The sequence below is a fragment of the Saimiri boliviensis genome, chromosome 1 (genome assembly GCF_048565385.1).
Source record: "Saimiri boliviensis isolate mSaiBol1 chromosome 1, mSaiBol1.pri, whole genome shotgun sequence".
NCBI lineage: Eukaryota > Metazoa > Chordata > Mammalia > Primates > Cebidae > Saimiri > Saimiri boliviensis.
The window spans coordinates 284,019,027-284,091,115 of record NC_133449.1 but is presented as its reverse complement, the minus strand read 5'-3'; the positions used below and the strand labels follow the sequence as shown (position 1 = coordinate 284,091,115).

Sequence of the window (72,089 nt, the reverse complement as noted above, 5' to 3'; positions counted from 1 at the left end):
GTCTCACGTTTTCTGCTTTTAATCCCTCTGTCAACCATCAGCAGATAGTGGAAAAACAAAACGGAATCACTTAGGTTGGGCCTTCCTATTATCCTCTCCCCAGTTGCACTGAGAGGGGACAGATGGGTGACCAGCTGTCGTGACACAGGACCAGGGTCACGGTGCCCCCGCACACAAAGCAGCGAGCACCGCTGCGCCCTCCTCTCAACACCCCAGCGAGGCTCTCAGGCCTGCGTCACTCAGGCTCTGCAGCGCGGCTCTCACTGCTTTGTCTGAAACCAGGAATGTGAAAGGCTCTGCGTCTCTGCAGCCGGTTAGGAAGCATTTCACCGTTGTCTGCTTCCATGCATGCCCGGTTCGGCAGCCACTCTGTGAAGAGGAAACCTCAGTACCAGGAGGGGGAAGGACACTGCCACGGATGCCGTTCTCCCCTGCAGGGAGGTGATGTTAAGAAAAAGGACTTGGCCGGGCGCGGTGGCTCAAGCCTGTAATCCCAGCACTTTGGGAGGCCGAGGCGGGTGGATCACGAGGTCAAGAGATCGAGACCATCCTGGTCAACATGGTGAAACCCCGTCTCTACTAAAAATACAAAAAATTAGCTGGGCATGGTGGCACGTGCCTGTAATCCCAGCTACTCAGGAGGCTGAGGCAGGAGAATTGCCTGAACCCAGGAGGCGGAGGTTGCGGTGAGCCGAGATCGCGCCATTGCACTCCAGCCTGTGTAACAAGAGCGAAACTCCGTCTCAAAAAAAAAAAAAAAGAAAGAAAGAAAAAGGACTTGATAAATCGCCATCTCTCTCCAGAGGAGCACCCCATCAAGAGAATGGAGAGGACTGCCTTCAGGAATGAAACCGCCTTGCAAAAATTTTAAGTGAGAACATTATGAAAGTGGCAAGAGACCTGACCTGATGGACGTGACGCCGTCTCGCTTCTAACCTCGAAGCTGCCCTAGTTCATTCCTGGGCGCCGGAGGAGCTAACTTTGTGGGGAACTCAGTTCGTAGTTTAACTCTGAAACAAAGATGATAACAGCCCTTTCCCCAAACAAACCTTCTTCTTGCCTGGGGACCAGACTCCCTTTGTAGGACTAACACATTCGCCACAAGGTTAGAATTGATGGTTTAGGAGTCATGCAGCTAAACATTGCAGCCAGACACGTTCAGAGTGATTCGAGTAATCATAAAACTCTGGTCTCCTGCACAGCCAGCTTTGCAGCTCTGCATGAATTATTTATTTATTTATTATTTATTTATTTATTTTTGAGATAGAGTCTCAAAAATAAGCTGGAGTGCAGTGGCACAATCTCTGCTCACTGCAACCTCTGCCTTCTGGATTCAAGCAATTCTCCTGCCTCAACCTCCTGAGTAGCTGGAATTACAGGTGTGTGCCACCACACCTGGTTAATTTTGATATTTTTAGTAGAGACGGGGTTTCACCATGTTGGCCAGGCTGTTCTCGAACTCCTGACCTCAAGTGACCCTTTCTCTATGGCAGTTCCTGTCTAGATAAATAGACTCTGTCTGGGCAGCCGGCAAGAAGAACATGTTGGGTGGTTACAGGAATAGGTAGGAACAATGTGTACCCTTTTCTTCACAACTCAAGATGATTTATCAATCCCATTTTACAAATTAGTTGAATGTGGGACTATCTCAACTGCTTATTCCAGTGCTTATTCCAAAGTGGAGTCTCTGCACATTTATACCTTGTTGATCAGAATGCAAATGAGTTCAGCCTCCATGGAAAGCAGTTTGAAGATTTCTCAGAGAACTAAAAATAGAACACCATTTGACCCAGCAATTCCATTGACGGGCATACACCAAAATGAAAATAAATTGTTCTACCAAAAGACACCTTGACTCATGTTTATCACAGCACTATTCACCATAGCAAAGACATGGAATCAACCCAGGTGCCCATCAGTGGTCAAATGGATAAAGAAAATATGGTACATATACACCATGGAATACTATGCAGCCACAAACAATGAGACTATGTCCTTTGCACCAATATGGATGCAGTTGGAGGCCATTATCCAAAGTGAATTAACTCAGAAACAGAAAACCAAATACCAAATGTTCTCACTAATCAGTGGGAGCTAAACATTGGGTACACATGGACACAAACACGGGAACAATCAACCCTGGGGGGCTGGGTGCAGTGGCTCACGTCTGTAATCCCAGCCCTTTGGGAGGCTGAGGCAGGCAGATCACTTGAGGTCAGGAGTTTGAGACCAGCCTGGCCAACATGGTGAAACCCCATCTCTACTAAAAATTAACCAGGTGTGGTGGCACACACCTGTAATTCCAGCCACTCAGGAGGCTGAGGCAGGAGAATTGCTTGAACCCCGAAGGCGGAGGTTGCGGTGAGCCAAGATTGTGCCACTGCACTCTGGCCTATTTTTGAGACTCTATCTCAAAAATAAATAAATCAACACTGGGGAGTCCAAAGGTGGGGAGGGTGCCATAGGGGCAACAGTTGGAAAACAACCTATTGGGTATTCTGTTCACTACTTGGGTGACAGAATCAGTGGAAAAGCAAACCTCAGCATCATGCAATACACACGTGTAACAAACCTGCACGTAAACTCCCTGACTCAGGTGTGTTGTCTCATGTGTAGGCGGAAACATTTTATACATATGAATGCGAAAATATGAGTTTTGATGATATGAATTTGAAAGTATCAATGTTGTAAAAACGTCAGCAAGAATCTTAAAATAGTAGAAGCTTCAGCACGCACGGGGTCACCTGGAGGACTAGCTAAGTTACAGATGCCTGGGCGCCACCCCAAAGTCTGCCGTTCGGTAGGTCTTTGGTGCAGCTGCGCGTTTTCATTTCTAGCAAGCTCTCAGATAATGCTGATGTAACGGTCCAGGACCACACTTGGATTTGGTTTTTCGTTTTATTCTATTCTACTTAGCAGATTTTCACAATACTTTCTAAAGGGCCTTGGAATAATGTTAGTTCAATTTACAGACCTATACACCCCATTCCATCCTGGTATAATTAGTAAGTAGGCAGTTATACATTTTATATTTTTTACTTTAATTTTGTTATCTGCCTTAACAAATAAAACTTTCCTTCATCCTAAATAACTATTATAAATATAAAAAATACACTTTATAAAGAGGGCCTTAATTATCTTTGATATTCTAATATAATACACAGGCGTAGCATCTTAAGACTTAGATCTTAAGACCTGAAGTTTAAGACAATGACTTAAGCATATGTTTTAAATGAACATAAAAAGATTGCCACTTCAACAGGCCAAATCATTCCAAGTATTTTGAAATGTTTGGTTTGAGAAGTTTGTCATGAGAAGCATATTAAATACATATAGATTCCATTTTAATATAATAATGGCTAGCTTATTGAATACCTTTTTTTGTGCCAGGTGTTCTTCCACGTTGTTATTATTATTATTTGAGGCAAGGTCTCACTCTGTTGCTCAGGCTGGAGTGCAGTGGTGTGATCTCGGCTCACTGCAACCTCCACCTCCTGGACTCCAGCAATCCTCCTGCCTCAGCCTCCTCAGTAGCTGGCACTACAGGCACATGCCTGTGGGGAACACTCCCGTGTGAGACCCCCAAAAGGCATGAGTCTCACTATACGGTGAGTTTGATCCCAAACACAGTTTCCTACTGGAGGCAGTCGAGCTAGCCAGAAATGCTGGAGTGCAATGGCGCGATCTCGGCTCACCCGCAACCTCCGCCTCCTGAGTTCAGGCAATTCTCCTGCCGCAACCTCCTGAGTAGCTGGGATTACAGGCACACGCCACCATGCCCAGCTAATTTTTTGTATTTTTAGTAGAGACGGGGTTTCACCATGTCGACCAGGATGGTCTGGAACTCTCGACGTCGTGATCCACCCGCCTCGGCCTCCAAGTGCTGGGATTACAGGCTTGAGCCACCGCGCCTGGCGAATGATCAGTTTCTAATATCAACCACAATATCGTTTGGGCCTAAAACTATGCATTGCTGCTAGACCAAGTGACCCCCTACCAGCAACCAGTTCCTGCTTTTAACCTTTTTATGACTCTTTAAGAATAAGCCTTAAACCTTACTTACCCAACTGCCTTGTACCCTAGATAATGGTTTAACTGTCGATATTTGCAAAGCAAATGCCACCATAAGGGATGGCTTTGATTTCTGACTCAGAGACTCCTGAATGGGGAAGTTGAGTTAAGTCGAGTCAGGAGTAGACAAAGGAGAATCCGATTAAAAGATATTCTGATGAGCAAAATCAGAAAATCTTTTCACATCTCAGTTCTAAAACAAGGTCAAACCAGAGATACCTGCAGCCAGGAGGAATAATGTCTGGATGTAAACAAGCTTTGTGAATAATGTTTGGATGTAAACAAGCTTTGTGAATAATGTTTGGATGTAAACAAGCTTTGTGAATAATGTTTGGATGCAAACAAGCTTTGTGATTACAGGAAATTCTGTTACTTTTTACAACCACTGATTGCATATCTGACTTCTCTATTGTATAGGCCATGTGAGGCATACATTTGCATTTCCTCTTGCTATGATGTAAACCAGAGCCAAGAAAGTGTATTTATTCCTGGCCTTTGAAAAATAAAATTTGCTGTTTAGGCACAGCCTATCAGCCCTCCAGATGCCTCACTTTCTCTCTCTCCGTCTTTATTACTTTTCCAGGCGCACTCCCTCTTCCAGGTATTGGGACACTCTTGCAGGTCGAGAGACCCCTGGCAGACGTGCCTACCCATCCCGGATGGTCCACGACACATACCACCACACCCAGTGAATTTTGTTTGTGTTTTTTGTAGAGATGGGGTTTCACTATGCTACCCAGTTTGGTCTCAAACTTTTGGACTCAAGCAATTTGCCTGTCTCAGCCTCCCAAAATCCTGGATTACAAGCATGCATACATTAGTATGATTATTTTTAATAAAACATTTTAAAAGAGAATTTTAATGGTGGGATCTTGCTATGTTGCTCAGGCTGAACTCAAAATCCTGGGCTCAAGTGACACTCTGCTTCAGCCCTGTGAAGCTGAGACTACAGGTTCACACCACCACACCTGGTCTCTAGATTCTATTGAAACACAGGTAATATACCAAGATTTTCAGGCTCTTATCATTTTCTCTGGTAAATCTATATTTTCCCAAGGTTAAAAAGATGCTTCCCAATTTATAGAAGATAGTAGGCTCTCTCCCTGTTAATTCAGGTTACCTAAGACTGGGAGTCTTTGCACGATCACAGTGGGATGGATACACGGAGCCCTGTGTTACAGTTGTCATTTCATGGACTTTGAAATGTAATAAGGTTGGGCCTCTTTGGTTCTGTAGCCCATTCCTCTGGCTTGAAGTTTCATACACGTAGCTCCTTGATTTTTCTCTTTATTCACAGAAATCTACAGATTTTATCCAGGTGGATGACCTGATAGAACTTAACATTTTTTTTGTTTTGTAGGATTTGTAAATATATTTTTCCTTGACTTCTTAAGACCATCATACCATCTAAAGACAATTGATGGGATCTCAAGATATTTAAAAGTATAGTTTGTTTTAAGTGGTAAAGACGCTTTTCGTGATGTGATTCCGCATTCTTTAATGGACTTAAGAGCTTACAATTTTGATGAATGTTTAAGATGATATTCAGCTGAATTTTGGATAGCTCACTTGGCTTTCTCTGACTTGACGTTACAATTTATGAGGCCATTCTAACAACGGATACACATATGCAAACATTTATGCACAATGGAGAAAATTTGAGCTCACAGGCCCACTTTCCATTTTCTCTCCTCAAAAAGTGTAAATTGGTTGGAATAGAAAGAGGGGAATTGAACTTTCTTTTATTTCCTTGTGGGTTATGTTGGAGAGGTAAGTCAATACTAAGAACTGCATGTAGGAAAAAGAAAATTCCAAAATTTGCAATGGATTATATTGGTATATTGGTATATTGGTAAGGGACAGCATACTTCTAGCCATTTTCAACTCATCTTTCTTTCAATATTTATTGAGCCCCTACTATGGGTCAAGTATGGTTCCGGGTGATTTGAGATATACACACGTGAACCAAATGAACAAAGATAGATGATAAACCATCAGCATAATACAACAGTAATTTATATAATATCCCAGAAGAGACTAAATGCTGGGGCAACAGGCAACAGTAGCGTAGGGTAATGGGGAAAGAAGAAAGGGCAGTAGTTCCCACTTAAATAGGGTAGTCTGGGAAAGCCTCACTGAAATGGGATAATTTGAGCAAAGATTTGAAGGAAGTAAAGGGAATTAGCTATGCAGATATCTAGAGAAGAGGTTTCTAGGCAGAGAGGAGCTACAGCCGAGACATAAGTGAGGACAGCAGGAAGCCATTACGCTGGGTCAGGGATGACAAGGCAAACTCTAATGGGAGCAATTTTAGGAGGGCCTGGTGGCCCTTATGGGTGTTGGCTCTTCCTCAGAGGAAACTGGGGAGCCTTTGCAGGGTATTGGGCAGAGCAGTGACATGATCATTACGTTTTCAGAGGGTCGTGTATTTGGAATGGACATTTGAGGGGCTGCATGGAATCATGACGAGTCTGTGATCTAGGCAAGGGATAATGGCTTGAGCCAGTATGAAAGCAGAAGTAGTGAGCAGTGGTTAGGTACGACGAAGCCTTTGAAGGTGGAGCCAAGAGCGTTTTTGGCATTGGATGTGTGATACGGTGTGTTTTATTTCTAAAATAAACACATAGTTTGGTGGACATTTTCCAACTCAGTCTATTGAAGGAGTTTCCAGAACGAAGCCAGGTTGTTCAGCTTTCTAATGAAAGGATCAAATTGTAGTGCATGCAATTTCACATTTTACTCATTTACAAATTGTCATTTTTCCTGGTCGTGAATGGCACAAACTTGATGATATGAGACATAGAAATGGGTCTGAAGACCCCAACAAAACCTACTCATATTCCACATTGAGATGATCATTTAAATTGAACAGGGGTACATTCTTCATGGTCTTTGGAAGCATCTCAGCCCTTAATGATTATTACTCAAACGGAGGCAATGCAGTTTTCATTTGAACATTTATTCAGACACAGCAATGATAAAAAAGAATAGTGAGCTGGAGGCAATTTTAAAGCATTACTTATTTTGCTGATAAGAAGGATATCTGCTTATCATTTAAAGAGACTCAACTTCTTACAGAAACATATAATAGGGAGAGGGAGAACCTCCTGTAATCTTGTCCAACAGTTTTTTGAAGATATTGAAGGGAGAGATGATGGCTGGGCTGGAATGTTTCTACCCGCCGACGTTTTCAAACCCCTCTGAGGTTTAATCATGGGGATTGTTGGGATTGCTCTGGCCACACACACACACTATAATTAGTTTGAGCTTCGGCCTTGATTTGTTGGCCCAGGCTGATGCATTTCTGAGCACCCAGGAGAAGCACAGCAGCTCAGTCCCTGCCAGGTGAGGGATGCCCTGGCAAGCCCCAGAAAAGTTCTGTTCCGTTTGTCACAGGGAGCTCGGTGAGGTTTGATCTGACTGCTGCTGGTTCTCCTGAGGCCCACCGCCTCTCTGCCCCTGACCTGGAGGATTTGATGCCCTTCAAAATAGAGAGACTATTGATCTGTTTTCTAGGCAATGAATGCTGAAGCCCCATCCGCTAATGTGACGGCAGAAGGTTAAATATGGATTTGGCAAGAATTACAAGTTGCCCACAAATGTTTTAGATGTGGTCTGAAATGCAGACATAGAGAAAGGGCAGCTCAGGGGTGGGGTTTGTGGGCATGTGTCCATCTCCCAGGTGAAAGTTATGTCTTTCCTGTTTCATCTGGCTTTGCAGTGTCCCGGAACTTCATTACACAATGCCCATACCTGAAAATTTAGTAAAAATGGGAAGAACACAGACAACGTCAAAGCCCCCCCCAAAAATTCACTTTACACATGCCTTCCACATTTTTGGTATTATGCATGTATTAATCAGTCAGCCTGTCATTCTCACACTGCACCCAGGAAGGTGGGGTATTGAGAGAGAGAGAGAGAGAAAGAATATAAAATCTTCTGCAGAAGGCAGACTTGTAATATACTGAGACAAAGAAAAGAAGAATTTAGCAGTATGTTACTAAGTGACAGATTTAGAAAGTTCTTTGTCATTTGATCTTCAGGCTTTTTTTTTTTTTCTCCTCTTGCTTTTTATACAAAGCATGGGCAATAAAAATAGTTCTGTTGGTTTTCATTTTGAGTCTGGTTTCACGTCTGTCTTTTATGTGGTGGTAGCTGTAGGATGCTTGAATTCATAGAAAATACCTCAGGGAATGCTTACAGTCTATGCTTGGGATATTTTCTAGAATTTTGTTTAATAAAATGTGTGTGCATATGGATTGATTCATATTAAAGTGGATTTTTGCTGGACATTTCGGCCTCGGAAAACTTAGGTATGAAACTTGACTGTAGTATCTCCCAGCCATGTAACAAGTAATAATATTAAGTCACCTCTCTCCGCTCACATTTTTTATGTGTAAAATGCTGATAATCACACGTCATTCACATGAGATTTCACAGGGTTGCCTGGTGTGTTACAAGAATGAGGTAGTAAATTGCAAATGATAAAGCCCACTAAAGACTAGTTGTTAATATTGAAATATTTCTGCCTTTATTTGAATATTACCATTAAAAGAACCTGTTTGAGAAAAAGTCCGAAAATAGAGTTTAGAGCTTTCCTTGAATAAAAGAGATGTGGAAATGATGGGATGGCTGAGTCTTCTGGATTTAGGTATCAGCCCTGGAGACACACTAAAAAGGGAGGGGAAATTTTTCTAAACAGGCTTATGGATAAGTAGATACCTCAGAGATAGGATATGTCTTTGATTTTTCAGATGCTGTAATTGATTTATTGTGCCTGTGTGAAGTTTGTGTGCAAATGTGATATTAACCCATAATTATATTCTGAAAGTGGGAATTAAATATGCAATTAAATGTTATGAGACTGAAAGGTGATGCTGTCCCAGAGGTACGGTTTGGTAGGATCAGATTTCCATTGCGTGTGTTGGTTTCCAGAATTAAAAACAGCACCCTACTCCCTCACCAGCTCCACTGTAGAAGTAATATGGGTCTGCATGATTTAGAAAATTTCTCTTCTGCTGGTTGTAGGGTGGGGCTTAAAATGAAAAATGAAACACTGCTCATCTCAATGATCAGATCTAAAAGTATATGTTGTGACAGCAGATACAGGAACAAAAAGTTCTACTGGTTTCTCTTTGGCTTTTTAAAGAGGGTGAGGTAGAGATAATATTCTTTCCTCTTCTGTGCAGCTCTAAGGACCTTGTAGATTCTCAAAAATTACTCAACTGTCCATGACAGTTTCATATCTATTGCATGGGAGAGTGTCTGAATGGTGTAATAGATTTCACCAGTTATTTTCTTCCTGAATGAATATTCAGCTTTTGCCAAGTCCAGGAGCACTTTAAAAATCAGGAGACTGTGAAAGCATATTTATTTTGTGGATGAATGACAATAACTGTAGCTGCAGCAAGTAGAATCAAATCAAAAAGTCATTAAGAAATGCTAGCTGATGCTAATTGACTTAATATGTTGGAATATCCAAGAGTTCAAAAGTAGCTTCAAATAAACTGCTCTGTGGTTGTAACCCAGCTTCATCACTTAGAGATGTGAAACTTTGGGAAAGTTGCTTAGTGCCTTTGAGCCTCAGTTTCCTCATCTGCAAAATGAGGGTAGGGCTATTGTGAGATTTCCATAAATTATTACATTAAGGTACCTGAAAGTGTACCTAGAACATCACACTCACTCACTAAGGCAGGCTATTATTTAAATATTTTAGCAAAATAATTTAAGCAAGGAAATCTCATATACTGAAATTCCTTATAAAGTCAGAAAAAAACCAATGTGTCCAAATTCTTTGGTTGGCTTTCTTTTTTTGCCTTGTTCTGTTACCCAAGCTGGAGGGCAGTCATGCGAGCTCACTGCAGCCTTGAACTCATGGGCTTAAGTGATCTTCCCACTTCAGTCTCTTGAGTAGCTGGAATTACAGGCACATACCACCATGTTTGGCTAATTATTTTTAAAAATTTTTTAGTAGACATGAGGTCTCACTATGTTGTCCATGCTGGTCTTGAACTTCTGAGCTCAAGGAATCCTCCCTTCTTGGCCTACCAAAGTGCTAGAATTACAGGAGTCCCTGTGTCCAGCTGTCTGTTGGCATTTGTATTATGACATGTGGCACAATTGTTATGTAATAGAATTGCTGAGAAAAAAGCGTATTGTTCTAGGTGAATCCAGGCTTCATTTTTCCTGCACCACAGTCCTTACTGTGATTTAAAGAGGGACATTCAAATGTAATAATAAAAGATAACACTGATGTGTAACGACTGGGCTTAAGTTGTTCCTTATATATAGGGTAAGATAGTCATGCAGCAAATTTCCATTAGCCAATTCAGTTTTCAAAACAACCTCTGCTATTGCTACCCCACTTTCATATGCAACATATATGACATCTGGCCGATGACCATATCCCCAGAGTCTCAATATCTAATACACGGAACTAATTCTGTCTCTGTCCTACCAGACATATCTCTTTCTTTCATTTGTTCTGTTACCCCCTTTCCCTCCCATAGTTTTACCATACTCTTTGTTTTCTTTAATTTTTTGTGCTTTTTCTTTGTCATGTCTGAAGTTTGAAAAAAATAAAAAGCTATAGGCATCCCCTACTACTGATTAAGTGACAGAAATACAGAAATTAGGCTCTCCTTAGTGGAGTATGCTTTACTCAGTAAAGGAAGGATAGCATAATTTGGCCTTTCTAAATGTTAAAGTCACTGCAAATTCCTTTTGTTTGAATGAATCATGGTTTCCAGTATTGTTGAAGTTAGAGTTAACTTATGTATTTCTGTAATTCTTCCTGCCAGCATATGAATACAGCAAATGGTAACTTGATCCAAGCCAAAGACTCCAAAAAAAGGAAGTAGTGGTGGGTTGTGCTTCTGTTGTTCTGGGGTTATACATTTCTTACTGCTCTTTGGAAAAATGAATGGAGATACCAATAGGCATAATTATCACAAAGCGAAGGAGGGAAAGAACAATGAAACTGACATGAGAAGAATTGTGCTATACAGGTTGGTACTTCCGAATGTGGAAGTGTTGCTGTTAGGGAGGAACAGCCCACACCGCTTTGGGCTGAGCTCTAATCCTGCAGAACGGGAGACTGAGGGGGAAGGGGAAGAAAACGTGGGTGTAGCACAAAAGAAGCAGAAAGAAAATGAAGTGGTTTCCAAGGAACAGGTGACTAGGACTCAACCAGTTGTGAAAACAGATCAGCTTCTCTTCCGAGTTTTGTTTTACTATTGAGTAAAGTCACAGTGACTCCCTAGACACTTCCACAGAACCTTCTTGCCTTGAATCATTGTCCCTCTCCTTAGCTTGCAGTAACGGGATTGTATACTTCCTTCCCTAGCTAGACAGGCAGCCTATCCCCATGTGCTAGTCTTCAAGTTGTACAATTGCACAGCCATATTTTCTTCTTTTTCAAAGGTTGTGCATGTGGCCTTGGAGACTTCACGGTTTTGGGTTGAAGTCAGTCTCTCTGACTCTGGTCTCAAGTGTCCGGTTGTAATTTTTCTACTTTCTACAGTGCTTAAAAGTCAATGGGAATTGATCAAGGTATAAGAAACACTCAGAGTTGTCTTAGGAATGCTTTCATGCTTTGTGATGCCCTTCTTAGAATAAGGACATGGGAAGCATGTCTACCCTACCTCTTGTCTTAGGGCCCTCACTTGGTTGTCTGGGACTCTGGATAAGTTTTTATTTTTTTGAGATGGAGTTTTGCTTTTATTGCCCAGGCTAGGGTACAATGGCACAACCTCGGCTCACCTCAATCTCCACCTCCCGGGTTTAAGCAATCCTCCTGCCTCAGCCTCTTGAGTAGCTGGGATTACAGGTGCCTGCCACCATGCCTGGCTAATTTTGTATTTTTAGTAGAGACTGGGTTGCACCGTATTGGCCAGGCTGGTCTTGAACTTCTGACCTTGTGCTCCACCCACCTCCCAAAGTGCTGGGATAACAGATGTGAGCCATTGCACCTGGCCAGTCAAGTATTTTTTTTTTTTTTTTTTTTTTTTTTTTTTTTTTTTTTTTTTGTGGGTTCCCCATTTATACAAGCAATTCCTTTGAAAAATGCTTTGCCAAATTTTAAATGTATATGAGGGTTAGTGATTGATCACTGAAGATTTAGAATGATGGGCAAAGAGGTACTGATATATTTGTTTATTGTCTAGACTACTTGATAATTCTTTGCAGTATCCTGACACCACCACTTTCCTTCCGGATCCAGGAATTATCTTTTCGTATTTGTTACTGTCAAATGTGCTGGTCCTGGGTAATTTCAAATCTCTCGCTGTGAGAGAAAAGTAGCGATCTTGTGATTATTCAAGTCCTATGGCTTGCCAGAACCTGTCTATGTTGGGACATTTTGACTCTTCCTTGCCTCTAAAGTCCTCAATGCTATTTGTTTCATGCTGGTTACATTATTAGTCACGATGCTGCACCGTCCTTCCTGCTGCCCATGAATACTGGCTTCCGATGGCTTTTCCAGATGTTGTGCCTGTGCTCCTTTGAAGACGATCACAAATGCACAAAGTATGCAGGAAAATGTGCACAGTCATTTATTTTATGGCCATGTTAAATTTATCCTTTGGAACTTTATGGTATAAATATAGAACAACACATTTTCCAGCCATGCCCTCTCTCAAACCTTTGAGGCTGTAATCACAGCGTTCCTAAAATGTGATTTCTTTCGATGTTGACTGCACCCTTGGTTTCCTCACAGTGTTTCCAGTGGTGGAGCAAGAAGAATGATCCCATTTATGCAAGGAATCCCCGGCCCTTATCAGGCTCAGCTTAATCTGGGAAGGCGCAGTCACCACATCAGCTAGAGGAAAGAATGAACATGGATGGGAGGAGCCTGCTGGTGTTGCAGAACAATCTGGAAAGGCCTTGGAGGCGATGGGTGAAGCCACGCTCAAGCACTGCGATGCAGCCTGCAGAGGGATGGGGGGATGGCCCTGGGTTTCAGCAGCAGGGGTGCACAGCATAAACATTGCCTGCCGCCGAGGAAGTAGCACCACAGTGGCCGCAGGGGGATAACTGAGGAGGCAGGGAACCTCACATGCAGCCCAAACTCAAGGGCTGGCTGACTCTGTTGGGTGCCCAGAGTCCTAAACTCATCCTGTGACCAAGTGAGTGAGAATCAGTCAAAATCAGGGTGTCAGCACCATTCTGGCAGCCCAATCACACACCGTCCCATGACAGCAATCCCGTGCCAGTCAGCAGAATCAATCCACTCACCAGGCCGCTTTTCTGGAACTGGAGGTCAGCCCCAGGGCCCCAGGATGACCTCGCAGGCACGAGTTCTGGAGCTCTTTGGAATGTCAAGTCCACCTCGTGCTTAAGAGAGTGTGTGGGAAAGAACTCTAAAGGGGAGAAAGGGGGACTGGGTACATGCAAATCCCCATTTGGGCTCAGGAAACCTGCCCAGACAACGCTACCAACTCCAGCCAGGCCCAGAAACCAGAGGGTTGGGGGTGGGAGGGCGTCTCATCATGAAAGACATTTTCATGGGCCCCTGAATCATGAGGACTGAGGGAGGGTCCCAGCTCACCTGAGTCTAACATGAGCCCTGCTGTTTGTTTCTGCAACAAAAAAAGAGTGGAAACGATAAAACAGAGGGTATGCATGGAAGAGATGAGGTCAAGTATGAACTACCCTTGGAAGCCTGAGTCCTGATAAGGGCTGTCCACGGGTTGACCCGTAAAAGTTTTCCATCAGATAATTGAATTAACACATAAACAGTCACAGCAGCAGCAACAGCAGTAACAAACAGCTTTTATAATACAGCTCTACCAATTCTTCACTGGAGGGAGAAAATGCAAGAAAGGACATTGTGAGGTCAATGGACAAAACTAGAATATGATTGTTACATTAGAAAAAAATTATTGTGTCAATAAAATCTATAAAGTTGATAACTCTGGTGGTTGTAGAAAAGAATATCCCTTAGGATACACTCTGAAGTATGTAGGGGTAAAGAACAATGTTCAGAAAAAAAATTATCTATTTATCTGTCAATCATCTGTCAGCCTATCAATCTGTTGATCTATTGATCATCTATCCGCTATCACAAATGACAAAGCAAATGGGAATAAACTGTTAACAGCAACAAAATCTAGGTAAAGGCGAAATGATTAGATGATCTTTATACTACTTTTATTTTTGCAACTTTCTGTAGCCTTAAACATTATTTCCAAATAGAGAGTTAAAATGGTTATCCCAACACAATGTATCAATTCTGGTAAAATTAGTTATAACAATGTTTCCTTCCCTTCCCTCTTCTTCGCTAATACCCCAACCCCTTTCCTTTCTTCTTTCTATTTTCTCTGGGACATCATATAAATGAATACAGTTAGAAAACGTTTGGCATACTGGCATGTTCCACAGATTAAAATAATTTAAAATTAAAGAATTAAAGTGTTGGCTAGATCCAGGGTAGGTGAGATGGCATCATAGTTGCAAGCAGAGGCAGGAAGATCCCCAGAACTTGACTTTGTGCTTCCATAGCTAACAGGAAAGTTGTATAGAAAACTTGAGTAAAACAATCACAATAATGCCTATATTTTTAAAATGTCAGAGAAAAGCTCTGCTTTATTTTCCTTCCCTCCCTCCTTCCCTCCCTCCATCCTTTCTCTTTCTTTATCTTTCTTTCTTTCTCTTTTTTCTATCTTTTCTTTTTCTTTTCCTTCCTTCCTTCCTTCCTTCCTTCCTTCCTTCCTTCCTTCCTTCCTTCCTTCCTTCCTTCCTCTCTCTCTCTCTCTCTCTCTCTCTTCCTATTTCTCAGGCAGGAGTATAGAGTATAGTGGTGCAGTCTTGGCTCTCTGCAACCTCTGCCTCCCGGGCTCAAGCAATTCTCCTGCCTCAGCCTCCTGAGTAGCTGGGACTTCAGGCATGCACCACCATGCCTGGCTACTTTTTGTGTGCATTTTTAGTAGAGATGGGGTTTCACCATGTTGTCCAGGCTGGCCTCAAACTCGTGAGCTCAAGTGATCTGCCCCTGTGGGCCTCCCAAAGTGCTGGGATTATAGGTGTGAGCCACCAGGCCAGCCTAGAATGTCCATATTTCTAATCTAATGGTTGCCAGGGGACATCGCAGCATACCATAGTGGTTAGTAAAGTGGGCTCTGGGAAAAAAGAGTTTGGGTTTAAACTAAGCTTTTGCACCTCCCACCTGGGTGATTGTGGACAGATGGCTTCATTTGATCATGTCTCAGCTTCCTCACCTGTAAATGGCACGTGAAAGGAATACCTTTGTCTGAAAGTACCAGAAACTCTACCTTACAGTAGCTTAAAGAGAAACCCAAAGAGCAGGTACTGCTGGTCAATAGCGTCAGAGAAATGAGGTTTTTTCTCTCTGCCATATTTTGTGTGCAGTTCTACTTTTCATACAGAAAAAAGAGAGACATGAGAGAATTTTAGCTGAGTTGGTCCTTTTATCAGAAAATCAAAACTTTTCCTAAAGTTCCAATAAGTAGAAACTCACATTATGGGCCTGATTTGTGTCTCCTGACCACCTTTGCTTGAATTTGGGAGAGAAAAGGGATTGTAGATGCGGCTTAAGTCAGACAATCGAGAGAATGGGTTATAGTGCATTACAGGATCCTGAATATTAAATGCGCTAACAGTTATCACGTTCTTAGAAAAATTCACAAGTGCTCAAATGTTAGCTTGTTATCATTATTGGTAATATTAATAGAAGTAGAATTTTTATGCACATATTGAAAACATCATCAGAAATCATTTTGAAAAAACCTGTGGAAACAGGAGAAAAAGGTTGAAGTCAACAGCTCCCTCCTTAGTTTCCCCCCTGGAGAAGGCTTAGAAGGAATGGAAACGTTGATGTGTAAACCACCTACATGCTTTCAAACACCTGTGATTGATTTCCTCTGCAGGCCAGGTAGGACTGTCGGACATGCTACTATAGAGAAGGGCTTGTAGATTTCAAAGAGGATGCTGGGATCCCAGAGTATCCCAAGTGGCTGCACTTATTTGCTTATGTTGATTATAATAATACATGCGGTCATCAGTTTCTCTCATTTTCCATGTGGATGGGCTGTATTTATTTTGTTGGAGTTGGCTCAGAGTAGACACAGCAATCTTTGCCTTGCACATTTGCAGTGAGCCATGTTGCTCCTCCTGGAAGTGGGGGTGCTCTGTCTGTCCACTGGGGCTCCATGCACACAAGTGCACCCACATTTTATTGGTGGCTCTTTTCCAAGTTGCTAGCTTGGCGCTTTTCAAAATGTGCTGAAGGGCTGTTTGGAACTTGTCTCTGCTGACTCCACTGGGCTCCATTTCAAATCTCTCCTAATCCACTAATGAACCTTTATTAAAGTGGGAGAGGGAAGTTGAATCAGTCTTTGGACGCATTATTAAAATAAAGTAAGAGCAGTGAAATGATCAAAAGAGAACAGTAATAAAGGAAGACTCGGTCTCTCCACCACCCTCTATTTAGTTTTTTAAAGCTGATATTTTGGGGAAAGAAATGTCAATATTATTAGGTTAGTTTTTAGTAGTCTTTAATTTTGTTTTATTTCAACTTTAATTTTGTTTTGTTTTTCAGGGAAGCTCATGAAGAGACTGTTATTCACCAGCAAACTCCTGCCCCCTCATTTTTCTTTTTTGTAATTGAAAGTGTAGGTTGAACTGCTCTGTAGTTATTCACCCACTTCTGCTGGTCAAAGGCCCATGAAGATTTAAATGACTAAATAGGCCATAAAATGCCAACCTTTTAGAAATCTAAAAACTGTCTACTGGATCAAACACTGACCATGAACCACCCTTAGATTCCTCTGCCACCCACTTTGCTCCCTGTGTCTGGGACACCCTGAGTCCACAATGACTGTGCCGAACTGTAAAGAAACCACCATGTACCTTTTCAAAAAGGTCCACTCATCCTTGAAGTCATGAATCAAGGAAGAGATGGCTGCCAGATACGCAGCTCGACTTCCGACAGCTGTCGTCCTTTAAGATTTCCCTGTGCTTTGACTGGTTATGCACCCACTTCTGCTGGTTCCTGAGCAAATAACTTTCTATTAGCCCCAGAGGATTGACTAGAACAGACTTCTGAATGTCTGAAAATTCCTGATCCCCAAGAAACCTGTGTTCTGCCAAATAATTTATTTCATAAGAAGTTATAATAAGTCTAGTCATTAAATCAAAAGAGAAAAACCTTAAGTATACTATTGCTTGGTACTTGTTTCTGTCCATTCTGTTTCTTTATTAACTTTTTGATTGGGAAAATAAAGATCATTACACAAATCTATTCTCAAATTTAGCCATGGATGATTTGATTTCTCTTTCTCTCTCTGTGTGTATATATACATATAACTCCATCATAAGTTGAGGAGTGTCTTTCTCTTTCTCTCTCTCTCTCTCTCTATATATATATATATATACACACACATATACATACACATATATACACACACACACATATATGTTCTGTGTATGTATATATAGAGAGACAACTCTGTTCTGTGTGTGTGTATATATGTGTATGTATATGTGTGTGTATATATACAGAGAGAGAGAGAGAGACAGAGAAAGACAGTCTTCAACTTATGATGGAAGTATGTTCTAATAAACCCGCTGTAAGCTGAAAATACTCCAAGTCAAAAATGCAATGAATGCACCCGAACTCTTGAACATCACAGCTTAGCCTAGCCCACTGTAAATATGCTTATACACTTCCCATGTAAATGTGCAACATTTGCGTCGGCCTGCTGTTGGACAGAATCATCTCTCACAAAGTCTATTTCGTAACAGTGTTGAGTATTTCATGTGGTTTATTGAGTTCTGTACTGAAAGTGAAAAGCAGAGTGGATATATGGGTACCTGAAGTACAGATTCTACTGAACGTGTTTCACTTTCACACCATTGTAAAGTTGAAGCCATTGTGAAGTTTATACATATATACCTTATTCACATATATCTCATACATGTATATACACAAAATGTATATTGTATACATATATATGAGATATGTGTAAATAAGATGTATATGTAAACAACATCTCTGTAAATGAGATATATAAAAACATATATAACACATAGATCTTCTTGTTGAATCCTGCTGTGTACAATACACGATTTTTTATGCTGGGACTCAGCAGTGAAGAAAAGAGAGGAGAGCTCATTGGCTTCACAGAGCTTACACTCTGATGAAGGAAGGCAAAAAATACATAGAATTATAAGAAGGGTGAGGGCCAAGCACAATGGCTCACGCCTGCAATCCCAGCATTTTGGGAAGCCAAGGTGGGTGGATTACTTGAGATCGGGAATTCAAGACTAACCTGGCTAACATGGTGAAACCTTGTCTGTACTAAAAATACAAAAATTAGTCAGCAGCTTCCTTTCTGAGGCCTGACATCTCCCAGCAGTCACAGTGATGTCTTCTTTAGATAGATTCAATAATGGGGAAGAAAAGATGAAAAGTGGTGAAAGTTGCTAACTGCTGTGTTCCTCTGCTTGCTTTTCATGCTGTGTGCCAGGAATCAAAGCTGGGCCTGTAATTCCAGCTACTCAGGAGACCGAGGCATGAGAATTGCTTGAACTCAGGAAGTGGAAGCTGCAGTGAGCTGAGATCGCGCCACTGCACTCCGGCCTGGGCGACAGAACGAGACTCCATCTCAAAGGAAAAAAAAAAAAAAGAAGGTGGTAAGTACTGTATGCAAAAGCAGAGCCAGGTGGGGGACAGGAGTCTTGAAGTGTTGTCATTTACACATTTAGAGGATATGGTCAGAGAGGACTTTCTGGGAAGGTGATGTCTGAACAGAGAGAGCAGGGAGAGAAGATCTCTGCGGGAGGAGTAGGAAGTGCAAAGGCACAGAGGCAGAGATGAGTCCCATCCGGGTGGGACAGAGTGAAAAAGGGGTTCAGCTGGAAGGGCCTGAGAGGTGAGGGTGGCAGGGCGGGTGGAGGTGTAAGCTTAGCAGATGGTGGGCACCCTGGAGGCCACTGTGCGGCCCTGGATTGTTCTGAAGTTCAAAGTTGTAACACAGGAGCTCTCTCTTTCATGAAAGCAGTCAAAACTGGATTTTAGAAATACTTTGGAGGTTAATAGAAGAGCGACTTGAGCCTCCCTGCTACTGAACTGTTTAATATTCTATAATTTATGTTACACAGTAAAAGATAGACAACTCTGCAGTTTTGGGACTAGGATATGCCTGTGCATACATACATCTGCTCTGTTTTGGTTTCACTTCACTTTAGTTATTTGATTTGGTGTCTGCAAAACCCTGTGTGCACATTTTTATGAGCCTTGGGACAATTTACTGCCAAGCTTGCTTGAACTCTAAAATATGCCTCCGGTTTCGGAAAACCACAAATTATTTACCAAGGAGGCAAGGAAATGGAGGTCACTGGGCTCATTTCTTACATAATTTTCAACTTCCTTTCCGAGGCCTGACATCTCCCAACAGTCACAGTGATGTCTTCTTTAGATAGCTTCAATAAGGGGGAAGAAAAGACCAAAAGTGGTGAAAGTTGCTAACTGCTGTGTTCCTCTGCTTGCTTTTCATGCTGTGTGCCAGGAATCAAGGTGGGAGTAGTGGAAGGTAGATATAAAGTAACCCCCTTTTTCCTAGGTTGTTGTGTTTATAAAGAGTTAAGTAGGAACTGCTAAAAACAAACAAACAAACAACAAAAAGCCCTCGACTTTGTGGGAAGCAAAGTTATTTAAGGTCTTTGAAAACAACAATGTTAACTTAAAACAATAGAAAGATGATCACCAAAATGAAAGTACAGAACAGGTATAGAAAGTCGATCTCTGAAACACCAGTGGGTGTCAGTTTCTTCCAAGATAATTCAAGGGTGACTAACATGTAACTAGCTAATACATTCAACACATGAGAGAAAAAGAATGAGGATTAAAGGGGGGCTATAAAATAAACAGAAGTGATGACCGTAGATCAAATGGGAAGGATAAGGAAGGAGGAAAAGATAGCGCCTCTGTGTCCAGCTTGGGAAGATAATGACTCAGTTGAGTGAATAGGGGAGACAAATTGAGAGTTTGAAAGCCAGGAACTCAGGAATTTTTAAAGACATGGCGAAGTTCTTGTTGCATAGGTTTACTTATGACACATGGGTACATAGGTCTGTCCAAAGGGGCTGGGACACATCGTTAGGTTTGAGGAATTTTTTTTTTTCTGCTATATTCTCTTTTTCCTTTCTTCCAAGGTGGCAGGATAAGGAGAGGTACCAGGTGCTGGTGGATAGTTTACCTTGGAGATTGCCACCTTACAAAGGAAAGAGCTGGTAGAGTCAGCAGAGACCTCTTCTGGTGGGCCTCAGAGTTGTGAGTTAAGCACTTGGACCAGGGAAACATGGAATGTTTTCATGACATCAGCGGGATTTAATTCAATCAACGAATAGGACCCAGAAATAAATTAGCTGAGACAGTGGGAGAAGAGGGCCAGAATACCAACTGTGCTTAGTTATAATTTCAGATATAGAATAAAGGGAGCTCCAGGAAGCACGGCTCCAGGCTAACGATGAGTTTTTGAATTTTTTCATGTTTATGATTTTATTTTTTTTCCCTTCATGCTTATGATTGTAATTATCTGTTTCCCAAAGTGATTAGTGGAAATAGTTTAAGAGGAAATGAATATATGTGCTGGAAGGGGAGGTAAAAGTAGAATGACATTCTGTTTCATAGTCAGGCTTGTGGGTGGGGAAAGGATGGTGAGAGTGAAGAGAGAGAGAGGGGTCCATAGTTTCTGAGAGGAGGAACACAAGCTTAGTTCCTGAAAAAGACATTGATGGGATCCCAGGCTGATTCCACTCGGATCTGCAACACTCCAGAGAAATCCAGAAGCCAGCAGCTAGAATGAATGTTTCTCAATAGAAAGAAAAAAGAGCTGAGATGGAGCTGAAAATACTGAACTGTCCGAAATGAGTTACCTTACAGGGGTTCAGGCTAATGAATGAATTTTTTCCCACATCCATGTATAATCCATGTGAAGTTCATTTCATATCTGCAACGATCTCTGTGAGAGTCCAATGCCTGGCACTGTTAAGGGTTCAGTAAATGCTGGTTCTTTACTTCTGATTCTACCCACAGTTATACCTGATTCTCTATTATTCTGGTATGCAAGCAACCTCAGTCAAGCTTTCTACAGTGTATATCTGTACTTTCTAAAGTCAACATACAAAGTAAGGGTTAGGGCCGGGTGCGGTGGCTCACGTCTGTAATCCCAGCACTTTGGGAGGCTGAGGCGGGTGGATGACCTGAGGTCAGGAGTTTGAGACCAGCCTGATCAACATGGTGAAACCTTTTCTTCAGTAAAAATATAAAAATTAGCTGGGTGTAATGGCGCATACCTGTAATCCCAGCTACTCAGGAGGCTGAGGCATGAGAATCACTTGAACCTGGGAGGTGGAGGTTGCAGTGAGCGGAGATAGTGCCATTGCATTCCAGCCTGGGCAACAAGAGTGAAACTTTGTCTCAAAAAACCCCAAAAACCAAAAACCAAACCAAACAAAGCAAGAGTTAAAATGTAATCTTCTAAACTCTACTTCTTTTGAATTATTTTCTCAGTGTTCCAATTGACTCATACTTGTCAGGCATAAAGTTTCTCCTTAAAATTGGTTTTATTTATCTCAGTTATAAGACCTATTTGAAACAAATGGTTTTTATTTGTTTTGAAAAGCAGCTACAACCTTTGAATGATAAACACAATTTATCCATCTTTCGTTTGTTCTTTGTTTTGACTTTGTTGAAACAAATTTCCTTTTTAGACTAGCAATATTCAGATAATTTGTGAAATATTTTATTTGGGTTTAAAAGAAGGACTGGGGCACATTGATCATCTCGCCATTAGAATCAGCAAGTCTTTTGTCTTCAGCAGTTCAGTTGTGAAATGCCTCGCTGTGCTTTTCTTTATAGCCGTCCTGAGTTGGCTGAGATTCTTGAATGTGAAGATTGCTAGCTTTAAGAGTTCTGGGAAATTCTTTTTTTTTGTTTGTTTTTGAGATGGAGTTTCTCTCTTGTTGCCCAGGCTGGAGTGCAATGGCGTCATCTCAGCTCACTGCAAACTTTGCCTCCCACATTCAAGCGATTCTCCTGCCTCAGCCTCCTGAGTAGCTGGGATTAGAGACATGCACCACCACACCCAGCTAATTTTGTATTTTTAGTAGAGACTGGGTTTCTCCATGTTGGCCAGGCTGGTCTCAAACTCCCGACCTCAAGTAATCCGCCCACTTCGGCCTCCCAAAGTGCTGGGATTACAGACGTGAGCCACCATGTCCAGCCGAGTTTTGGGAAATTCTTGACTATATTTTCTTCACATATTTATCCCATCCTATTCTTTCTTTTTTCTTTAGTAACTCCAAGAATAGGAATGAAGGCGTTTGCACTATGACTTGCATGTGACTGATATGCGTATTCTTTTATGTTATCTGTGCTTTAGTCAAATATTTTATGCTGATCTGTCTTTGGGATCATCGAGCCAATCTTCAGCTATACTGTTCAAATTATCCAATGAAGACTTCATATCAAGTATTGTGTTTTTCAGTCTTAGAATGATTACTTTTTACAGATTTTGATCTTTTCCATCATTTGTTCATATTGTCTTTCAATCTTTTAAATATATTGATCATTGTATCTCAATGTAATATTAAGATGCTAAATAAAATATATTTTTATTTTCATCTGCTTATATCGTTTGTTTGTTTCACCTGGTAATTGATCACAACCTTTTGCTTCTTTTTATGTTAGTAATTTGTGACTGTATGCCAGATATTGCGGACAAAACACATGTCAAAGCTCTGTATCATGCTACTTCAACCAGATAGGAATTTGTGTTTTCTCTGTGGGGCAGATGAAGTGAGGAGGTCATCACCCCCATCCAAGAGGCTGAGTTAGATCAAGACTAGGTGGATATTTTAGTAAGATCCCCTCTACCTCTAGTTCTGTGTTTATTCGTCAGGCCCATCTCTTCCATACTGTTGATTGAGAGCTCTAAAAGACAGTGGAAGGTTCAGGCTATTCAGTGTCCTGCCATACCCTCCATCCAAGCTTGATGAGCATCTTGGGGAGACCAGCCATGTTCTGTGCCGGACTCCATTCCTCAAGTGGAACTTATTCTCCCGATTATTATGGGACTTCTGGTGATCTTAACTCACTTTGCAGAAACTTCTAACCTTTTTAGCAAGGGTACTCTGAGGAAAATTGGCAAGGCATTTGGGGATACTTTTGTTTCCAAATTGCTGTGTTTGCTTTTATGAATGCCACAAGCATTGCTCGCTTCTCTTTCCTTCCTATGGTGCTTCAGCATGAACCAGGTCTGAGCTGTTTCAAATCAGCAGATATCCCAGGAGAGAAAATAACCTGTGAAAGTTAGCTAACCTAGGTAAAACACTCTGCTCTCTGGAATTTTTGTTCTAATTATTTTTGTTTCTATAATTCACTGATCTCTTTAAATGGATTTTTTGCAATTAATTTGTGGTTTTTAGTTAGTCTAACAGGATCGTGTTCTCCTGCAACCCGTGGCATTCTATTCATAACCAGGAATCCACTGAGGGCCAACTTTGAAGAAGTCTTGGGCAGCTATGTCCTTCCAACCTAACAGTCCACAAGATCTTCCCCTATTTTTTCAGAAGCTGCAGCTGAGATGATCACAAAGAAAAGTATGGGCAAGTGTGACAAAGAAAGGTCAAAAATTAAATTTATACTGTAACGTGAAAAACTTGACTGTCCTTTTTTTCTGCGTGTCCAGAGATACAGGGAGTCCATGGAGCCTCCCCTGAAAGCATCAGTACAGAAGTTGATGATAACCCAGCTGCAAGCCCAGGACTGTGTTGGACCTGGGGAAGAGTCTGCTGACTCAGAGGACCTGCAGCTAAGGAATTGGCTGTCCTTATCCTTAAGTATGATGACTATGTTTGCAATTCCAGTAGATTCCTTGATGTGTTCTGAATAAATATGCCTTTTGGAAGTGAACTTCTAGAGCCCTTAACTTTGACCCATTATACTTTCCTTTCTGTGCGTGTGTGTTTTATATACATATATATATATATATATATATATATATATATATATATATATATATAAAGACATTGCCTTTACAAATATATATATATAAAAATATATTTATATTTTTTTTATATATATATATATTTGTAAAGGCAATGTCTTGCTTTTTTGCCCAGGCTGGTCCCAAATTCCTGGACTCCAGCGATCCAACTGTATTGGCCTCCCAAAATGTTGGGATAATAGGTGTGAACCACTGTGTCCAGCTGCTTTCTGTTTTTTCTCACACCATGCTATTTCAACTCTGTTCTCTATGTACATTTCCCTGATCACATGGTGTCTTGGCATCTGCAAATACTTAACAGACTTTGTTTTGTTTGATTTTGTACAATGAACTTTTGTGACTAGGCGTGGCCCCAAGTTCAATTTTATAGACAAGAATTCTGTAGGTCGAGAATGCAATCAATAACAGCAGGTGACAGGATTTAAACGTGGGTCACTTATTTTTTTTCCTACTCTATCATTATGTGAATCTATCCTACCTCTGCAATGACAGATGGTCCGAGAGCAAGAACACTTCCTTACATCTGGTATACAGTTGAAAAGTGAAAATTCCACACAAATAAATATGGAAAGAAATTTTACCTGCTCCTGTAGCTTCCTTTCAGGGACCTGGCCCTCACAAAGGCTGAGTAACCGAAAGGGGACTTATGTAACTTAACTCAAAGCAGAAAAGGTTACAGAGACTCTCTTAGCATAATATAACATGGAGTGATCATGGTTGGATGTGCAAAACGTCTGATGGTCTTGGATGTGGCTTGACTCTGAATTACACTAGTCAGGCAAGGGGACGTGGGACTTGAGGGAGTGGGGATTCAAGGGGAGATGCCCTGATGAAGTGGGAGAAAGACAGCTACAGAGGAGAGCTAAGAGGTCACTAAAAGACTTTCCAGCTTTCTTTGGAAGAAGGATCAATTGCCCAGGGCAAAGCAAACTTGTTGGACCCAAAGCTCTCATTTGAGAATTTTGTTGCCTAAAAATCATAAAATATCAGCAATTTCATAGGGTTCAACATAATGTTTTCTAACTCTTCTTTTTCCTATTTAAAAATAATAATTTTTAATAATGTAAGCTATACCCATACTTGCGTTAAACATCTGACTATCACATAGTGGATGTTTCAAGAAGTAAATGTTCAGCTTGTCTTCACCCTCACTTGAAGACATAATGTGTATATTAGGCTGTTCTGGCATTGCTATAAAGAAATACCTGAGACCGTGTAATTTATATGAAAAGAGGTTTAATTGGCTCAGGATTCTGCAGGCTGTACAGGAATCGTCTGCTTCTGCGGAGGCCTCAGGGAGATTTGACTCATGGTAGAAGGTGAGATGGCAGCAGGCACTTCATGTGACTGCAGCAGGAGCAAGAAAGAGAGAGGGAGCAAGGTGCCACACTTTTTTTTTTTTTTTTCGAGACGGAGTTTCGCTCTTGTTACCCAGGCTGGAGTGCAATGGCGCGATCTCGGCTCACAGCAACCTCCGCCTCCTGGGTTCAGGCAATTCTCCTGCCTGTTTCCTGAGTGGCTGGGACTACAGGCATGCACCACCATGCCCAGCTAATTTTTGCATTTTTAGTAGAGACAGGGTTTCACCATGTTGACCAGGATGGTCTTGATCTCTTGACCCCGTGATCCACCTGCCTCAGCCTCCCAAAGTGTTGAGATTACAGGCGTGAGCCACCACGCCCGGCTTTTTTTTTTTTTTTTTTTTTTTTTTTTTTTGAGATGGAGTCTAGTGCAGTGGCTCGATCCTGGCTCACCACAACCTCCGCCTCCCGAATTCAAGTGATTCTCCTGCCTCAGTCTCCGGAGTAGATGGGATTACAGGTGCCCACCACCAAACCCAGCTAATTATTTTAGTATTTTTAGTAGAGACGGGGTTTCTCCATGTTGGGAAAGCAGGACTCGAACTCCTGACCTCATGATCTGCCCACCTTGGCCTCCCAAAGTGCTGGAATTATAGGTGTGAGCCACCATGCCCGCCCAATGCAACACACTTTTAAACAATCAGATCTCTCTCTTGAGAATTCACTCACTGTCTCACAGATACCAAAGGGATGGTTTAAACCGTTCATGGGAAATCTGCCCCCACGAGCCAATCACCTCCCACAAGGCCCTACTCCCAACACCGGGAATACAATTCAACTTGAGATTTGAGCCGGGACACAGATCCAAACCATGTCAGTGTATTAGCCAGGCGCTTGCAGCTATATGAAGAATGTCTTGGTTATCCTAGCTACAAATGCAGATGTCACTGACACAGGAGGGGGCAGGGAAGTGCTGGGAGGAGAAGGGCAGATATCTGGCAAGGGCTCTGCCCCTGGGCCTTTGCCCACAGACCCAGGTGAGGGCAGGCACTCCTGCCTTTGTGCCCAAGTGTTGCATTTCCCAAGACTGCCCTGGCCCTCCATGCCCTCATCCTGTGCCTATAGAAACCCAGAGACCTTAATGACACTCACAGAAGCGGCTGGACATCCAGAAGGTGTCAAGAAGAGCACGAGGACAGGTACCAGCGGAGGCTGGCAGGCCACTGACTGGCAGACAGATGTGGAGTTTGGCTGGGCGGCTGGAGGAGAGCCAGGCTGCTAAGTAGCCTGATTCCAGGGAAAAAGCACCTTTCCAGTCCATCTCCCTTATGGCTCCTCCATCTGCTGAGAGCTACTTCTGCTCAATAAAACCTCACACTCATTTTGCAAGCTCATGTGTGATCTGATTCTTCTGGTACACCAAGGCAAGAACCCTGGGATACAGAAAGTCCTCTGTTCTTGCCATGGGGCAGGGGGTCTAACTCAGCTAACACCAGTCGCCTGCAGATGGCAAAACTAAAAGACCACCTGTAACTCACACCCACTGGGGCTTCAACTGTAAACATTCACCCCTAGAGACTCCTGCGGGGTCCGAGCCCCTGCAACCCACCCATCTGCATGCTCCTCTAGAGGTTTGAGCAGTGGGGCACTGAAGAAGCCAGACGCTTCTGTCACATACCCTGCAAGGGGGCAAGGGAATGTTTTCTGTTTCATCATCAGGGTATTGTATCCGTGTCTTAAACAACACTAGCATTTTGCCATATTCCAGCTCAGGTCAGCTCTGCTTCCTGGCCTGCCTTTTAATCTTTTCCTTGCTTCTGGCATGAGTTCCCTTCTCTCTTGAGAAACCAATTATGCATTTGAAAATACACACAGCTATACATATTTTAAAGATACCATTTAGCAAGGATGCTCCTTATTGGATGGCCTTTCGTGTTGTGGGGACAGACAACAGGACAGTTCCAGGTGAGGGAAGTAGAGCGATCTCATACACCTCGAAAGCTAAGCAGGCAACAGCCTTTTCAGAAGTAAGCTTTTCAAAATGTATTTGTAGAAAGGCAGTAAAAGGATAAGATGCAAATCAAGCTATTTTTAAACCATCATTTTCAGGGCCAAGGAAGAAATTATGAGAATGAATTCTTTAAAAAAAAACCAACATCGTAAGGCCTTTGCTGGTGTTTTTAGTTGAAGTAATTTAGAGATGATTAGGTATTGTTATTTTTAATCCAATTTTTTAGAATAAAAGCTGACAGAAATAGAAAGCTTTGCCATTTCTTTTCCCCACAACTTTAAAAAGTAAACCGTGAGTGTTGGGTCACAGTAACCTTTCTTTTTTAGTCTCTTTTTTGTGTGAATTCATCCACCATCAAATTACATTGTACTCCTTCCTCCCCTGACTACCTGTGGAAGAATGTTTATATAAATAAACCCAAAGCCCTGTTTTTGTCTCTTGCTTTGAATAAATGGTAAAAAATAGATGCCTTAGTCCGGTGATTTGATTTAGTACAAATGGATCTTGTTAGAACACTTCTTTACACGGAGATACTGGAAGATTTACTTGTAACCTTCCTTGCTAAGTGAGCTGTAGTAGTATTTGCTGTTTCTAAGATGATTGTAGTTTGAAAGACTTTGTTTGTATCGTGCCAAAGTGACTGCATTAAGAAGTACCTTAGTTGGCCAGGCGTGGTGGCTCACACCTGTAATCCCAGCAGTTTGGGAGGCCAAGGAGGGATGATTAACTGGGCAGGAGTTCGAGAACAGCCTGGCCAACATAGTGAAACCCTGTCTCAATTAAAAACACAAAAATTAGCTGGGCTTGGTGGCGCATGCCTGTAATCCCGGCTACTCGGGAGGCTGAGGCAGGAGAATTGCTTGAACCTGGAGACAGAGGTCGCAGTGAGCCAAGATTGTGTCACTGCGTTTTAGACTGGCTGACAGAGCAAGACTCTGTCTCAAAACAAAACAAAACAAAACAGCAACAACAACAACAGAAGAAATACCTAGTTGACTGATGACAAAACTCCTTTAAATCATTCAGCTGTTTGACCTATACCAGTGGGTAGGTGCTATACATAACTGTATATTTTGATGCTATTTTATTATGTGGCAGTGTATAGTCCCAGCATTTATGCTAATTACATAGTTCTTTGGACTCCAGTTTTTCTATTTGTAAATTTGGGTAGATGTCTCTCATGGCTTCCCTCAAAGAGAGCACTGTATGTAAATGGAGGGGACTTAGATACCGCTAGAGGGATGGGGCTGAGATCGCAAAGAAATTGGCTGCACTGCCTCTGAGGTGAATGGGTCCTGTTACGCGTGGGGCTGCAGAGTAGGACACACGACGCTGGGGCCAAAGCTCAGGACATCGGCCATGCAGTCGAACATTTCTGCCAGTTCCTTCCTGCTCTCGCCTTTGCAATTTCCAGCTCCTTCTCTAAATAAATGTTGAAGATATGTATACACAGCAAAGGTGTGCCAAAGTATACAGCTGCCCAGATAATTTGCACACCTTGGTTTGGCGCTGGCCAGTTGAAGGAGTTACGAGGAAATGATTGCTGCAGTGATTTCTGTCATTCATTTCTCTGTGTATATTGGCGTTAATTGATGTTTTGGCAGAGCTTAAACCACTTTTGAACTTTTCCCCTTTCTTCTCTCTTCTGCTTCTTTTTACAGACTGCTTCCAAGATTGGATGAAGACAATCTGTTGACAATGCTATGAAGAGAGGGATTTGGAGTGTGTTGGGGGACACACGTGTTATTGACTTCCCTGTGCAATCTAGGATTGAGTGAGGGATGTAGTTGGAAGGCAAGAGAAGACGCCTCCATCTTTCTGGTCTGGAGAAATTATGCTGGAGCCCCCAACCTAAATGAGAAAAGAGATGTTTGTGTTTCCACCATCTTTGAGATCTTACTGCTAACGTAGCTACCTTTAAAGAATTTTGCTATTTACAATAAAAGTGAGATCTCCCTCGTCCATCCTGTGTTACACAACCTGGGATTGCACCCTTGTTCCTGGCACCTTTCACTGCAGGAGCCTGCCTTTGGCTTTCTTCTGTCCCTGCTGCTTCTCTTTACAGAAAGTGCTGAGCTTCTTGGTGAGTGTCCCTCCCAACAGATGAATATTCAGCAGAGAATGGAAAGCTTTCTACTGTAGAATAAGGATGTGGCTGTTTGTAAAGTTACTGCATTTTTTTGAAGAGTGGCTGCAATTAGTTTTGGTGTTAGGCAGCAAAAACCCCAAAATGTTCTTTTTGATTTCACATTGTTTGCACAATACGCATACCCATTTACTGGCAGAAAGCTTTGTGGGTAAATGTATGAGTGTGTATGCATAAGTGTGTGTGTGTGTGTGTGTCTGTGTCTGTGTGTGACTCCACATATACTTCTGGAATACCTTCTATGTGCCAGGCATGGTGTTAGTTGACATATGTAATTGAGAGTAAAACAGTCATGATCTCTGCCCTTAACCAATTTACAATCTAGGATAAAACAGACCTTCCGTGTTCAAATCCACAATGACATTAATTGCAATATGATCATTGCTGTGTTTGAAGAACAGTTAGGAAAAGCACAAAGACCTTACAAGATGGCTTAACAGAAGAACGTCATCTAGCTTAGAAGGCTGGATAGCCTCTTTTTAGGAAAGTGGTGGGAATAAGAATGAATAGGAATAGGCCAGATAAAATATGAAGCCCGGAGATGGAGGTGGACATGGAGGAGGGAGGTGACACTGTACTGACAGAGAGGTGTCAAGAGCTGAGGAGGCTGCTGGATGTAGAGAAAGTGAAGTGTCCCGGATTGCAGTTCTTGGTAGATAGCAGTGTTGTACGAGGGGATGAAAACAAGGCCGTCGGAAAGGGAAGAATTTGAAGGCGGGGGTGTTGGTGAAGGTTTTAATATTATTGCAGAATTATCTGAAGTGCAGTTTTCAACACTGACCAAATTCATGCTGTGACTGTGGAAACTGGTGCTCGATGTGAGTGATAGCCCCTATCAGTGGGTTTCAGGATAAGGAACTGCTGGGCACGGTGTTGATGGTAAATCTAAGTGATGTTCAATCTGCCTAGCATCATGGTGGGGTTGGGTGAAAAGAAGACTATGAGTTGGGTGCTAAATTCTTTAAGGAGTGACCAAATGATTAAGTGAGGACTAGAGGGAGAAGAGCCTCTTCCTGCTAGCTGCTCAAAGGAGCAGCTTACAAAAGAGAGTGCAGTTGTCTGTCTGCAAGTGGCATCGGGTGGTCAGGAGGACATTGCATTGCTTCTGATACTGGGATATTTGGAGTTTTACAGAAAGCATCTCCCAGCCCCCACCTGAGAGTTGAAGCAATATCCTTAGGGGACAGTGGGTTTCAGTGAAGTTGAGAAAGTGTGTGTGCATGCGTGTGTGTGTGTGTGTGTGTGTGTGTGTGTGTGATAACTTTGAGATAATTATGGATTGGAAACATGTAGATTAAGATAAAAAGAGACTACCCTCGGGCAGTCATCCAAACTTTGAATTTCTTCTAGAAACCTCCTCTCAAGTCACAGTCAAGTGATCCAGCAATTGTGAAATCACTCTCTTCTAATGCATACCATTTCACTTTTGGTAGCTCTTTCTGTTGAATAAATGATACTGTATATAATGGACACTTGATTATTCTAGTATTTTCTGTGCAAATGTGTAAAACAAAGGGCTTGGGGGTATGAAGTCAGGGTAGGTAGGCTGAAAGATTATTTTATTTATATTTTTTGGGATGACAATCTGGTCCTGTAATGCTTGTGTGATTTAAAATATAAAAATTAGACATGTAAGTTGGAAAGTGCATCAAACCCTGAAAAAGTAATTGGCAAACATTTTGGGTTATAGTTGGAGTTACGAATGTCGCTGTCTGAGCATTACCAATTCTACTTGTGCTTCATTTTCTTCTTATTTGAACTAAACTTTGTACAGTTTATATTTGACAGACGAACATTTACACTGAGGAAGCAAATTGAATAAAATACAGATATTTAAGTTAATTTAAAACGTAAATTTTATTTTATTTTTGAATGGGGTCTTGCCTGGATCCTGTAAACTGTAGCTAGTGTCTTCACTGCCTTGGCGTAAGCTGTGTAGTCAAAAGAACAGTGGGAATGGTCACTGTGTGTGGGTATTGTTGTTCCTGAGGTTAATTCTGTCCTAGGCAGCTGCTAACCAAAGGATCTTCTGGAAATGCTCTCCCAAACCACTGCCCATTGGGTATCAAATGACGTATCTATTTTGGAGAAAATGATTGCATCAGATTAAAAAACAGTTAAATTGTTTTAACATGCCTGGATCTTATCTTTTCATGAAAACATTTTTTATTAACTTTTTTTTTTTTTTTTTTTAAGGAGGACAACTCTTCAGATTTTTCCCATGAGAACTGGATATTAAACTTTGATTTTTATCCTTTTATCCTCCCCGACAGAAGCTGCATGTTTTCATGATGACCACTGGTTAAAAGCAAAATAGCCCTAAATCAACACACATACCTTAGAACGAATGAGCGTTTCTGGTATAGTCTTAGATTTCACAGCGTCAGACTGACTAGGTTGAGAAAGTCCCTAGAATCCCATAGCTCAAAGTTCAGGGTCTATACAGGATTTATATGTCCTGCAGAATTTTTTGTTTGCTGCAGTTTGAAATGAGTGTCTTCTCTAGGAAACTAATGTTTAACAGAGAAGTGCAACCAGATTATCTAACAGGAGCTGGAGGGGAAAATTTCACCATTTTGAATGGGGTTTGTGTTTACCAGTACACACAATGTATGATTATATTATCGGTTACATGAACATATCTATAATTGTTAGAAGAGTAAAACCCATGCTTGCCAAGAAAATCAAGTTTTTCCATATCTCTCTTTGTGCACTGTGGTTTTAAAACTTCCTTTTCGTTTTTACTGGTATTTTCTGTTTAAAAAGCTTATTTTTAAAAATTAAACAAAATTATATACATTTTTTGCATACAATGTAATGTTTTAAAATATGCACGCACTTGGAGTGGCTAAATCTAGCTAATTTTTATGTGCATATTTATGATTTTTGTGGTGAGGCCACTTAACATCTACTCTCTTAGAAATTTTCCAGAATACAATACTGTACGTTGTTATTAAGTGTAGTCACCATGTCGTACAATAGATATCTTGAACTTACTACTCCTGCCCAGTTGAAATGTTGCATAGTTTGACATCTTCTCAACTTCCACCTCTCCACCCACCAGTGCCTTGTAACCGCCGTTCTACTTGCTGCTTCTATGAGTTCAACTTTTGTAGATTCCACAGATAAGTGAGATCACGTGATATTTGTCTTTTTGTGCCTGGCTTATTTTACTTAACATGATGTCCTCCAGGTTCACCCAGGTTTCATGAATGACAGAGTTTCTTCTTTAAGGCTGAATAGTATTCCATTGTGCATATATATCACATTTCCTTTATCCATCCATCCGTTGCTGGACACTTAACGCTGATCCCATCTTTTGGCTATTATAAATAATGTTGCGATTCATATGGGAGTGCAGATATCTCTTTAACATATGGATTTTGTTTCTATTGGATATATGCAGTATACTCAGAGGTGAGATTGGTGGATCATATGGTAGTTCTTTTTAAGTTTTTTTGAAGAATCTCCATATGGGCTTGTATAATGGATGTACTCATTTACATTCTTATGTGTATTGTTTTCTGATATTGATGAAACAGCAGATCTAGTCACTTTGCAGACCTTTATTATGTGCTTACTAGGCCTCAGCATAATGAGAGGTACAGTTGATACAAATAAAAGGCACAGCCTTGCTCAGAAGCAGATATGATAAGTATTTATTAAACAAAGGTGGCAGAGGTAGGCAACCAACCACAGGTGAGAAGAGTAACAAGGAGAGTGGAATCTAGGATGATGTATAGCTTTTGGCTTGGGCTATTGAGCTGGTGAGGAATATATACTTTTTAAAGTGGAATATACTGTCACCTTCTTTCTAGATAGGGTCAAGCTGGAAGCCAAGTAAAACTTTCCATTATTGGCACTTGTAGCTTGTTAATGAAACATACTTGGTGATTATGAGCAGCTGGATGGAAGATTAATTTATTTCTACTCTTGTTACCTTGATAAATAAGAAACAATTTCATGAACAATAACTCATCATTTGAAATAGCCATCTAACAGTTGGATTGTCATTGATTACAGGAGGTGATTTACCAGGAAGTTCAGCACATGCATGTAGTATGCTAATCCTTGCCATGTCTGTTTTCTGTTAATTAATATAAATTTTGTTGTGTAGTTTTTGGTATTCTGACTCAAACTGAGAAAATGCAAACATTTTTATATACATGTATTAATGTAAAACTTGGACCTGGAGAAGCAGATGTTTCTAATAAAGTAGCCAACATTTTCTTTGAAGAATTCAAGGTACCCTGAAGTACCTTCTCTAATGATTGAATTGTTATTGTTGGAGGTCAGGTCTACACAGACTTTTTGTATTTCTGCGTCTCTTGTGAGGGAGCAATTAACTGTCCTTCATTCTGAACTATCTTTTCAGGTATATTTGTGTTGTGAGCAGTCTTGGAACATAGAGATAGTGTCTCTCTCTGGAGCAAAGGCCAGGCATGCTCACTGCCCATTATAAAAGATTCGGGTTCCCTCCATTCAAGATTCCTCTTCTGTAACACAATCACTGAACATGCAGGTAGCATCTGGTTCCCTTTGCATCATCTTGCAAAATGGAGGCCTGATTAACTGGTACAAAAAATGTTAATACTTTGGCCACTGTTATCGTCATGAGAACTAAACTGTTCTTTGTTTGTGACCCAGGAGTCTTGTGTCTTCTACTAGCATTCACAAAACTTTTGTCAGGCTAACTGGTTAGTTTACTAGAAGGGAGAACTCTCAGACCCTTCGAAGTTTTCAATGGTTAATTGATTTCAGCGTCTTATCTTCCAGTCTGTAGACTATATTCTACCATAAAATATGAAACATTTCAACTTTTCCAGCATTAAGAGGGTGGATCTCTAAATTGTAGATTGACATGGTTTGGCTGCGTCCCCACAGAAATCTCGACTTGAATTGTATCTTCCTGAATTCCCACGTGTTGCAGGAGGGAGCTAGGGGGAGGTAATTGAATCATGGGAACTGGTCTTTTCTGTGTTATTCTCATAATGTCGAATAACTCACACAAGAGCTGATGGATTTATCAGAGGTTTCTGCTTTTGCTTCTTCCTCATTTTCTCTTGCTGCTGTCACATAAGAAGTGCCTTTTGCCTCCTGCCATGATTCTAAGGTCTCCCCAGCCATGTGGAACTGTAAGTCCAATTAAACCTCTTTTTCTTCCCAGTCTCAGGTATGTCTTTATCAGCAGTGTGAAAGCAGACTGATACATAGATGAAATAACAAAAAGTAAAAAACGATTGCATCTGCTTTTCCTTGTGATTGCAAATTAATATGGTGCCTAAGATACCTCGTATTTATGATATATCATGATTTTTAAAACCTCTCACTGAGAAATACTGGAGAGTAAGTGTACATTTAAAGAAATGGCTTTCGTGAAATGTGAATGTTTACTATCACTCACAGTTCATTTATTTTCAGTGTATTTAACTTTTGTCTTAGCACCATAAAGAAGTGTTTTGCTTTCTTATTGCAATCAAGTTTATTGAGGTATAATTTATGTGTAATAAACTGCATCCAGTGTACAGTTTGATGAATATTGACTGTTGAATATGCCTGTAAGATCACCATCACCATCAAGATGAACACCTCTATCACCCCCAAAGGCTTCCATGTACTCTTTGACTAAATGATATTTGATAATGTGTGTAAGCCCTTGATATTGAGCAATTTGCGATTAATTTCTACTGAGGACTTTTTGCTAGTTTCCTATTTTATTTACTTTTTAAAATTATCATAAGCATTAATTTTTTTTCCCTTGTTTATATGCTTTAATTTACGTTTTCCTTTCAAGAGTCCTCTTTCTGGTCTTTCCTTCTCTTTCATATTTGTTGGAGCAGAAAGACCAAATAATATTTTCATGAGCTCACATAAATGAGATAAATAGAATAAATTTGAAAAAAATCAAGATTAAATTGCCTTGAAGGAAAAAAAGTCACATAAAAAAGAAGGTGGGAATTAGTGTACTTGGGTATGGAAATTAATTATCTAAGCAATAAAAATATGGTGATAATTATTTTTGTAATTCAGTTATGAATTATGCTTAAAATGTGTGCTTTATTCACTTTAATTATGATGTTTGATTTTAGGGCTTTTTCCTTCTCTCAATTATTGATACATTGTCTCAGGAAGGCTTTCTCAAGTATTTGTTTTCATCTGACTTTTTATAATCATGTCTCTCAAAATCTAAGGATGGATTTTGAATAGCCTGTTTCTCTCGGCACTGTAAAATGAGTCACGTGGGTCACATTTGCCTTGAGTCCCTTCAAAGACTGGAATCGCAGAGCAATTTTCCCATGGCACTAATTGCCTGTGAAGGACAAGACACTTACATATTGTAATACCAAATATAAAACAGTGCAAAAAAAAAGTATTTGGTTAGAACTGTTCCATTTGTCATATGACTTCTAATTTATAAAACAAGAATTTCCTCTCTTCTCTCACCCGGTTGGAGGATAAGCTTTATTTTTCAAAATGTGGATGGAAATCAGTCTTCACTCTGCTCCATCTGAAAAGAGGGAAATGCTTGCAACAGTTTGAAACACTATAAATTGGAATACTTAAAAGTCAGTTATCTAGGATTTTTTTATCACTCCTCTTCCAACCTCCTACTTCTCACTGATGAGGGTTTCTTTCTTACTTTGAGGGGAAGAATACATAGCAACTGTAAAAATGTAAAATAAAGTGAGTTCATCTGATTAGTCTGCAATCTCTCTCTTTTCATTTGCATCTGGAAATTCTTAAGTAGACACATGGAAATTTGCAGCATGCACATTTTCTCCCTCTGTGTCTGTCTGCATCTTCCATGCCCTTTTCCAGCTATGCTTGTCTTTGGTTAGGAATTAGTTGGTCAGAATGAGAATAATTTAAAATATGTTTTAAAGACTTTATTATTTGAAGAACAGTTTTAGGTTCATAGTAAAATTAAGAGGAAGAAACAGAGATTTCCCGTATATCCCTCCTGTCCCCATCACCCAGCTTCCCCCATTATCAACACCTCTGACTGGGGTGTACAATTGATAAGCCTACGTTGACACATGATTATCACCCAAAGCCCAGAGTCTGCTTTAGGGTTCCCTTGGAGTTGTATATCCTAGGGGTTTAGACAAATACGTAATGACGTGTACACAGAAAACTAAAAATTTTAGGCCAGTATCTCACTTTTCCTGTTCAGCGTTAAGTATGAAGCAATTGTGCCTTTTCCAAAGATAGTCTGTCACAAGGAGCAATATGTAATCAGAATTTAAGGGGGAGGAAAACGGAAAACTTAAGCGTTCTGCTTTACGTGCACACACAAACATTTTATAACTTCTGTTTTACTTCAGAACATTACACCACTGGATTCTGGATTTCTGGATACCACACGGAAGTTCAACTGTAACTAGGAAGTACTTAGCTTAGGGTGAGGCAGGGGAGCTTGGGCTCTGTTTACTAGAATTGGTTCAACTTGTGATGTATCAAACACTGAGTGAGTATTTTTTGAGAATCATCGACCTGAACAGAGAAATTTTCTAATTTGCACTAAAGTGCAGTACAAGCCCTCAGAACGTGATGTTGAAGGTAATCACACCCCGCTCTGGTACAGCAAAAGCATTTTTTACACTGGAGAGCTCTGTTGAATTGTGCCTAGTCGGGATTATCTACGGAGGTTATAAGTATGAGCGGTTTTAATCTAAGAAAGAAAGCATTTTTTGTCTTTGTCTTTTTTGTGTGTTTGTTTGTTTTCGCTACTGTGCCAGTCCAAGGATTCACTGGCCAAAAAGAAGGACAAAGTTGTAATTGGGAAATAAAGGAGGCTGGTGGGAACTGGAAAGACCTGAATACGTGGTTCATTAAACTGAGAAAACAAAGCTCAGGGAAAGCAACGCTCAAGACGGAGAAAGCAAAGGTCGCTACTGAGAAACTGCAGTGAGGGTTGGAATGGGATTGAAAGAGATGAAGCTCTTTCGTAGATAAGAGAAAGGCCAGTTCAGGCACTAACTCATAAAAACAGTGCATCCGCCCTGGTTTTCCTTTCATGAGCAGCTAACATACTAGGTGGCATTGGACATGGCGAAAGCACGTAATAGGACGAAGAGGTGGGTTTTGAAATTTGGACTAGGTCAAGATGTCTGACTCAGAGAAGTTAGTTGATCGTGGAGCCGTCAATGTGCACAGTGGGTCTCGGCAGCTAAGGCAGACAACGGGGAAGTCAGGCAACAGGGATATGAAACCCAGAGGAGAGGTGTGGTGAACCCAGAGTCTAGACCTATAGGTCTGCGAAGAAAAGATCAATAACTCTGGTCAAAGATTCCAGGAAGGAAAGATTAGGATCTCAGCACAGGTCCTGAGTTGTGGGGTGTCAGGTACAAGAATGAAGCCTGATTCCAAACTCAGTGCCACCGAATCTTCTCTTCTCTGTGTACGCACAGAACTAATGTGCACTTTCGACAAGGCCTGAGCATGCGGTTTACAGAACGTAAGTTCTGCCTGACCTAGGTGTGGTGTTTGAACAAATGGAGAGAAGTAAACTTTTGAGGCATAATTCAAACTGAAATATATTTATCATGATAAAGGAAAACCAGGGGAGCACTGCCAAAGTAGATGGTTATGCTCAGGTGAGAAAAAGGAATCCTTCTCAAAGTGTCATTTCTTTATATTAAAGCTTAGAAATATTTTCTCATTCATTATTTCATTAGTTCGTTTATTCGTTTGTGAAATATTTATTAAATATCTACTGCATGCCAATATGTTTAACATCTTACAAATTAACTTTAATTAATAACTTTCATTATTTGTCTTTAGTAATGAAGTCCATCTCTCTAATAATATTAGCAATTAAAAATGGAGCCACTGCTGAGGTAAGTTCAAGCTCTGGGGAGTTATGAAATTTACCAGAAAACACAGATGACAATAGAGAGAAACAGGATAAAATTATAAGAGCCTGAGGTGATAGTTTTTGACTAAAATATTGATTTGAGAATGAATTAACTGAACCACTTAGCTATGATAATGGACATCCATATGGGAGTCGTGATTGATTGTACAGTCATATAGAAGTTGGTCAAAATCCCCAAACTGAATAAGAAATCAATTGGTGGCTTCCTTTACATTCATTATTTGAAATAATTTTAGCAGGGAGTTCTGGACTAAAAAATGTAATGGCATTTTTTTTTTCTGGGCTCTGGCTCAAGTAGTTTGCCAGAAATAATGTCTAGAAGGCTCTCCTTACTTTCATATTTGTGACTTGTGATTTCTGAGCCAGTCATTGTATTCTCCTGAAAGAATGACAGTTTTTATTTAGTTTTGCTTTTACCACCATGCGTGTGTGTGAGTGTGCTTGAAAATACAGCATAGGATGTATTGGGGTTGCAAGTAATAAACCTAGAACTGAGACATGCTCGTCTCTAAGCAAAGACTATTTTGACTAGCAAGTTATTTTAAATTACAAATTCTATCCAGGTGGTATTGTAGTATTTTTCCTGGCTAAACTAAATGTGAATTATTTTCATCAGATAAAAATTCTATTAAAAGGAGATAAGGTAGGGATTTGGAAAGAGAAGTGTTGTCTGTTTTTGTTTTGTTCTGGTAAAGATGAGGATTTGAACAGCAAGTGGGCAAGACAATGATATTGGCAATAGGAACTATAGAGAAGAGGAAGGGCAAGTGGAAGGTTCCAGAAGGGGAAGTGAGAAGATTCATGTTTGCCTTGGAACTGAAGTGCAGCTACACACTGACTTTTCTTCCCAAGTTAAATTATGAGGAGAATTTGTGTTTATACATTTGGTGTCCTTCAATTTGATTCTTTATGCTATAACCATGTTAATTCAGCCCAGTCTTTTTTCTGATGGGTTACTCCCTATCTTCTCCTCCCTTTAGTGGGAGGAGAAGAGGAAAAGATAAAAGGAAAAATAAACTAAAAATAAAAGTACTGTGAGAAATTTATGCCTGGGCTTGGTGGCTCACACCTTTAATCCCCGCATTTTGGGAGTCCAAGGTAGATGGAACACTTGAGTCCAGGAGTTTGAGATTAACCTGGACAGCATAGTGAAACCCAGTGGTGCAAGCTTGTAGTCCCAGCTACTTGGGAGGCTGAGGTTGGAGGATCATTTGAGTCCAAGAATGTTGAGGCTGCAGTGAGCTGTGATCTCACCATTGCACTGCAGCCTGGGTGACAGAGTAAGAACCTGTCTCAAAACAAAGCAAAAAAAGGAAATTTATGGCTGGGGGTGGTGGCTTATGCCTGTAATTCTAGCACTTTGGGAGGTCAAGGTGTGCGGATCACCAGAGGTCAGGAGTTGGAGACCAGCCTGGCCAACATAGTGAAACCCCGTCCCTACTCAAAAAACAAAAAGTAGTCAGGCATGGTGGTGCGTGCCTGTAGTCCCAGCTACTCAGGAGGCTGAGGCAGGAGAATTCACTTGAACCTGGAAGGCAGAGGTTGCAGCAACCCGAGACTGTGCTACTGCACTTTTTCCTGGGCAACAGAATGAGACTCTGTCAAAAATAAAAAAAAAAATTTGTAAGAAATATTTATCTTTTTTTTTGTTGTTGTTAATGTCCTTAATCGTTCATCAATACATGAATCTTTTTCTGATTTCTAGGATCCAGTGAATGTTAAAGCTATGCTGTCAAGAAAGAATTCTTGACAGAATGTATTCATGTTATATGCACACATGCAAATTCTACTACAGCTTGAAAAGAAATAAGAATTTACATATAGAAAATGACTGTGCCTTTCATGTCACCCAATGAGCAAGTGCTCTGGCATGAGAATGAGGTGGGTGATGTAAAGCTGTAATCTCAGCCTCAGTCTCTGGATGTTATTCATGGAATGAGCATCTCAGAGTGCTGAGATTCTGTGCTATTATTTAGCCAGGCAGGTAATGGATTGATCAACCAACTGACCTTTAAAAACTGACCTTTATTTGGTCTTTATTGCCCAAATACCATTTCCTGTGTTCCTTTTTTTTTTTTTTTTTGACAGAGTTTCAGTCTGTTATCCAGACTGGAGTGTATTGGCGTGATCTTGGCTCATTAAAACCTCCACTTCCTGGGCCCAAGTGATTCTTATGCCTCAGCGTCCTGAGTAGCTGGGATTACAGACATGCACTACCACACTTGGCTAATTTTTGTATTTGTATTTTATTTATTTTTCTTTATTTCTTCTTTTTAAAAAACGGGATACATGTGCAGAACGTGCAGGTGTGTTACATAGGCACACGTGTGTCATCGTTTGCTGCACCTATTGATCCGCCTTGTAAGTTTCCTCTCCTCACCCCCCGCTACCCAACAGGCCCTGGTGTGTGATTTTCCCCTCTCTGTGTCCATGTGTTCTCATTGTTCAACTCCCAGTTATGAGTGAGAACATGTGATGCTTGGTTTCCTCTTCCTGTGTTAGTTTGTTGAGGATAATGGCTTCCAGTTTCATCCATGTCCCTGCAAAGGATATGATCTTACTCTTTTTTTAAGGACGCATAGTATTTCAAGGTGCATATGTACCACATTTTGTTTATCCAGTCTATCACTGATGGGCATTTGGGTTGGTTTCATGTCTTTGATATTGTAAATAGTGTTGCAATAAATTTATGTGTGCATGTGTCTTTTTTTTTTTTTTGAGACGGAATTTCGCTCTTGTTACCCAGGCTGGAGTGCAATGGCGTGATCTCGGCTCAATGCAACCTCCGCCTCCTGGGTTCAAGCAATTCTCCTGCCTCAGCCTCCTGAGTAGCTGGGATTACAGGCACACGCCACCATGCCCAGCTAATTTTTTGTATTTTTAGTAGAGACGGGGTTTCACCATGTTCACCAGAATGGTCTTGATCTCTTGACCTCGTGATCCACCCGCCTTGGCCTCCCAAAGTGCTGGGATTACAGGCTTGAGCCACCGCTCCGGGCCATGTGTCTTTATAGTAGAATAATTTATATTTCTTTGGGTATATACTCAGTAACGGGATCGCTGAGTCAAATGGTATTTCTGGTTCTAGATATTTGAGGAATCACCACACTGTCTTCCACAATGGTTAAAATAATTTACATTCCCACCAACAGTGTAAAGGCATTCCTATTTCTCCACAGCATCACCATCATCTATTGTTTCCTGACTTTTCAATAATCACCATTCTGACTGGCGTGACATGGTAGCTCATTGTGGTTTTGATTTGCATTTCTCTGATGATCAGTGATTTGAGCTTTTTTTTCATGTTTATTGGCCACGTAAATGTCTTCTTTTGAGAAAGGTCTGCTCATATTCTTTGCCCACTTTCTGATGTTTTTTTTTTTTTTTTCCCTTGTACATTTGTTTACATTACTTGTAAATTCTCGATATTAGACCATTGTCAGATGGGTAGATTGCAAAAATGTTCTCCCATTCTGTAGTTTGCCTATTCACTCTGATGATAGTTTCTTTTGTTGTGTAGAAGCTCCTTAGTTTAATTAGATCCAATTTGTCAATTTCACCTTTGGTTGTCATTGCTTTTGGCATTTTTGTCATGAAGTCTTTGCTTGTGCCCATGTCCTTAATGATACTGCTTAAGTTTTTTTTTTTTTTAAGGGTTTTTATGGTTTTGAGTTTTACATTTAAATCTTTAATCCATCTTGAGTGAATTTTTGTATAAGGGGTCCAGTTTCAGCTTCCTGCATATGGCTAGCCAATTTTCCCAGCACCATTTCCTGAATGGAAGGTCCTTTCCCCATTGATCGTTTTTGTCATGTTTGTAAAATCTGAGATGGTTGTAGATATGTGGTGTTATTTCTGAGGTCTCTGTTCTGCTCCATTGATCTATGTGTCTGTTTTGTTACGAGTATCATGCTGTTTTGGTTACTGTAGCCTTGTAGCATAGTTTGAAGTCAGATAGCGTGGTGCCTCCAGCTTTGTTCTTTTTGCTGAAGATTGTCTTGGCTATAGAGGGTCTTTTTTGATTCGATATGAAATTTAAAATAGCTTTATTCTAATTCTGTGAACAATGTCAATGGTAGTTTGATAGGAATAGTATTGAACCTATAAATTACTTTGGGCAGTATGGCCATTTTAATGATATTGAATCTTTCCATCCATGAGGATGAAATGTTTTTCCGTTTGTTTGTGTCCTCTCTTATTTCCTTGAGCACTGGTTTGTAGTTATTCTTGAAGAGTTCCTTCACATTTCTTGTTAGCTGTATTCTTAGATATTTTATTCTCTTTGTAGCAATTGTGAATGGTGTTCATTTATGATTTGGCTCTCTGTGTGTCTATCGTTGGTGTAAAAATTGCTTGTGATTTATGCACATTGATTTTGTATCCTGAGACTGCTGAAGTTGCTTATCAGTTTAAGGAGTTTTTGGGCTGGGATAGATGATGGTGTTTTCTAAATATAAAATCATGTCATCTGCACACACAGACAACGTGACTTCCTCTTCTCCTATCTGAATACTCTTTATTTCTTTCTCTTGCCTGATTGCCCTGGCCAGAACTTCCATTACTAGGTTGAGTAGGAGTGGTGAGAGTGGGAACCCTTGTCTTGTACTGGTTTTCAAAGGGAATGCTTCCAGTTTTTGCACAATCAATATGATATTGGCTATTGGTTTGTCATAAATAGCTTTTGTTATTCTGAGATATGTTCCATCAATACCTAGTTTATTGAGAGTTTTTAACATGTAGGGATGCTGTTATCAAAGCCTTTTCTGCATCTATTGGGATAATCATGTGGTTTTTGTCCTTGGTTCTGTTCATGTGATGGCTTATGTTTATTGATTTGTGATGTTGAACCAGCCTTGCCTCCCAGGAATGAAGCTGACTTGATCCTGGTGGATATGTTTTTTGATGTGCTGCTGGATTTGGTTTGCCAGTATGTTACTGAAGATTTTTGTATCGACGTTAATCAGATATATTGGCCTGAAGTTTTCTTTCGTTGTTGTGTCTCTTCCTGGTTTCGGTATCAGCATGAAGCTGGCTTCGTAAAATGAGTTAAGGAGTAGTCCCTCCTTTTCAGTTGTTTGGAATAGTTTCAGAAGGAATGGCACCAGCTCCTCTTTGTATTTCTGGTAGAATTCAGCTGTGATATCATCTGGTCCTGGGCTTGTTTTGGTTGGTAGGTTATTAAGTACTGCCTCAATTTCAAAGCTTGTTATTTATCTATTCAGGGATTGGACTTCTTCCTTGTTTAGTCTTGGTAGGGGGTATGTGTCCAGGAATTTATCCATTTCTTCTAGATTTTCTAGTTTATTTGCACCGAGGTGTTTATAGCATTCTCTGATGGTAGTTTGTATTTCTGTGGGGTCAGTGGTGATATCCCCTATGTCATTTTTTATTGTGTCTATTTGATTCTTCCCTCTCTTCTTATTAGTCTAGCTAGCAGTCTATCTATTTTGTTATTTTCTTTCAAAAAACTAGCTCCTGAATTCATTGATTATTTGGAGGGTTTTTCTGTCTCTCTCTCCTTCAATTACTCTCTGGTCTTAGTTATTTCTTGTCTTCTGCTGGCTTTTGGATTCATTTTCTCTTGCCTCTCTACTTCTTTTAATTGTGATGTTAGGGTGTTGATTTGAGATCTTTCTAGCTTTCTAATGTGGCAATTTAGTGCTGTCAATTTCCCTTTTAACACTGCATTAGCTGTGTCCCAGAGATTCTGGTGCATTGTCTCTTTGTTCTCATTGATTTCAAAGAAGTTCCTGATTTCTGCCTTAATTTTATTATGTACCCAGGAGTCATTCAGGGGCAGGTTGTTCAATTTCTATGTAATTGTGTGGTTTTGAGTGAGTTTCTTAATTTTTTTTTTTTTTTTTTTTTTTTTTTTTGAGGCGGAGTTTCGCTCATGTTACCCAGGCTGGAGTGCAATGGCACGATCTCGGCTCACCGCAACCTCCGCCTCCCAGGTTCAGGCAATTCTCTTGCCTCAGCCTCCTGAGTAGCTGGGATTACAGGCACGCACCACCATGCCCAGCTGATTTTTTGTATTTTTAGTAGAGACGGGATTTCACCATGACGACCAGGATGGTCTCGATCTCTTGACCTTGTGATCCACCCGCCTCGGCCTCCCAAAGTGCTGGGATTACAGGCTTGAGCCACTGCGCCCAGCCGAGTTTCTTAATCTTGAGTTCTAATTTGATTGCACTGTGGTCCGAGAGACTGTTTGTTATTATTTTAGTTCTTTTGCCTTTGCTGAGGAGTGTTTTACTTCCAATTATGTGGTTGATTTTAGAATAAGTGCTATGTGGCACTGAGAAGAATGTATGTTCTGTTGATTTAGGGTACAGAGAGTTCTGTAAACATCTATTAGATCCACTTGATTAGAGCTGGGGTCAAGTCCTGAATATTCTTGTTAGTTTTCTGCCTTGTTAATCTAATACTGACAGTGGGGTGTTAAAGTGTCTCACTATTATTGTGTGGGAGTCTAAGTCTCTTTGCAGGTCTCTAAGAACTTGTTTTATGAGTCCGAGTGCTTCTGTATAGGGTGGATATATATTTAGAATAGTTAGTTCTTCTTGCTGAATTGTTCTCTTTACCATTATGTAATGTCCTTCTTTTTTTTTTTTAAATCTTTGTTTGATAAAGTCTGTTTTGTCAGAGACTAGGATTACAACCCTTGATACTTTGTTTTCCATTTGCTTGGTAAATCTTTCTTCATCTCTTTATTTTGAGCCTATGTGTGTCTTTGCACATGAGATGGGTTTCTTGAATACAGCACACGGATGGCTCTTGACACATAATCCAATTTGCAAGTCTATGTCTTTTAATTGGGGCTTTTATCCCATTTACATTTAAGGTTAGAATTGTTACGTGTGAATTTGATCCTGTCATCATGATGCTATTTGGTTATTTTGCACATTTTTCCTCATAGGGTCATTGGTCTTTAATTAGTGTGTTTTTGCAGTGATTGGTAACAATTTTTTCTTTCTATATTTAGTGCTTCCTTCAGCAGCTCTTGCAGGGTGGCCTGGTGGTAACGAAGTCCCTCAACATTTGCTTGTCTATAAAGAATTTTATTTTTCCTTCACTTATGAAGCTTAGCTTGGCTGGATATGAAATTCTGGGATGAAATTTCTTTTCTTTAAGAATGTTGAATATAGGCCCTTAATCTCCTCTGGCTTTTAGAGTTTCTGCTGAGATATCCACTGTTAGTCTAATGGGCTTCTCTTTGTAGGTGACCTGACCTTTCTCTCTGGCTGCCCTAAACAGTTTTTCCTTCATTTTGACCTTGGTGAATCTGATGATTATGTATCTTGTGGTTGATCTTCTCATGGAGTATCTTAATGGTATTCCTGAATTTCCATGCTGGCCTGTCTTGTTAGATTGGGCAAGTTCTCCTGAATAATATCCTGAAGTGTCCAGCTTGTTTCCATTCTCTCTGTCTCCTTCTGGTACTACAATCAATCGTAGGTTCGCTCTTTTTATGAAGTCCTATATTCCTTGGAGGCTTTGTTCTTTCCTTTCCGTTCCTTTTTCTCGAGTCTTGTCTGCGTGCCTTATTTCAGCAAGGTGGTCTTCAAACTCTGATATCCTTTCTTCTGCTTTGCCCATTTGGTTATTAATACTTGTGTATGCTTCATGAAGTTCTCGTGCTGTGTTTCTCAGCTCCATTAGTGTGTTTATGTTCCTATGTAGGCTGGTTATTCTAGTTAGCAATTCCTCTAACCTTTTATCAAGGTTCTTAGCTTCTTTGCATTGGGTTAAAACATGCTCCTTTAGCTCAGCATAGTTTTTTATTACCCATTTTCTGAACCCTACTTCTATCAATTCATCAGTCCATTCATCTGATCCTCTGAATGGTCCTGTGCCCTTGATGGAGACATTGCAATCATTTGGAGGAGAAGAGACACTCTGGCCTTTTGGGTTTCAGCATTTCTTCATCGATTCGTTCTCAACTTCATGAGTTTGTCTAGTTTCAGTCTTTGAGGCTGCTGACCTCAGATGTGGTTTTTGTGGGGGCTTTTTCTTGTTGTTGCTGTTGATACTGTTGTTTTTTGCTTGTTTTTTGTTCAATGGTCAGGTCCCTCTTCTGCAGGGTTGCTGCAGTTTGATGGAAGTTCACTACAGGCCCTATTCATCTGAGGCACTCCTGTGCCTGGAGATGTCACTCAAGGAGGCTGGAGAACAGCAAAGATGTGTGTGCTCCTTCTGGGACCTCTGACCTCAAGGGACACCAACCTGATGCCAGTAGGACCACGTCTGACAACCCCTGTTGGAAGATCTCATCCAGTTTGGTGGCACAAAGAACAAGACCCATTTAACAAAGCACTTTGTCTGTTGGTCGAGGGGGTGTGCTTTGCTGGGGGAAAACCCACTCATCTGGGCTGCCTGGATTCCTCAGAACTACTGGGAGGTAAGGCTAAGTCTGCTGGCTCACAGACTGCAGCCACTCCTTTCCCTAGGGATTCAGGCCCAGGGAAATTCAGGTTATTTCCCTGAGCCTCTGGCTGGAATTATTGGAGTTCCTGCAGGGAAGCCCCACACAGTGGGGAAGAATGGGTCAGGGTCAGGCCAGAAGAGGCACTCTGGCCGCTGACTGTCACAGCCGGTGTGTTGGGCTGTGGATACAAGTCTTGGGAGTAAGTCGTCCAGCCTCCCTGGCTCTAGTAGGGGAAAAGCCAGCCTGGAGCTATAGAGATGGATGCCACCCTTCCCTGACCCAAGGAGCTTAGCAGGTCCCAGTACTGGCTGCTGCACCTCCCCCGAGGATCTCAAAGGGCTTAGACAGCAGGCAGCCTCAGCTGTGGTGCTGGTTGCTCCTCCCCCTGGGAGTCGGATAGGCTTAAGCAGATTGCAGCTGAGAGGGTGTTGAGAATCTGCATGTTCTGGGGTTGGGATGCTAGGCGCCAATGGCATGTGTTTGCAAGTGGAATCTTCCAATCCGTGGGTTGCACGGTTCTACGGAAAAAGCATGGTTTCCCTGGCTGGGTAGTGTGCTCACTCCCCTGCCCCTTGTGGCTGCTGCACCACATTGTTCTTCCTCCTCTCCACGGTCACATCAGCCTCCTAGTCAGTTCTGATGAGACATCCTGGATACGTTGGTTGCTGGTGAAGGATTCACATGCTTATTATGGTTTTTTGTTACGGGAGCAACCGAATGCCACTGTTTCTAGCTGGCCATCTTGGCCTCACCAATGTTTGTAATTTTTAGCAGAAATGGTGTTTTGCGGTGTTGACCAGGCAGGTCTTGAACCCCTCACCTCAAATGACCTGTTCACATTGGTCTTCCTTACAGGTGTGAGCCACTGCGCCCAGGTACTCTTGCATTCTGTTCCGCAGATTGGGCTTTTCATCTGGTGTCATTTCCTTCAGCCTGAGGAACTTGCTTTAACATTTCTGGTAGTGAGGTTTTGCTCGCAATAAAATTCTCTCAGCTATTGTCTGAAAATGGCTTTAATTCACCTTCATTTTTGAAAAATGAACAGTTAATATTTTTTATTTAGCAATTTAAAGATACCATTTCATTATCTTCTTTCTTTTTTCTCATGAGAAATCAACCATCATATTTATTACTGTTACCCTGAGTGTAATGCATATTTTATTCTTTAACTTTTTTTAAGATATTTTATTTTAATTATTAGTTTTCACCAGTTTGCCCAAAAGGTTCCTAGCTGGGTTCATCTTTGTGTTTGTCCTGCTTGCAGTTTGCAAAGGTTTTGGATCTATTGATGTATTTTTATCAGTTTTAGATTAGGTTTCAGCCATTTTCTCTTCAAGTATTTCTTCCGTTTCATTCTAATCTCTTTCTGGGACCTCAGTTACATATATGTTAGAAGATAAAATATTGCCCCACAGGTCTTTTATGTGCTGTTCCTATGTGTGAATTTCTCTTTTTCTTTATTTCTGTTTTTAAGTGAATTTGCTTGTTCCTTTTTTTCTGTAGGTCTAGCCTGCAATTAGACTGATTTAACAAACTTTTTATTTATGATTATAGATTTTCAGTTTTATATTTTTTACAGTTTGTTGTTTTTCTTTTAAATTTCTACATCTGTGCTGAGATTCCCTGTCCATTCATCTATTTTGTCCACCTTTCCCCCTAAATTTTTAATCAGAATTCTATTAACTGTTTTATAGCTTTTGCTAATTTTAACATCAAAGTCAACATGTCAATATCACCAGTTTGAGGGTCTGTTCCTATTTACTATTTTTTTTCCTGTTAGTTATGGGTCATATTTCCATGTGTTTATGTATGCCTCATACTTTTTGATTGGATGATAAACATTTAAGATGATAAACCAATCTGCTGTTGTCTTTTTATAAAGAGTGTTACATTTTACTTGGAAGGCTTCTAAGTTACTAGCATACTCCCTTGATCTTTTGGAGGCTTGGTTTTAGAGTTTTTGAATGGGCATCTGCTTTAGCGTTCCCCTTAGTTCTGTGCCATAGACCTTAGTCATGACATGTGTTTCTTACTCCTAATGTGTGGTCTTTGCAGAGACTTAATGGACAGCAAAGGTATTTATCAAGCCCCTCTAACCTCACCAGACTTAAGCTGTAGACTGGAGAGTCACTGGGTAGCTGCTGAAATAGTTTCTTTGTTCTTTATCCTTTCAGGTCCTGCTTTCTTTTGGATTGCTTAGATTCTCACCATAAAAATAGACAGTTTAGGCAAAAGCCAAGGATTTGAGGAGAGTTTGCATACAGATTTGGAGGTATCGCCTCTGTGTTTCCCTTTTTTATGAATTTTTTTCTTCCAAGATCACGTTCTGCTAGAATCTCTGACCTTCAGGCTTCGTGTTCTTTTCCCAACAGGATGATGTTTCTTGGTTGATTTTCATTTTCTCCTTGCAGCATAGTGAGCCCGATCGTATTATCAGGGGAAAAGCCAACTCATCACGGAGCTCACCTGCTGTGCTCCCTCAGTTTCTGCCTGCTTTGGATTGTACACCGGCACCTTCAAACAACTTTCAAAAAATATTTGTCTGGAATTTACAATTGTTATTATAGGAGTTTTAGTCTGATACGACCTATTCTACCACAAATGGAAGCAGAATTTCTGCGTAAACTAGTATCTAACATTAGTTGCCTGCCAGTCTTTCGTCATGTGCTGTGTGAGAGATTTATGTACCTTAACAATGATCCACATGACAACACTACAAGGTAAGTATCATGATTGTCATCATCATCGTCAGGCATCACCATCTTGTTACTGAATAAGACAGTGATGCACAGACTGATAATAAATTTGCCCAAGTTTATAAAGTAAGGGACATATGCAGGATTCAATGTTGTATATATTTTATGCAAAGCTTGTAGTGATGCCAGTGATTATCAGACTTGGCTGCAGACTGAAATTTCTTGGGGAGTTTTGAAACTACTGATGGTTTGATCCCAACTCTATAGAATAAAAAAACAAAACAAAACCAGTTTTAACTATGACTTGGCTATGGAGATTTTAAAAGTACCTCAGGTGTTTCAAATGTGCAGCTGAGACTGAGAACCATGGTGCTATGCCATGCTTCCCGTGATACCAACTAAATCCTGTAACCAGGTCAGGTAATGATAATATAACTTTTTTTTTTCTAAATTACAGAATAAAAAGATGCTTAATATATATACTATTCTGATATCATAATGCTTAGCAATGAAAGAAAGACTTTTAAAATATCTCATATTAGTTAAAAAATTTTTTTTAAGTCAACAGCCTTGTGGATAATTAACATGGTTAAAAGAGTGGTCATATTAGTTTTTTTTTTAAAAAGCCAATCTGTTGCTAAGGGTTCTGGTTGCTGTTACCTATATATGAGCAATAATGTTTATGAATGTAATGAGTATTTTTATGTACCCTGTAAGAAGAGCTTTATGCTTGTTCACTTGTTTGGTGAATAAGGTTAGGAAATAGAACTTCCAAGAATTATTGGATTACTGTTTATCTTTGTTACTTAATATAAAGAAAATAAACAGCTGATAATGAGAATAAAAGCCAGCACCTCATGTAAGTCACGTGCTGATGGCTGATGACCCGTGGTTGACAGCGGCTGCTTCATGTGGATAGTGCCAAGAAGAGGCAGCATATCTCATGAGATGAAAAGTGTGAGATGAAAAAGACTCTTCTAAAGAGAGTCTGGGGGCCTCAGTTTCAGTTTGAGATGTTAGTCTGGTTTTCCAGTGTGACCTGAAAGTGGCTCCACTTCTCTGCACCTCAGTTTTCTGTTCTATAAGACAGAAGATGGAATTGAGGCTCTTCTGGCTTCAAAGTTTTATCATTATCAATTTATTTTCTCCTCAAAATACTCTTTTTCTGCTTTCCCTCAAGACAGTAGAACAGTTACCAGTATAAGGCATCTATGCAGACATCAGAAATGTACCATTTGAATATGTTTTAAACTGCACCTATCTTGGTGAATAAACCCTGAAATAAACTGATGACTTGGAGGTACAGTGGTTGCAGCTAAAAGCTCAGTTCATCCGAGAAAATTCCAGATAGAGGAAGCTTGATGTAGGCAGAGATAAAGAAGAACTGTGGTAACATTTAATGAATAGCTGATGGATCCCATCTGACCCTCTGTGTCAGGAGGTAACCAGACGTGTCTTTGTTGAGAAGTCCTGTGACACAGTGCTGTGCTTCCACCTGGCAGGAGATACCAGAACTGGTGGCTGCCTGCATTCAAGCCCCTCTTTCCAGAATGGTAACATTGTGAATTGCTTTAGTCAGGGTTCCTATTCTTGCTGGGGGAGGTATGGCTGTGATAGAAAGGTAACACACCCACCAGGAAAGGCTGATTTGCGTTAGCTAGCTACAGCATTGAATTGGTAACAATAGATGGGATAATAACGGAGTGGTTGGAGGCAGTTTTGCTTTGATCTGGGTATCATTCATAGGTTGAACACAAAGCTACTTTTAGTGGTAGTTAAACATTTGGTGATTGCTGATCAGTAACAATGTACTAGATGTCCTACTGGAGTAGCATGGTTCAGTGGGCAGAACATGGGTTAGAATGTAAAAATATTTGTACTTAAGTGTGTCTGTTTTGCTATTGATTGGTCTTGTGAATTTGGATTCACCCTTTGTCATCTTGGAGTTTGTGTGTGTGTGTGTGTGTGTGTGTGTGTGTGTGTCGGTGTGTGTGTGTGTCTGTGTGTGTGTGTGTATTCATTTGCTTTGAGATGTGGAATCAAGGGAGAGGGTACCTTCAGTAAGATGAGTTTGAAATACTTAAAGGAATGAACCAAAATGAAGGTCAAAATAAAAAAAGAGAATAAATGATCAAGGATATGAAAAAGCTGAACGACAGTATATATATATATATTTTTTTTTGAGACAGAGTTTCGCTCTTGTTACCCAGGCTGGAGTGCAATGGCGTAATCTCGGCTCACCGCAACCTCCGCCTCCTGGGTTCAGGCAATTCTCCTGCCTCAGCCTCCCGAGTAGCTTGGATTACAGGCATGTGCCACCATGCCCAGGTAATTTTTTGTATTTTTAGTAGAGACGGGGTTTCACCATGTTGACCAGGATGGTCTCAATCTCTTGACCTTGTGATCCACCAGTCTCGGCCTCCCAAAGTGCTGGGATTACAGGCTTGAGCCACCGTGCCCGGCCGACAGTATATTTTTATGTAAAGATTTTCTAGACAGAATATTTGAAATATTGAAGCCCCAAAGCACCAATGGTGAAGGACCCCAAACACCAATGGTTAAGAACACCAAGTAATAAAAAGACAAAGGATTGTTAACTCGCAGATTTACTAATTACATTAGATATGCTTTACCTTTTTTTTTGTGATGGAGTTTTGCTCTGTTGCCCAGGCTGGAGTGCAAGGGTATAATCAGCTTACTGCAACCTCCCTCTCCTGGGTTCAAGTGATTCTCCTGCCTCAGCCTTCTGAGTAGCTGAGATTACAGGCATGTGCCACCTTGCCCAGCTAATTTTTGTATTTTTAGTAGAGACAGAGTTTCACCACATTGGTTAGGTTGGTCTCGAACTCCTGATCTCATAATCTACCCTCCTTGGCCTCCCAAAGTGATGGGATTACAGGCTTGAGTCACCACACCTGGCCTACTGTTTACAGTCTTTGGGTAGTGTTGGTTATGTGAGTATATATCCCTGTTCTTTTGTTTGTAAATCGAGGTTGCTAGTTTATAGGTGGAATTTGAGGCCATATTCCATTCTTTGAAGAATTCCTCCAACATATCAGAACTCTACGCATTTTACTCTCTTTTTGCTAACTCTTACTTGGCATAAGTACACACATTCTAGAAAGAATCTTGTGTGTGTATATGTGTATGATCATGTATACTTGAGCAGCATTTTATATATCTTCATTTTAACAAGAAGACAAATATACATGATAAAGGTAACTTAGGTGATGTTGAGAACAACATGAGTGGACAGTATTAATTCCAGGATTCCTCAGACCCAAAGTATTTAAAGGCATGATATGGGTGTTACCCTGTTGATGTTCTTCTACAGAATAGGGGAATTTATGTTCAGCTTGGACTAAATAAGTAATTCCTGTCTTGATTACCTGCCGCAGGAGTTTAAGGGTTCAAACTTTTAGAATGGTGGTTTATAGCACCTGGAATGGGGAGAACCATGGGGAATGGAGAAGGTGCACCCTCAAAGGCGGGAAGTCAGAACCAAGCACTCTACCAAAAATAAGGAAGGTGCAGGATTATGTGAACAGAACTCTCATCCACAATCCACTCCCAGGAAAATGCTGCATATGAACTGAAGCAATTCTTTCATTGGGAAAGTGTCAATGCTGTGAGTAAACCTTGGGAAAGTACATGATCAGTAATCAAATTTTCTATTAAAAAAAAAAAAAAAACCCTACAACATAGTGAAAGGGCAATCTAAATATTGAGGCCAGGTTGTGCAAGATGGGAATTACATAAGATACATAAAAGGTAGGATAGGGGAGCACTGAGAGAAGCTGTATCCAGAATGCAAGCTTGGGGCCCAGTTCTAAGCAGTAATTCTCACTCTGGCACATGTGTTACAATGTTTTACCTACTGGGAGTGCAACTGCTCTCGCTAATCCAGAGGCAGTACAAGAGACGGAATGAGAGTTCAAGCTGTGCACAGTCCCAAATGCTGACTCCTCCACCTATTACCCGTGATGTTGGACAAATTTCCTAAACTCCCCAGACCTCAATTTATGCAATTGTAAAATGCAAACATTAAAGTACTTCCCTTGTGCCTTTTTGTAAGTACTAAATGAGATAATTCATGCCAGGAATTAGGAGAGTGCTCAGTCAGTGTTAGCTATTAGTAAGATGGTGATTTCCTCTGAGAGAATGAGAGGCAAAAGGATTTCGATTATTAAAAATGTAACTGGGCTCTGGTGAGCCAGCAGAAGGCTCATTGTGAAGATGTGTCACTATATAAACAGACAAACGAATGCAGGGAAGTGACAGTACTTGGACTGGAATAAGAAAATGGACAATTTTGAGAGTTTCAAGAAGTATTGAGATTATTTATTTGAGCTTCTAAATTTCAGGCTCCATTGGAGTTTACCACTTTTAGGTATAGATACAGGTAGATATATAGATATAGAAGTGTCTATATTGGTTTTGGTCCCTGGAGTGGAAGCTCTCTGAGTCAAGGTCTTTGTTTGACTCTTCATTCTATCCTCTCCTGTGTTTGGTGAAATACAGTGCCAAGATAGAAAGACACTTTTGGTTGTGATAACATTCTGTAAAGGGCTCTTGTTTCCTAGAGTTGCTTATTGTGGACTGTTAGACTTTGATGGCAGAATTTATACAGTAATCTACGTTGCTCTCTGTAACTGTGATTACACATTTAAAAAAATCTTATGGCATTTTGAGATGACTAAAAGTTTGATTGAGTATAACTGAATTATACTATGTAATATAAATTCATTTATTTTACTAGAAAGTTAATGAAAGCTTAAGTTGCTATAAAACTTTAAAATATTATTGCATATGATAATAAACTCATTTGCCTTCTAATTAAATAATTAGTGAAAACGCTAAGTTGGATATGATATAGAAACATTTCTATTCAGATTTGTCCTAGAATCCACTTCTTGTATTCTACAAGTTCTCTAGAACTTATTTCTCTACTACTTATTTCTCTCATTGTTTCTGTTTTTGGGCCATGATAAAATCCACCGACTTAAGACTAGAAAACCCGGAAACGAATCCATACATCTGTAGTGAACTCACTTTTGACAAATGTGCCAAGAACGCATATTGGGGAAAGGACTTGTGGCTTCAGTAGGTGGTGCTGGGAAAACCAGATAGCTGTATGCAGAAAAACAAAACTAGATCCCTATGCCTGGCCATATACAAGAATCAAATCAAAATGTATCAAAGACCTAAATCTGAGGCCTCAAACTATGAAACTACTAAATAAAACATTGGGAGAGACTCTTCAGGACATTGATCTGAGCAAAGATTTCTTGAGTAATGACCTACAAGCATAGGCCACCAAAGTGAAAATGGACAACTGAGGTCAGATCAAGTAAAAAGCCCTCTGCAAAGCAAAGGAAACAAACAACAAAGAGGTAACCGACTGAATGGAAGAAAATAATTGCAAGCTATCCATCTGAACAGGGATTAATAATCAGAATACGTAAAGAGCTCAAACAATTCAATAAGAAAAAAATCTAATAATCCAATTAAAAGATGGGCCAAAAATGTGAATAAACATTTCCCAAAGAAGACATATGAAGGGCAAACAGGTATATAAAAACCTGCTCAATATCACTGATCATCAGAGAAATGCAAATCAAAACTACAATGAGATATCACCCCAGTTAAAATGGCTTATATCCAGAAGACAGGCAATAATGAATGCAGGTAAGGATGTGGACTAAAGGGATCCCCTTGTACACCTTTGGTGGAAATGTAAATCAGTACAACCACTATGGAGAACAGTTTGGAGGTTTCTCAAAAAACTAAAAAAAGAACTACCATATGATCCAGCAATTCCACTACTAGATACATACCCAAAAGGAAAGAAATCAGTATATTAAAGAGAGGTCTACAGTCCCATGTTCACAATAGCCAAGATTTGAAAGCAAGCTAAGTGTTTATCAACAGATGAATAGATAAGGAAATCCGGTAATATACACAATGGAGTGCCATTCAGTCATAAAAAAGAATAAGATTCTGTCATTTGCAAGAATACAGATGGAACTGGAGGTCATTATTTTAACTGAAATAAGCCAAGAACACAAACTTTGCATATTCTCACTCATTTATGTGAGCTAAAACGGAAAATAATTGAACTCATGGAGACAGAGAACAGAAAGCTGGTTACGGAAGGCTGGGATGAATAATGGGGGTGGAGTTGGGGGAAGTGGGGGTGGTTAATGGATACAAAAATGTAAGTGGACAGAATGAATAAGACATGGCATTTTGTGTTAGAACAAAGTGACTACAGTAAACAGTAATTTATTGTACATTTAAAAATAAGAGTATAATTGGATTGTTTGTAACACAAAGGAAGGATAAATGCTTGAGGTGATGGATCCCTCATTTACTCTGATGTCATTATTATGCATTGTATGCCTGTGTCAAAATATCTCATGTACCCTATAAATATATACACCTATCATGGACCCATAAAACTTAAAAATAAATTATTTTTAGGCCAGGTGCGATAGCTCACGCTTGTGTCTCCAGGACGTTGGGAGGCCAAGGTGGGAGGACTGTTTGAGTTCAAGAGTTCAAGACCATCTGGAGTTAATTTTGGTGTAAGGTGTCAGGAAGGGGTCCTGTTTCTGCTTTCTGCACATGGCTAGCCAGTTTTCCCAACATCATTTATTAAACAGGGAGTCCTTTCCCCATTGCTTGTTTTTGTCAGGTTTGTCGAAGATCAGATGGTTGTGGGTATGTTGTATTTCCTCTGAGACCTCTGTTTTGTTCCATTGGTCTATATCTCTGTTTTGGTACCAGTACCATGCTGTTTTGATTACTGTAGCCTTGTAGTATAGTTTGAAGTCTGGTAGTGTGATACCTCCTGCTTTGTTCTTTTTGCTTAGAATTGACTTGGCTATGCGGGCTCTCTTTTGGTTCCATATGAAGTTTAAGGTGTTTTTTTCCAGTTCTGTGAAGAAGGTCATTGGTAGCTTGATGGGAATAGCGTTGAATCTGTAAATTACTTTGGGCAGTATGGCCATTTTCACGATATTGATTCTTCCTAACCATGAGCATGGAATGTTTCTCCATCTGTTTGTGTCCTCTCTTATTTCATTGAGCAATGGCTTGTAGTTCTCCTTGAAGAGGTCCTTTACGTTCCTTGTTAGTTGTATTCCTAGGTACTTTATTCTCTTTGTAGCAATTGTGAATTAAACATCAGACCTAATACCATAAAAACCTTAGAAGAAAATCTAGGCAAAACCATTCAGGACATAGGTGTAGGCAAGGACTTCATGACCAAAACGCCAAAAGCAATGGCAACAAAAGCCAAACTAGACAAATGGGACCTAATCAAACTCCACAGCTTCTGCACGGCAAAAGAAACAGTCAGTAGAGTGAAGCAACAACCAACAGAATGGGAAAAAATTTTTGCAGTCTACCCATCTGACAAGGAGCTGATATCCAGAATTTACAAAGAACTAAAGCAGATCTACAAGAAAAAAACAAACAAACCTATTCAAAAATGGGCAAAGGATATGAACAGATACTTTACAAAAGAAGACATACAGGAGGCCAACAAACATATGAAAAAATGCTCATCACCACTGGTCATCAGAGAAATGCAAATCAAAACCACATTGAGATACCATCTCACACCAGTTAGAATGGTGATCATTAAAAAATCGGGAAACAACAGATGTGGAGAGGATGTGGAGAAATAGGAACACTTTTACACTGTTGGTGGGAATGTAATTTAATTCAACCATTGTGGAAGACAGTGTGGCGATTCCTCAAGGACCTAAAAATAGAAATCCCATTTGACCCAGCAATCCCATTACTGGGTATATATCCAAAGGATTATAAATCATTCTACTACAAGGACACGTGCACACGAATGTTCATTGCAGCACTGTTTACAATAGCAAAGACCTGGAACCAACCCAAATGCCCATCGATGATAGACTGGATAGGGAAAATGTGGTACATATACACTATGGAATATTACGCAGTGATCAAAAACGATGAGTTCACGTCCTTTGTAGGGACATGGATGAACCTGGAAACCATCATTCTCAGCAAACTGACACAAGAGCAGAAAATCAAACACTGTATATTCTCACTCATAGGTGGGTGTTGAACAATGAGAACACATGGACACAGGGAGGGGAGCACTACACACTGGGGTCTGTTGTGGGGAAATGGGGGAGGGGCGGGGGGTGGGGAGGTGGGAAGAGATAGCATGGGGAGAAATGACAGATAAAGGTGAGGGGACGGAAGGCAGCAAACCACACTGCCAAGTGTGTACCTATGCAACAATCTTGTACATGTTCATCACATGTACCCCAAAACCTAAAATGCAATTTAAAAAAAAAAAAGAGTTCAAGACCAGATTGGGCAACGTAATAAGATCCCACCTCTACAAAAAAATAAAATAAAATAAAAATTAGCCAGGTGTGCTGGTGCATGCCTATAGTCCTAGCTACTTGAGAGGCTGAAGTGGGAAGGTTGATTGAACCAGGGAGGTTGAGGCTACAGTGAGCTGTGATTGTGCCACTGCAGTCATCCTGGGGGACAGAACAAGACACTGTCTTAAATTTTTTTTTTTTTTAAATCCGATGGTTTGAATGCTTCCTTTAGTGTTTCTATCAGGTCCTTCCTTAATATCCTATACATATAACATAGAATTACATATAAGATACAAAAGCTGGAAAACTTAGATGAGATGGCTAAATTCCTAAACACATACACCCTCTCAGGACTGAGCCAGGAAAAAATTCGTTCCCTGAACAGACCAATAACAGGCTCTGAAACAGAATCAGTAATAAACAGTCTACTATCCAAAAAAAGCCCAGGACAAGACAGGTTCACAGCTGAATTCTATCAGATGTACAAAAAAGAGCTGGTACCATTCCTACAGAAACGATTCCAAAAAAACTGAGGAGGGGGGACCCCTTCCCAAGTCATTATATGAAGTCAGCATCATCTTCATACCGAAACCTGGCAGAGACATAACAAAAAAAGAAAATTTCAGACCGATATCCTTGCTGAACACTGATGCAAAAATCCTCGATAAAATACTGGCAAACCAAATCCAGCAGCACATCAAAAGCTTATCCACCAGGATCAAGTAGGCTTCATCTTCAGGATGCAAGTCTGGTTCCACATAGGCAAATCAATACATGCGATTCATTACATTAACAGAACGAAAGGCAAAAACCCCATGATTATCTCAATAGATGTAGAAAAGGCTTTTGATAAAATTCAACACCCTTCATTTTAAAAACTCTCCATAAACATAATGCAGAGCTAGATAGTGCAAGAACATACCTCAACATAATAAGAGTCATCTATAACAAACCAACGGCCAACATTATCCTGAATGGGTAAAAGTTGGAAGCATTCCCCTTGAAAACCAGCACAAGACAAGAGGAGTGCCCTCTCTCACCACTTCTATTCAACATAGTGTTGGAAGTTCTAGCCAGACCAATCAGGCAAGAGAAAGAAATAAAGGGTATTCAAAAAGGAAGAGAGGCTGTCAAAATATCTATTCATAGAGGACATGATTCTATATCTAGAAAACATCATAGTCCTGGCCGGAAAGCTCCTCCAGCTGATAAACAACTTCAGCAAAGTCTGAGGGTACAAAATCAATGTACTAAAATCAACAGCATTCCTATATACCAGCAACAGTCAAATCTAGAGCCAAATCAAAAAGACAACCCCATTCACAATGACCACAGAAAAAATAAAATGACTAGGAATACAACTAACTCGGGAGGTGAAAAGAAGTGCACAATACTGTTCAATTACAAATTACAGAGAGAATTACAAAACACTGCTCAAAGAAATCGGAGAAGACACAAACAAATGGAAAAAACATATCATGCTAGTGGATACAAAGAATCAATGTCATTAAAATCGGTATCCTCTCCAAAGCGATTTACAGATTCAATGCTATTTGTATCAAACTACCAGTGACATTCTTCACAGAACTAGAAAAAACTATTTTAAAACTGATATGAAACTGAAAAAGAGCCTAAATAGCCAGGGCAGTCCTAAGATAAAAGAACAAAGCTGGAAGTATGTTACCCAACTTCAAACTCTACTGCAAAGGCTGCAGTAACCAAAACAGCATGATACTGGTATAAAAACAGGCACATACAGAACAGAACAGAGAGCCCAGAAATAAGGCTGCACATCTATGACCCTCTGATTTTTGACAAAGCTGACAAAAACAAGCAATAGGAAAAAGACTTTCTATTGAATAAATGGTGCTGAGATAACTGGCTAGCCACATGCAGAAGATTGAAGCTGGACCCCTTCCTTAGACCGTACATAAAAATCAACTCGAGATAGATGAAAGACTTAAATGTAAAACTCAAAACTATCAAAACCCTAGAAGACAACCTAGCAATACCATCCTAGACATAAGAACAAGCAAAGATTTCATGACAAAGACACCAAAAGCAACTGCAACTGAAAGCAAAAATTAAGTGGGATCTAATTAAACTTGCACACTCGACATCTGACAAAGGTCTAATATCCAGCATCAGTAAGGAACTTAAACAAATTTACAAGACAAAAACTGACAACCCCATGAAAAAGTGGGCAAAGGGCATGAATGTACACTTCTCAAAAGAAAACATACATGCAGCCAACAAGCACATGAATGAAAGTTCAGTATCATTGATCACTAAAAAGAGGCAAATCAAAACTACAATGAGATACCATCTAACCCAGTCAGAATGGCTATTACGAAAAAATAATAATAATAAGAAAACAGATGCTGGCAAGGTTGTGGAGAAAATGGAACACATATACACTGTTGGTGGGAGGGTAAAGTAGTTCAACCATTGTGGAAATCAGTATGGCGATTCCTCAAAGATGTGAAAACAGAAGCACCATTTGACCCAGCAATCCTATTACTGGATATATACCCAGAGAAATAACAGTCATTCTACCATAAAGACACAGGCACATGAATGTTTATTGCAGCACTATTCACAATAGCAAAGACATGAAATCCACCTAAATGCCCATCAGTGACAGACTGCATAAAGAAAAATATGGTATATGTACATATATATACCACAAAACACTATAGAGCCATAAAAAATGAAATCCTGTCTTTTGAGAGAACATGGGTGGAGCTGAAGGCTATTACCCTTAGCAAACTAACATAGGAACACATAACCAACTACTGCATGTTCTCACTTATAAGTGGGAACTAAATGATGAGAACTTATAAACACAAGGAAAAAATGGCTGGGCACAGTGGCTCATGCCTGTCATCGCAGCACTTTGAGAGGCTGAGGCAGGTAGATCACGAGGTCAGGATATCGAGACCATCCTGGTTAACATGGTGAAAACCTGTCTCTACTAAAAATACAAAAATTAGCCAGGCAGGTGGTGGGTGCGCGCCTGTAATCCCAGCTACTCAGGAGACTCAGGTGCCAGGATGACTTAAACCTGGGAGGTGGAGGCTGCAGTGAGCCCAGATTGTGCCATTGCACTCCAGCCTGGGTGACAGAGTAAAACTGTGTCTCAAAAAAAGAAAAAAAAAAAAAAAAGAGAGAGATAACCCAAAAATCAAAGAAAGAAACAATAGACACTGAGGATTACCTGAGGATGGAGGGTAGGAGGAGGGAGAGGAGCAGAAAAGATCATTATTGAATACTGGGCTTAGCACCCAGGTAATGAAATCATCTGTACAACAAACCCCCATGACACGTTTTTACCTGAGTAACAAAGCTTCACTTGTACCCCTAGACCTAAGATATAAGTTAAAAAAAATGCATTGGTCTAAATGTTTCCTTCAGTGCTTCTATGAGGTCCCTCCATACTGTAAAATACACATGTATTGCATGTATAATCATATATTGTATGAGATAATTTATATATAACTTTATAAAATATTAAATAGGTTACATAAATAGTATTACATACAAATATATATGAAATGGTAGTATACACCTATATAGTATTTGACAGTATTTAATTGCTTTGGGATAAAGATAATAAGGAGAAAATGGCTAGAAGATAGATACACATGTATATGTCAATAAATTTCAATATGTTAATATATACATATTAATGTGTTTGCTATTGTTACTGTGTACTAATATCTATCTGTATTTAGCTTGTTAATAAATACGCTTGCTTAAGATTAGATTGGAGCCTTTGTTAATTACATTGCTAAGGCGCTCTTCTTTCCTCTGATACCCATCACCAGGCTGAGTTTCAGTTTCATTTATTTCCCATCGCCATCTCTAATTATTTGGGAGATGTACTGTGGCTTGTTGCCTCTCCGTCTGCTCTGAGAGGTTCTGTCTTTCATCAGCTGCCAGGATATTCTGCCCCTGCGTCTCTGCCACACTGATATAGGGGAAGCTTGCTCCACTCCCCACCCCCATCTCTTTTTATTTTTATTTTTTATTTTTTACTGGAAGAGTTATCTCTGAAGGTTTTTCCCTGAACTGGATATGTCTCTCCTTGAATTGAATATGTCCAAGCACAGCTGGTTCCATGGACACCTGATCTATTCAGTTGCACAGGGTCCCATTCTCAGAAGAGCCCCGTACTTGACGCAATTCTCTGCTGTTTTATATTCTGGATAATTTTTGAACAAGAAGTCCTACCTTTATATTTTTCACAGGTCCCTGCAAACGATAGAGGCAGTCCTGTTTCAAAACGCCATTAAGCATCCTTCTGAGCTGCGGACAGTCATCGGACCAGTCTTCAGCCGTGCCCATGACAGCAGCAGTGACAGCACACCGCTTTGCTCATGATATGGATCAGTAAGTGTTCAAGTGAGCCCTGCTCTCTCTACAGGTGTTAAGCACTCACTCCACATCCCTCCCACACTGAGGCTCATGCAGTGAATAGTAAGGGACCTTCGCATAGTGTCACGGGATAAATAATTGAAAACTCGAAGACTGAATCTTTACTTTACGCAAGTAAGTTCTGGAAGGAATTCTCTTAAAGTCTGTCATCGTGCTATTAGAGACACAAATTCTCTTCAGCGCTAAGGTAGTGGCCAGTAGCATGTTGTATAGTTGAGGAGCTTTAACAGAAGGAAGGAAATGTAGCGCTGTGTTAGTTTTCCAGGGCTGCCGGAACACATCAGCACACACTAGGTCACTAAAAACAACAGAAATTACTTCTCTCCTCCAATTCTGGAGACCGTAAGTCTGAAATCAAGGTATCGGCAGAGCCTTACTCCCCAGAGGCCCTCGGGAGGAATGTGATCCTTTCTTTTTCTAGCTTCTGGTGGCTGCAGCTGTTCCTTGGCGTGTGGCTGTGTCTCTCCATGCTACATCTTCGGGTCACCTATTCCTCATATGTGTGTCTCTCCTTTGTGTGTCTGTCTCCAAACTCAGACTCTTTCCTAAAAGGACACAGGTGGTTGCATTGAGATCCCAGAACCTGTGATTGCACCGAGAACCCAGACAGAGAATACTGGATTTGCATCTTTTTGGGTGCCACCGTTCAGGCCACTGTAGGCACTGATGCCGATACGAATGTTTAAGATACTCAAGCAGGCACCATTTGGGAAGGTGTTCAGTGCACATGCCGGCACCTTCATTTTTAAACGAGGTGTTCCTCAAAGCACAAAACCCAAAGCTGTCACCTTTTCAAAGCCAATTCAGAGATACGTGTTTTCAGGCATGGAAGGCTTTTGCGGTGTGCTCCGTTCTCTGCTGTTTTTACAGTGAATCTTAAAGATGTCTGCCCTAAATGGTCTACATTATTCTAGCTTGTTCACTGGTTCAAAGGGTATAGTATAAATTTTGCACCAGTGGTTCATCTCAACTCTCTTGACCCTTGGAAAGGGCTCAATACACAGTCAGCTCTTTGAATTTCATATGTACTACATGGGTCTACATGCTGTCATTTTCATCAGTATTTTTGTGTTAGAAACTAGGAAATATGAAAAAGTCACTTCGTTTCTCTAGTCCTATGGAAAGGTGAGGGGATTAGGTTAATTTTTGGTTCAATTCCCTTGAATTGAGTATTTTGTGATTATTTTGTAAAGTAGCATGTAAGCACTATGAGGGTAGAAATGAAAAACAATTTTTTTATTATGGAAAACTGAAACTTATGCTAGATAATGTGTCCCTACACACTCATTAACCAGATTCCACATTTAATAATTTAACTCAAAGTTAACATTATCCAAGCCACCTTGTTATATTACTAAATGCATAACAAGTAGTTTGTTGAGAATTTAATCTCCAGTTTAAAAACAAATTCTGTGCAGAGAATTCTGCTTTTATCAAGATCTTCACAACCAAAGCCTGTAATGCAATGTTTAGATGCATAAATACTACAAAGTTTTGGGGAAATAAAACAACTTCAAAGTTGGCACCAAACCTATGGTGTGAGAAATAATTTTTTTAATTCCTTTTTTCATTGTGTTGTTTCGATTTTTGAAATTCTATGAGCTGCAAATAAAGGGAGAAAATGGGAGGTGATGATGTATTTCTAAGTCTCCTACTGAGCTCTTAGGACCATTAGCACAGAGTTGGTCTGAAAAGACAAGAATGAATGAGGTTCTCAGGAGAACCAGGGAAAGGCATAAAGCAAGAGGCTGAGAGAAGGACCCTGAGAACTGGTGACCATTCAGGTAACTAGAAAAAGGAGGAGACTTAGAAGTATTCATCACATAAACAGAACCAAAGACAACAACCACGTGATTATCTCAATAGATGCAGAGAAAGCCTTTGACAAAATTCAACAGCCCTTTATGCTAAAAACTCTCAAGAAACTAGGTATCGATGGAATGTATCTCAAAATAATAAACGCTATTTACGACAAATCCACAGCCAGTATCATACTGAATGGGCAAAAACTGGAAGCATTCCCTTTGAAATCTGGCACTTGACAAGGATGCCCTCTCTCACCACTCCTATTCAATATAGTACTGGAATTTCTAGCCAGAGCAATCAGGCAAGAAAAAGAAATAAAATGTATTCAGTTAGGAAAGGAGGAAGTCAAACTGTCTCTATTTGCAGATGACATGATTGTATATTTAGATCCTGTCATCTCAGTCCCAAATCTCCTGAAACTGATAAGCAACTTCAGTGAAGTTTCAGGATACAAAATCAATGTGCAAAAATCACAAGCATTCCTATACACCAATAACAGACTTAAAGAGAGCCAACGCAAGAACAAACAGCCATTCACAATTGCTACAAAGAGAATAAAATACCTAGGAATACAACTAACAAAGGATGTAAGGGACCTCTCCAAGGAGAACTACAAAGCACTGCTCAATGAAATAAGAGAGGAGGCAAACAGGTGAAGAAACATTCCATGTTCATGGTTAGGAAGAATCAATATCATGAAAATGGCCATACTGCCCCAAATAATTTATAGATTCAATGCTATGCCAATCAAGCTACCAATGACCTTCTTCACAGAACTGGTAAAAAACCACTTTAAACTTTATATCAAACCAAAAGAGAGCCCGCATAGCCAGGACAATACTAAGCAAAAATAACAAAGTTGGATGCATCATGATGCCTGACTTCAAACTATACTAAAAGGCTACAGTAATCAAAACAGCATGGTACTGGTATCAAAACAGAGACATAGACCAATGGAACAGAACAGAGGCCTCGGAAGCAACATCACACATCTACAACCATCTGATCTTTGACAAACCTGACAAAAACAGGCAATAGGGAAAGGATTCCTTGTTTAATAAATGGTGTTGGGAAAACTGGCGAGCCATGTGCAGAAAGCAGAAACTGGATCCCTTCCTGACACCTTACACTAAAATTAACTCCAGGTGGATTAAAGACTTAAACATAAGACCTAACACCATAAAAACCCTAGAAGAAAATATAGGCAATACCATTCAGGACATATGCATAGACAAGGACTTCATGACTAAAACACCAAAAACATCGGTAACAAAAGCAAAAATAGACAAATGAGATCTAATTAAACTCCAGAGCTTCTGCACAGCAAAAGAAACAATCATTAGAGTGAACCAGCAACCGACAGAATGGGACAAAAACTTTTGCAATCTACCCATCTGACAAAAGACTTATATCCAGAATCTACAAAGAACTAAAACAGATTTACAAGAAACAAACCCATTCAAAAGTGGGCAAAGGATACGAACAGACACTTTTCAAAAGAAGACACATATGAGGCCAAGAAACATGAAAAAATGCTCATCATCACTGGTCATTAGAGAAATGCAAATCAAAACTACATTGAGATACCATCTCATGCCACTTAGAATAGCAATCATTAAAAAATCTGGAGACAACAGATGCTGGAGAGGTTGTGGAGAAATAGGAACACTTTTACACTGTTGGTGAGAGCATAAATTAGTTCAACCATTGTGGAAGACAGTGTGGTGATTCCTCAAGGACCTAGAAATAGAAATTCTATTTGACCCAGCAATCCCATTACTGGGTATATATCCAAAGGATTATAAATCGTTCTACTGTAAGGACACATGCACATGTATGTTCATTGCAGCACTATTTACAATAGCAAAGACTTGGAACCAACCCAAATGCCCATCGATGATAGACTGGACAGGAAAAATGTGGCACATATACACCATGAAATACTATGTAGCCATAAAAAACGATGAGTTCGTTTCCTTTGTAGGGACATGGATGAATCTGGAAACCATCATTCTCAGCAAACTGACACAAGAACAGAAAATCAAACACCATATATTCTCATTCATAGGCGGGTGTTGAACAATGAGAACACATGGACACAGATAGGAGAGCATCACACACTGAGGTCTGTGTGGGGGGATTAGAGGAGGGATGGTGGTGGGCAGGGAGTTGGAGAGGGATAACATGGGGAGAAATGCCTGATATAGGTGATGGGGATGGAGGCAGCAAACCACAATTCCATGTATGTACCTGTGCAACAATTCTGCATGTTCTTTACATGTACCCCTGAACCTAAAATACAATAATATGAATATCCATATATGTATAAAAAGAAGTATGTTAACACAGGGAATACAACCTAGAATAGCCTGGTGACCTGATCCAGAAGCCACAGGAAGAGGATTGCTTTTTTTTTAATTGGAGATGGAGTCTCACTCTGCCTCCCAGGCTGGAATGCAGTGGCATGATCTCTGCTCACTCAACCTCTGCCTCCCGGGTTCAAGCTATTCTCCTGCCTCAGTCTCCTGAGTACCTGGAACTACAGGTGTGTGCCACCATGCCCAACTAATTTTTGTATTTTTAGTAGAGACGTGGTTTCACCATGTTGGCCAGGATGATCTCAATCTCTTGACCTCGTGATCCACCCGCCTTGGCCTCCCAAAGTGCTGAGATTACCGGCATAAGCCACCGTGCTTGGCTGAAGGGGATTTGTTTTTTTAAGGGAAGTGAGCGGTGAACATTGTCAAATCCTGCATTTGACATATGAGAGGAGTGTCAGTGGCATGATGAAGGCAGAAGCCGGACTTGAGAAGTCAATGGAAATTGACCAAGAGACGACAGAACAGATTGACAGCTCTTAGAAGGAGCCCAGTTTTTAGGTGGGAGGAGAATAGGCAATAGCTAGTGGGTATCTGAGGAGGGTGAAGTTAATTATTTGCAACGCAGGAGACATTTGATAGTATTTAAATGCTTCTGGGATAAAGGCAGTAAGGAGAAAAGATAGAAATAAATGAATATGTGACAATTTCAGAGAGGTTACTGTGGGACTTAGACCACAGGTAGGGAATAATTTATAGGTGGAGGAGGAATCATCATTGTGATGGAAGAGAAGAGAGAAAGCTGAAAAATCTGATCTGGATACAGATGTAGGTACACCTTTAAGGGTAGGAACTGATGAGTTTTCATCTAATATATATGTGCTTTATACACACACACACACACACACACACACACACACACACATAGAGATACCTGTAGATAGTTTCAGTTTTCCATGATAATCATTTATTTTTATGGAGAAAAAATAGAATAATATCAACCAACTAACCAAAGTGTTAAATCTAATTGGTCTTACCGTATTCAAGAGAGTGGTAATACAATTCTTACACAACACGTCCATGTCCACATGCACACACACACACACACACACACACACCCCAAAAATAAAATCATCCAAGCTAAATGAATCCTACAGTCAATCTGAGAGCCCTTAGGAATAAAAATATACACCTCTATATGGTGTACATATATATATCTATATATGTATATAGATATATATAAAATTATATATAAAATATATATTTTCTCTCTATATAAACATGCATATATTTTATATATAATAGTATAGGTACTATATTTATAGTATATATATTATATAGATTATACATGTATATATAATTTTTTCAGGGAGGTGACGATGCAGTCTGCTGAGAAGCAGGAGACTATTGCTATAATCTCAGTGAACACTAAATACGGAATAAATGCTAATAAGCAATGCTAAAAAACATGTGTTCTGAACAATTTGTTGGTAATCACCTTTTTCTCCCTGTTTTTAAGCTTGAAATTTTTTTAAATAACCGTCAGCAATGGTACCTAAACAGAAATTATAAAATAAAATACTCATTTATTTTTATGGAGAAAAAATGGAATAAAAGCAACCAACTAACCGAAGTGTTAGATCCAAATTGGCCTTACTGTATTCCAGAGAGTTTTAGTGGTAATACAATTCTCACACAACACACACACGTCCACGTGCACACCCCCCACAAATCAAATCATCCAAGGTAAATGCACCTTACAGTCAATCTGAGAGCCCGTAAGAATAAACGTGTGTTTCTTACTATGCTCTGTGATTGTCACTCCCTTGGATCTCATGCCCAATGCTAAAAACGAGTGAAGCATGTAAGTCTCTAAGACACAGAGTTTGTCAGCTGATTCTCATTAGTCAAGGATGAGAGGAGAGCCGTAAGAGGAACAAGGCCAGGAAAGCGGGCACAGCACTGTTAAAGATCTCAGTACACGGCTCAGAGGAGGCGGTGTGCTTCCAAAGGGAAGGGTTAGGGGAAGGAGGGGCATGGTTGTGTTTGAATTTTGTTGTTCCACTTCTAAGGAAATGCCAGTTCCTACAGAGCACACCTCTCTTTCTTTTCTGTCTCCTTGTCGCATATTTTCTTTTTCTTTTGTTTTCTTCTGTCTTCACCTTTGCATGCCCCAGAGTTAAAGGATGGAGGTGACCACCGGAGAGTAGAATCGATTCAGATCTGGTAGAACAGAGGGTTGGAATGAATCTTCCCGGGCCGTCAGCTTGTGTTCTACCATGCAAGGAATTCATCTTTCTTTTCCACCTCTCTTTTATGTTGTTCAGCTAAAACAGGAAGCAGCAAAATAGCTTGTAAGCACAGTGTTGGTTTTTTTTAAACTTGAGATGCATTTTAGTGTCATCACAGAGCTAACTTCTGTTTAGACCTATTTGATACCCAACAAGAAATTTTGTGAAATAAAATGAAACACTTACAGTCTCTGAATGTCATAAACACTTTCAATTATGTGTTTAAATTCAGTATCTGGGTAATAATTAAAGAAGTTACAACCAGACAAATCAACTTGGAAATAAATGCCTAGAACTATGCTTGCTAGGTTTAGGGCATCTAAGCCATTGACTGTCTTTCTGAAAGACCGTGACAAATAAGAAATTCTCCTGCCATGGATAAAATTTTAAAAATTACAAAATACTTAAAAATATCAGATATTTTATGTCTAGAGAGGCAGGGTTTAAATTTTGTACATATTCACACCATTTTCTCCAGGATACATAGCATGTAGAAAAATGTTCTCCCCGCACTTTGGGAGGCTGAGGTGGGCAGATCACGAGGCCATTAGTTCAAGACCAGCCTGACTAACATGCCAAAACCCCGTCACTACTAAAAATACAAAAATTAGCCAGGCGTGGTGGTGCTTGCCTATCATCCCAGCTACTAGAAAGGCTGAGGCAGGAGAATCACTTGAACCTGGGAGGTGGAGGTTACAGTGAGCCAAGATTGTGCCACTGCGCTCCAGCCTGAGCGACAGACCAGGACTCTGTCTCAGGGAAAAAAAAAAAAAAAAAAAAGATGAAGAAAACAATGTTCAATAGATATTTGTTGAAAGTAGTTTTTTGAGTATCTATTTGAAAAACAGGATACATCTAAAAAGAGTCTGTCAAGGATCTGAAAACATAGCCACCTAATTGGTATGTTTCTTCTTCTTTTTTTCAAGGCAGAGTCTTGTTCTTGTTGTCCAGGCTGGAGTGCAGTGGCACAATCTCAGCTCACTGAAACCTCTGCTTCCTGGTTTCAAGCAGTTCTTTTGCTTCAGCCTCTCGAGTAGCTGGGATTACAGGTGCCCGCCAACACGTCCAGATAATTTTTGTATTTTTAGTAGAGATGGGGTTTTGCCATGTTGGCCAGGCTGGTCTGGAACGCCTGACTTCCTGATTCGCCTGCTTTGGCATCCCCAATTACTGGGATTACAGGCATGAGCCACTGTGCCCAGCCTCTTTCTTATTTTTAATTTGAAAACCAGAGCCTCATCATTGCTTTGGGAGAATAACAGTTTTACCACTATCCTCTGCCAGTACCTTTATGGATGTATCCAGAAAGGCTCTGATTGGAAACATTCTGCAAAAGAATGATGGTAGTTCTGACATTTTTTTTTTTTAAATTTAATTGGGCATAGGATAGAAATGGATGAAATGCTTTAAAAACATTACAGGGGATTTTAGAGCAAGAATAATGCTCTGAAATAAACATAATGGGATGAAGAATGATGACACTTTTTAGTGGGAAAAATTTTAAGTGCTTTTATCCTTTTAAAAAGCAATTCAAAAATTATCCTGACACTAATGCTTAGAAAGTGTCTGTAATTTTTCTCTGGAGCACTATAAAATATGAGCTGGTTCTCCCCCATCTGTGATAGTTGACATGGAAAGCTGTCTAATATGTGCAGGAGATCATGTACTTTTTGTTGTTGTTGTTGAGACAGAGTGTTGCTCTATCACCCGGCTGGAATGCAGTGGTGCAATCTCTGCTCACTGAAACCTCTGCCTCTTGGGCTGAAGCCATTTTCCCACCTCAGCCTCCCAAGTTGCTGGGACTACAGGCATGGGCCACCACACCCAGATAATTTTAGCATTTTTTTTTGTATTGGCTTGGTGCAAAAGCAATTGAGGTTTTTGCAATAAATATGGGTTTTCATTATCTTGCCCAGGTTGGTCTCCAGATCCTGGGCTCAAGTGATCTGCCTGCCTCAGCCTCCCAAGGTGCTGGGAATACAGTCATGAGCCAGTAAAACATTTCTGGGTAACTCAACATATATCTTGTTATTTATAAACTTCATTTATGTGCTGTAGTCATTGTGTATACTAAATATTAGAAATGTAATTCTTGCTTTTTAGATAAAAATAAAGACAAACGGACATTATTTTTTTTTCTTTATTGCTCAATTATCTTGCTTATTTTTTGGGGTATATAGCCTTTTCTTCCCCACTTTGTTTTAGAAATCATTAATGTGTAGGCAAAGAAGCACATAATCTTTAAGAGAAAAATGGAAGATATAAAAAGCTTAGCTATTTTCCATCTCTCCGTAGAGTATAATGAGAGATGGCTGTCATACAGTAGTTGATTTTTATTAAAAGATTACGTACCTCTGTTTGTTTTATTTAGGGGTTAATTTTCAAGTTTTGGATGCCTCTCCCTCTTTGAGTTGCCATTTGTTTCTGCTTATAACCTACTGCTCATGGCTTTAGTACTCATAAATATTGAAAAGGGAAGGCCTCAGGTGACTTACAAAGGCACTGATGTAAATACGTGTTTCTGGGGAAGGTGAAGTGAAGGTGTTGGATTAAGCATGACTATCACAGGTGTTCTTGTACCACATCTATGCCCCCCCAGGTGAGTTAAGTAAAACTGGTTACTGAGTATCAAAGTATAATAAGGTCTCAGAACTTTGAGTCACTTTTTTAAATTGACTATCATAGATTCCATTTTAAGCTCGTTTACTGAAGACGATCACAGTGTTATTCTCATTGCTAATTTTATTCCCGAATCACCAGTAATCCAAGTGATTAGATCATCCTTGATTTTACAAGAAGAAAAAATGTTCAACAATGTTAATATTAAATGAATTTGTATTAAATATCATTTTTATGTAAGTTCTAGGTCTTGCTATCGTGTTCTGCATTCAATAAAATACCAGAATGCAAGTCAAAAATGCCCATATCAAACACTGACCAGTTTTTACTTTGAAGTATTAAAATCTAGTTTCTGTAATACTTAATAGAATATTAATCATAGGACAATACAACAAAAAATAAAGACACCCATCAAAAAAATGTTTCAACTACTTGATTCATGTACAGACTAATATCTTCATATGCAGTGAAGTGCTGTCAAGTTCTGATTCTTTTACTATCTTTGTTTATGCAACAGCAAAATCAGGATTAGGAAAGAAATGTTGAGAAGGCAAGTTGCTTAGAATTTGGATAACTCTAAGTTTAACATTTATATTAATTTTTTGAACTGAGAAGTTGAGTAATTCTCAATTTTATAATTAATGGCTTAAGTAAAGCATGAGGGGTGTTGGTCTTCGAT

At 40.2% G+C, this 72,089-nt stretch overlaps 2 long non-coding RNA genes across 5 annotated transcripts in view; both read left to right on the top strand.

Moving 5' to 3' along the window:
• The window catches only part of LOC120363967 (uncharacterized), a 15,825-nt gene extending 15,287 nt beyond the window's left edge, over window positions 1–538 (top strand). For 2 of the 4 annotated variants that reach the window (XR_012514142.1, XR_012514136.1), the window contains one exon: window positions 1–538. This exon is cut by the window's left edge and continues 2,595 nt beyond it. This is a non-coding gene — a long non-coding RNA (uncharacterized LOC120363967). The other 2 variants (XR_012514140.1, XR_012514141.1) reach the window with 1 other exon arrangement.
• A 26,602-nt stretch (window positions 539–27,140) lies between these two features.
• On the top strand, window positions 27,141–71,376 carry LOC120364965 (uncharacterized). Its single transcript, XR_005580042.2, has 3 exons — window positions 27,141–27,367; window positions 62,190–62,331; window positions 71,163–71,376. It is a non-coding gene; the product is annotated as an uncharacterized LOC120364965 (long non-coding RNA).
• Window positions 71,377–72,089: the final 713 nt, after the last annotated feature.